At 39.3% G+C, this 72,089-nt stretch overlaps 2 long non-coding RNA genes across 2 annotated transcripts; both read left to right on the top strand.

The window, feature by feature from the left end:
* Positions 1-42,332: 42,332 nt before the first annotated feature.
* LOC145792458 (uncharacterized) lies at positions 42,333-43,328 on the top strand. The gene is made up of 2 exons (XR_014331859.1): positions 42,333-42,707; positions 42,867-43,328. It is a non-coding gene; the product is annotated as an uncharacterized LOC145792458 (long non-coding RNA).
* A 2,139-nt stretch (positions 43,329-45,467) lies between these two features.
* LOC114264942 (uncharacterized) lies at positions 45,468-49,311 on the top strand. Its single transcript, XR_003630138.2, has 2 exons — positions 45,468-45,676; positions 49,057-49,311. It is a non-coding gene; the product is annotated as an uncharacterized LOC114264942 (long non-coding RNA).
* Positions 49,312-72,089: the final 22,778 nt, after the last annotated feature.

Below are 72,089 nucleotides of genomic sequence, written 5' to 3'. Positions count from 1 at the left end.
ATTTAGCCCTTATTTCATAGCACTATGGCCACTGTTTTGGGCCTAATTAGAGCTGCCCAAATCATGTTTAAGTCCATCTCTTTGTTTGTTGCATGCTCTCCTTGTATATTGTAGCATATTGGTGAGTTGTTGCATGTTTAAAATCACATGATTGAATGAAGTCACATGTTGGCTTACATGCTTGAATGCCTACATTAGCCTTGCACACTTGTTAGTCGCATTGCTCTATGCCTTGCATTTCTTGCATGCTCATTTGCATTGCCATATTGCATGCCTAGTTAACATGCTTAGGTTGCATTGCATTAGCATGCATGCTTGGCCTCTTGACTATCCATGATAGAGGTTAAGTCCCCATTGGTTTGATTGTTTGCATTGCATTTGACATGGAAATGCATAACTTGGTCTCTTGGGCCATCACGCATTGAAATGCGCGATTGATGGTCCGAGAACCAAGGAGCATGTCCCTTTGAGTCACTAACATGATAAGGGACATGATTGGTGCATATATGCCTTGAATTGTATTGCCATGCTCTGCCTTGCCCTCTGTTGCTGTCAATTGCAGATTCTGCAGGAGCTTTCTGCCGACCGGCAGTGCTAAGTGCCGACCGGCAATCCTCCCTCTGCCGATAGATTCACCAACGGCCGGTGATCACAGGCCACTGCCGGTGGGCATTCTGCTCAGCCGATGGCATTCCCCAGTATCCAGAGAAACAATCCTGAGGTTCTAGCAGCCTCTAGAGGAGTACAGCAAGGAAAACAGAGGCAGCCTATGCATAGCGGTGCACTTCCGAGCAAGACCCGAGCACGTATTGCATTGAGCTCTCTTCCCGAGGCGGTTTACTGTTTTTCCTAGCTTAGTTAGTTTGTTAACTAATTAAGGCAATTTGTAATAATTAATTAGCTTGTAGCTTAATTATCTGTAATATTTATTCGGTTCCTCCAAGCGAGGGCGAATCTGTAATAAGTGTGGGTGAGTGTGTGTGCATGTCTCCCAATCCCCACTTCTTTCTTCCCTTTTACTTACCTGCTTTGATGGTTAGTAATAGGTCATGTTTAATTTAGCATACCTTATGCTATGCATGCGTGCATCCATACATTCGTCTTGCATGCACCGGGCTCGGTACATCATGCTAACCGCATTTGTACTTCAATTCCAAATTGAATACGTGCATCAATTGATTGCATTTCACATGCCATGTTTAGATTAGCCGAGCCTATTCTAACTGCATCCTGTATGTGTTGCATTAGACATTTGAAAATGAACTAGGATCACGCATGTTTGCTAACTAGTTTACTGTTTTGGCACGGAGTACGATGTAAGTATTTGCGCTTTAGCATCCTCGCATGTGTGTGAATGTTAACATCATAGCATGCTTACCATGTGGCTAGATGCTTATGTGTTATAAACTGTTTGAATGCCTGTGGGTGAAGGTTGGATTGTCTGAGTTGGAAACACTCATTGAAATCCGTGTTTTAGCCTACTTGCGAGTAGCAAATTCCAAAACATTTTTCTAAAACAAACGGATATGCAATGTTTATTTCCAAATTAGGCGATCTAGTCTATACTTGTTTGCTGCGCGCATAACATAGTAAACGCTAGGATAATAATTGGTTTAAGAACACATAACGTTTTCAAAAAGGGATATCATGGTTAGTAGAGGCCGATCTTCGGATCGGGCGAGAGGGGGTGCTCATAGCTGACCTTCCTCAATCGTACCCTAGCTCCCGAGCCAAGGCAACTCTGGTGATGACGGACATGTGGCCTTCGGCACCGAGTCAGGGTTTCCTAAATTCCCCATAAAAAATATTTAGGTGACGACTCTGTATCTGGCAAAGCAGTCCATGTTTGGCACTTCTTTTCAAAAATCTGTTTCTCAAAACGATTTGCCGGATTTGGACTCTTTGGTTCAGATTAAGAACTGTGACACAAATCGAGTCCGAACTGTAGCGAGGCCCACGGGCACGTCTACATGGAGACACTACCTTTACGGTGAGAAATTTGCAGTCTTCTCCAACCATGAAAGCCTCAAATACTTATTCTCCTAAAAATACTTAAACTTACGTCAACGGAGATGAATGGAGTTTCTAGAGGACCATAATTTTGAAATAGACTACCATCCCGGTAAAGCTAATGTAGTGGCGAATGCCTTGAGTAGAAAGTTGGTGGGTAAAGTGGCCAATCTAGCGATGAATGAGTGGAAGATGATGGGGGACGTCAACAAGTTTGCTCTACAATTTGGTGAGTCTCCGGAACAAGCTACCCTCGTTGTCACCGTCGCACAACTGACTCTTGTTGCAAAAGTAATTGAAGCTCAACTGGGGGATCCAGAAGTTGAGGCTATAAAAGGGAGAATTCATCTTGGAAAAGAGTAGAGGGGTTTAAATGTTCGTACAGACTCTAGTGTTCGTTACCTTGACCGGTTCTTTGTACTTGAATCCATGAGAAATGAAGATTTGAAAGACTTTCACCATTCCCGTCTCGTTGTGCACCCGGGGGGTACCAAAATGTATCATGACCTAAGTCGCCAATTCTGGTGGAGGGGTATGAAGAAAGATGCAGCCTCTTTTGTGTCCAAGTGTTTAACATGGCCTCCCTAGGACTCAAAGAGGTAACGATGCAGTGTGGGTGATTGTTGACAGACTTACTAAGTTAGCTCATTTCCTCGCCATGAGTATGGAGGACTCCGTAGAATTCCTAGCAGAACTCTATGTTCGTGAGATTGTCCATCTCCATGGAGTACCGATCAGTATAGTGTCTGATAGAGACCCTCGCTTTATAGCCAGGTTGTGGCAAAGTCTTCAAGGTGCCTTGGGAACTCAATTGAACTTTAGTACAGCATATCATCCGCAAACTGATAGGCAATCCAAACGTGGTATTCATATTCTAGAAGATAAGTTGAGGGCTTGCACATTAGATTTTAAAGGATCATGGGAGAAGCATATACCCCTGGTTGAATTTGCGTATAACAATAGCTTTCAAGCCAGTATTAGAATGGCACCTTTTGAGGCATTGTATGGGCGTCCGTGTAGATCACCGATATGTTGGATTGAAGTGGGAGATTCACCTTTGTTAGGCCCAGATCTAGTTCGTGAAACCACTGAGAAAATAGCCCTTATTCGTAAAAGGTTAATCACCGCTCAAAGCTAGCAAAAGAGTTATGCAGATAGGAGAAGACGACCCTTATCCTTTGAGATAGGTGATCATGTGTTTCTGAAGATTTCCCCAAGAAAAGGCTTGATGAGGTTCGGCCGAAGTGGGAAATTATCGCCAAGGTTTATTGGTCCCTTTGATATCATCAAACGTGTTGGGGAAGTGGCATACCGTCTTGCATTACCTCCTCACTTTCAGGAGTCCATAATGTATTTCATGTGTCTATGCTCCGTAAATATGAATCCGACCCCTCTCACGTGTTAGATTGGATAGAAATCGACGTAGATAATGATGTATCTTACGAGGAGAAGCCAATCCAAATCTTGGATACGCGAGAACAAGTGTTGAGAGGTAAGACGATCCCTTTGGTCAAAGTATTGTGGCATCATCATGGTGTGGAGGAAGCAACACGAGAACGAGAAGCCAAAGTCCGCGAGAAATACCCCGAACTATTCTCAAGTTGGAAATGTATTGAATTTCTTACTTTTCTTAAGTAACTAATGGAGTTAATCTTGAGCCTCAAATTCTTAATGTTCCTTTATTTTGACCTTAAGTTTGAAGTAGTATTATGTTTAAATCGGATGTTGTGGTGGAATTGCAAGTATGTTAAGGTTACCTTGAATTGTGGTTGTATTAGAAATGAATGAAATTTTCTATTGTTTTCCGTTGTTCACTCCTATGTTGAAGTGGAGGTATATATACATATGTGTGATGTTTACGGGTGGACTTGTTAAAGATTAATGAATGGTTCGATGAAAATGATAGAAAGCTAGAATGTATGTACGTGCATTTATTAAGATTGTCATGTATTTTGTCAGGTGGGTAACGGAGATAAATTTCAGGGGCAAAATTTCTTAAGGAGGAGAGATTGTGACATTTTGTTTTCAGGGTTGCTCGAGCAAAGGAACCGTCGCTTGAGCATAGAATTGTTGCTCCCAATATCTTGTTGAATTGCAGGCGTGCTCGCTCCAGTGAAGAAAGCCTCGCTCGAGCGTGGAATGCTAGCTTCCAGCAGCGCAGCAAAACTTCTGAAGTTTCTCTTTTTCCGCTCGAGCGAAGAAGTTGTCACTCGAGTGAGGTCTATTGATTGTGTCTGGTCGCTCGAGCGTAGGAAGTCTCGCTCAAGCAAGGATCGCAATATCAGCTTTTTAAACATAACGATTCTAGATCATTCACACACACCACTTTTTCTATTCTTCATCTCCTCTCCTTCTCTTTGAAACCCTAAATTTCTTCCATCAAATGCCTCTCACACACTTGAAATCCACCCGAAATCGTTTGCTAGGGGCGAAGAACACATGAAGAGGGTCATTATCTGGGTTCGCGATAGATCCGTGAAGGAACTTGGATAGTTGAGGTAGGGATACTTTTACCCTTGTATGTCTTCATTATTGAAGAGATTTATGGTATTTGGTGTGATTTGGGAACCAATTGAAGGTTTTGTGTGATTAAACCCTTATTTCTCATATTATTTAATTTAATTATCAAATTGTTTGAAATCCTTCATCTCTTTCTTTCTAATATGAATAGAAATGTGGTTAAGAAACTAGATTGGTGACAAGGAATGAGAACCCCCAAATTTGGTAAAAACCCTAAGTTCCCAACTGGATAGAAATTACTTAATATAATGAAATTTTCTCTTGATTCATGGAAATGGATGGATGATGAAGAAATGAAATGTGGATATTGATGTGGTTAAAGAAAGAATGGCTTGAATGTCATTGTCCCTTGAGTATTATGTGGTGCTATTCTATGATGATGTTTAATGTTTAAATGTGGGATTGAAATGTGATTTAATTTGTTGAGTATGCATGAGTCCATGTGTGTGTGTCAGTGATGAGTGTAGGTGGTGTTGTGTTGGCACCTGCGCGGGGAGTTTAAAAAGCTGCCCAATTGCCCTGTCTAGGCTTATCGTTGGACGAATGTGAAAAAACGTTTTTGGGTGTCCACACAGTCCCGCCGTATAGTAGCCGACAAAAGTGGAAAAACGGATGATTTTCTTAGGGTGCCCACTCCCCGCCGTATAGTAGCTGGCGAATGTGGGGGTTGTCTTTAAAAGTAAAGGTTGTTCTTAATTGGACTCATGTGGAGAGGAGTGTGGTTCGGTTTCCATAATTGTGGATACTTAATTGTTGTACTTGATGACATGAGTTATACTTGCTTCATACATTATAGTGTTTCATTATGAGTTGTTGACGGTTTTCCTATGAAGCAAATTTTATTATAATGTTTTATCACATAAATGCCATTATCATGTTCAAAGGATTAGATAATTGGATAAATGTATTCCTACTGGGCATATGGCTCAACCCTAATTTGTTTTTCAGGAATCGATGAAGGTCAGCCTCATTGAAGGGTGGATTCAAGCACTAGCTCCATTTATGTTTTTGGGAAATTAATTGAAGTCTAGGGCATTTTAGATGTTTTGTAATTTTTTGGGATTTTTTAACTGAACCTTCATATGTATTTTGTAATGTTGTATGCCCACTGGGCTTATGTTTTGTTAAGTCATCTAGTTTATTGAACTGAGTCTTGTACTTCAGATATTGTGGGAATGTATTAATTGAATTGTAATCACTTAACCCTTAGTTTAATGAGAAAGATGACCCTTTTGGGATTGCAAGATCATGTCATTATTGTATATTGTGGTGTGATTTATTAGGGCGTTATTGTCACGACCCGAACCCGCCCCCGTGGGTTAAGGACGTAACCGGCCAGTAATCACGAGATTACCTACGGCCTCAAACTGTTCTAAACGTATTTTAACAGAGTTAATGGGGGCCAAACGGAAGCAAAATTAAAACTTTGTCCATAGAGCCGTGCTTATATGCACATCAAACAAACCATACTCAGATACGTTAATAACTCACATCAAAAGTACAGTTTCACAAAATTCATTACAGACAGGATCGTCCAAAACGAGTCAACCTATAACAGACTATGTACAGACATGCACTAGGTCCTTGCCAACAAGACAAAACATAGGTACATAGTAAAAGGGCAAGGATGGTCTCATGCGCGAGGCACAAGGCTGACTCTCCCAAAACTCCTGTTGTTCCTAGCAGACTTCACTGGGGCTGGGTTTGGACTTCCCTTGGCTCACCTACAAATACATGAATGAGCGTGAGCGATAGCCCAGTGAATAATATCAAATATAACAGTTACATAACAATATGTAGAACAACATGCTCCAAACGGCCTTGGGCCCAATTCATACTTCTGTTTAACAGCAAAATATATATAACTATACGAAATGCAAGTCAAGTAACTGTAGTTCCAAACATTCTGGCCTTTGGCCCATCCGGGTTTCCATTCATGGCAAAACGGCCCTTGGCCCATTCATTCATGTCAAACGGCCTTTGGCCCATTCATTCATGTCAAACGGCCTTTGGCCCATTCATTCATGTCAAACGGCCTTTGGCCCACTCATTCATGTCAAACGGCCTTTGGCCCATTCATTCATGTCAAACGGCCTTTGGCCCACTCATTCATGTCAAACGGCCTTTGGCCCATTCATTCATGTCAAACGGCCTTTGGCCCATTCATTCATGTCAAACGGCCTTTGGCCCACTCATTCATGTCAAACGGCCTTTGGCCCATTCATTCATGTCAAACGGCCTTTGGCCCATTCATTCATGTCAAACTTTTGTCCACAATCCCAATTAACGACTCATAATATTTATAGGGGAATAACAATTGGACATTGACAAGTTTTCAAATATTGATATTACTCACACTGATCGGCTTGTGGATGTGCCCTGGAGCTTGACCCTACACATTTCATGAATACAAAAGGGTCACTAACAGTTCAATCCGTTCTTTAATTCACATATTCCTCTTTAGGCTTTGTTCTTATCTCATTAACTCATTTACAATGCTTAACACATGCCTAAGAATGCTTACAAGTGAAAGAGAACGGAAAACGAATCACAGAATGCATGAACAAAATTCCAGAAAACAGGGTCCCCGCTCGAGCGTAAGCTTCTCCGCTCGAGCGGACCCTTAAGGCCTGCAAGGTACTGGTTGCACAAAAGATGCGCTCGAGCTGAAGGTCCGTCTACAAAAATCCACGCTCGAGCGTGAAATGTCCCGCTCGAGCGGGCATCCAACTCTGTAAAAATGCTGGGAGCACGATTTTCCCGCTCGAGCGGCCATTACCCCGCTCGAGCGGACCTCAAAAATCTGGGTTTCCCAGATCGTGTTCTTGAGCTCCAAATCAGTTTTCCATCTACATTTCTTGCATGCAATGGTTCAAATTACACATTTACACATGCTAACATGCTACTAATGCAGATTACAACATTAGGAAGCTCAATTACATGAATTATCTACATGCATGTCCCAAATTGTCTCAAACCCATCATCAACATGCTCAAATTCAAACATTCAAGACTTATACTCCCATGATTTGTACATGCATGTGGGAGATGCTCATCATTCTCAACTTAGATGGTACAAATGGTGACTACAATATGAGCTTTACCCAAAACTCCACATGAATCATGTGTTTCAAGCTCAAACGTGCAATGTCAAGGTAATTTCTTACATGCATGAGTTCTAAGACTTCAATCTCAACAAAAATCAACTCATTACATGTTCTTGATCACAAACAACCCTTGAACTTACAAATTACAAGTAAGAGTTCATGAAATCACTTACCTAAGAGCTTCAACACTCAAGCTCTAGCCAAATCTTGAGCTAGATCTTCAAATTCCCAAGTCTTGAGCCCAAATTACACAAATCTCTCCCTTTTTCTCTCCATGGCCGGCCTCTCTCTCCCTCTCAATTGTCTAACTCAGATTTTGAGTTTTAAGAGAGCTAAAGGGGAGTGCAATGCAAATATAAAACAAGCCCCACTAACAAATATTTTAATATAAAATAATGGGGTACTTAATTTATCAATTTAATCAGTTTAAATTGACCAGAATCAAATTTCAATTAAATTTCACCGTAGGCCCTAAAAATTATGCCAACCACAATGGCGTAGTCAATTTCGGGTTCCGTGGCCGATAAGGCCCTCAATTAAATTTCCAAAACAGACTACTCAAACAGATATTCCTACGATGAACAGATAAAATTTCAAACCACATATTTTCACATAGTGGAACACAAAATCATATCAAAATACATAATCACATCATGTTAAGGACCAATTAACATACTACGGAACAGGGGTGTCACAGTCTTCCCCCCTTTAGGAAGTTTGGTCCTCCAAACTTAACTTACCTTCGTCGGGAAACAAATGTGGATAGCGTAGACGCATTTCCTCCTCTTTTTCCCATGTAGCATCTGTCCCATAGTGTTCCTTCCATTCCACTTTCACCATTGGAATGGATTTGTTTCTCAATTCTTTCACTTGTCGGTCAACAATTCTTTCCGGCCATTCAGCATATTCCATATTTTCATCAATAGCAATCCGGTGATAATCAATCACATGCAACGGGTCTCGGAGGTAACCCCTCAACATTGACACATGAAACACATTGTGGATTTGCTCAAATCCCGGTGGCAAAGCAACTCTATAAGCAACTGGACCAAGTTTCTCCAAAATTTGAAACGGCCCAATATAACGGGGCGTCAACTTGCCCTTTTTCCCAAACCTGACTTGGCCTTTCATTGGAGAAACACGGATGAACACATGGTCGCCGACCTCATACTCAAGAGGTCTCCTCCGGACATCTGCATAACTCTTCTGTCGGTCTTGAGCTGTTTTGAGCCTTTGCCGAATAGTCTTGATCTTTTCAGAGGTGTCTTGTACAATTTCAGGCCCGAGCAAAGCTCTGTCCCCGACCTCTGTCCAACAAATAGGTGATCTACACCTCCTACCATACAAAGCCTCGTATGGTGCCATACCGATGCTGGAGTGGAAGCTATTATTATAGGCAAATTCTGCAAGTGGCAGGTAATCTTCCCAACTCCCCTGAAAATCCAAAGCACACATGCGAAGCATATCTTCCAAAGTCTGTATTGTTCGTTCTGACTGCCCATCTGTCTGTGGGTGGAATGCAGTGCTGAACCTTAGTTCTGTTCCCATAGCTTCCTGCAAACTCTTCCACAATCTAGATACAAACTTCGGATCTCTATCCGACACGATGGTTACTGGAACTCCATGTAAGCGGACAATTTCATCAACATAAATAGTAGCCAACCTGTAAGCAGTAAATGTAGTTTTGACAGGCAGAAAATGTGCAGATTTAGTCAGTCTATCAACTACAACCCAAACAGAATCCATACCGCGGGAAGTCCGAGGTAGGCCAACAACGAAATCCATAGTCACATGTTCCCACTTCCACTCAGGAATGGGGAGAGGTTGAAGTAGACCGCCTGGTTTCTGATGTTCAGCCTTAACTTGCTGACACTGAAGGCACTTGGACACATGTTCTGCAATCTCTTTCTTCATTTTAGGCCACCAATAGGTTTGTTTCAAATCCCGATACATTTTATTGTTACCCGGATGCATAGCAAATACGGATCTGTGGGCTTCATCTAAGACCCTCTTCTTTAGCTCCGGAATAACTGGAACACATATTCGGTTTCGAAATTTCAACATTCCATTCTCGATACTGAACTCTGCTTTTGGGCTGACTTCAAATTCATCAATTACCTTTCTGAGGAACTCATCCTCTTTCTGTTTTTGCTTGATTTCATCAACAATTGCCGGCTCGGCTATAATAGCGGCTATCAATCCGCCCTGTTCACACACTACCACTTCAATTTCCGACTTTTCAAAGTCTTGCAAAATCTCCCTTTGTTCAGTAAGCAAGCAAGCCATACTCCCTGTTGATTTCCTGCTCAAGGCATCAGCCACTGTATTAGCTTTTCCGGGGTGATACTGAATTTCTAGGTCGTAATCTTTTATCAATTCCAGCCATCTTCTCTGACACATATTCAACTCTTTCTGCGTGAAGAAGTATTTTAGGCTTTTATGATCTGTGTAGACTTCACACTTTGCCCCATACAAATAATGCCGCCAGATTTTCAAAGCAAAAACAACTGCGGCCAATTCTAGGTCATGTGTTGGATAATTCTTCTCATGTGGCCTCAACTGTCGGGAGGCGTAAGCAATAACCTTTCCGTTCTGCATTAACACACAACCCAAACCCTTATAAGATGCGTCACTGAAAATCACAAAATTTTCCGTACCTGATGGTAGTGTCAAAATTGGTGCAGTGGTCAATCTTGTCTTCAATTCATGAAAGGCTGATTCTCTTTCACTATTCCACTCAAATGGTTGTCCTTTACGTGTCAATTGGGTAAGAGGCACAGCTAATTTCGAAAAGTCCTTTACAAACCTTCTGTAGTACCCAGCTAAGCCCATGAAACTGCGAACTTCTGTCACATTAGTTGGTGTAGGCCAATTCACAATTGCTTCTATTTTCTGCGGGTCCACTGAAATTCCTTCCTTGTTGACCACGTGCCCTAAAAAAATAACCTCATCCAACCAAAACTCACATTTCTTTAACTTAGCAAATAGTTTTCTTTCCCGAAGTATTTGTAAAACAGTCCTCAAATGATGCTCGTGTTCAAGTCTTTCTTTAGAGTATATTAAAATATCATCGATGAAGACAACAACAAACTCATCAAGGTAGGTTTTAAAAATTCTATTCATTAAGTCCATAAATGCTGCCGGAGCATTAGTCACTCCAAATGGCATAACAAGAAACTCAAAATGACCATACCTCGTTCTGAATGCGGTTTTCTCAACATCTTCTGCCTTAACCTTCAGCTGATGATACCCGGATCTCAAATCAATCTTAGAAAACACCTGTGATCCCTGCAACTGGTCAAATAAGTCATCAATACGGGGTAAGGGATATTTATTCTTTATCGTTACCTTGTTCAATTCCCGGTAATCAATACATAGGCGTAAGGTACCATCCTTTTTCTTTACAAATAACACTGGTGCGCCCCAAGGCGAAGTACTGGGCCGGATAAACCCTTTATCAAGAAGGTCTTGCAACTGTTCTTTTAATTCTTTCATTTCGGCTGTAGCCATCCTGTAGGGAGTTTTAGAAATAGGTTGGGTGCCTGGCGCAATTTCAATAGTAAACTCTATCTCCCTGTCTACCAATTCCCCTGGTAATTCATTTGGAAACACATCTGGGAATTCTCTAACGATGGGAATATCATTCAATTCAACATTCACGGATTGTTCAGTCAATACATAACACAAATAACCCTGGCATCCCTTCCTGATCAATTTACATGCTTTCATTGCAGATATCAAATATGGTGGAGGTACTACCCCATTTCCCACAAACACAATTTCTTTCTGTTCTGGTGGTTTAAATACAACCCTCTTTGTCACACAATCTATAGTGGCACAGTATTTGGTCAACCAGTCCATGCCCAAAATTACATCAAAGTGTCTAAAGTTTAAGGGCAACAAATCTACATACAGGGTAGCATCCTCAATATGCATGTCACAAAACCGATATATATAGTCACATAACACAGATTCCCCCGATGGAGCAGACACACATAACAAATATGGCAACAATTCTAGGGGTCTTTTCAGTCTAGATGCAAATGCATATGTCACAAATGAATGCGTTGATCCAGAATCAATTAACACAAAAGCATCCTGATTACATATCGAGATAGTACCTGAGACAACGGCATTGGCATTCCGTGTATCACCCGGAACGAGTGCAAAGACTCTCCCTTGTCTCACTGTATCCCCAGTAGTAGCAGATCTCAAAGTGTTTCCCGGCTTCGGGATCGATGCAGTGGAGCTAGCAGCTATCTTCCCACTATTCTGATTACAATCTCGGGCTATATGCCCTTGTTTCCCACACTTAAAACAGGCTCCCGATGCACGGTAACAAACTCCACGGTGCCTTTTGCCACAAGTGTTGCACATGGGAGTCGTGTCTCGGGAAGAACTTGAGGTAGTTGAGGAGCCTGTGTTTTGCTTTTTCAGAAATTTCTTCTTCAAAAAGAAGCCTTGTCTTTTGTTGCCTCTCCATTCGGTTGTTGGCTTAGCTTGTCTAGCTATATTAGCCTCTGATATGATGGCCCGGTCAAGCACCCCAATGTAGGTCTCCAATTTCAGGACATTCACCCGCTCTAGGATGTCACTTCGGAGCCCACCTTCAAAATGCCTTGCCTTCTTATAATCAGTGTCAATTACGTGTGGTGCAAACCTGGCCAACTCAGTGAATTTGGCCTCATACTCAGCTACAGTCATACTGTCTTGTTTGAGTTCCATGAACTCTGCCACTTTCCTGTCCCGGACACACTGCGGGAAGTACTTGTCATAGAAGATTTCCAAAAATTTTGCCCAATCAATATCTCTGTGGTTTTCCCTCATCAACATCCACCATCTTCTCGCTTCATCTTCTAGCATAAAGGTGGCTAGAAGCACTTTCTGTGTATCCGAGCACGGAAACACCTCAAACAGTTTTTCAATCCCAAGCACCCAAGCTTCGGCTTTTAAGGGATCTAGTCCACCATGGAACTGTGGTGGTTTCATTTTCTTGAATTCCTTGGTGAGAGCGATTATCCGATCATCATTTTGATTATCTGGCACAGGTGGTGCCGGAGGTGGAGGTGGCGGATGTGGTTGCTGCCACTGTTGTTGCCACTCCTGTTGCTGTCTCAAAGCTTCTGCCATTTCCTGAATCAGTCTTTCCATTCTATCCAGTCTGGCAGCAGAGGATTCCTCTAACTCATCACCTCTGGTTCTCACCATCTGATTAAACTTGCATTATATTCCATACCAAAGGTACACAAGTAGACATACACTAAGGAGCACATATTTCCAGATAATTCGTAATGCAAGTAGTTCACGACTTACACATATAATTATTCATAACAAAACATTTAAGTATATAATCAATGATTCCAAACTCGTATTTATCACATGAATGCATCCTAGATCTCATCTAGACGCTTATTGCTCTTTTTGGACAAGTGTGTGAGTTATTAACTCGTGCTCTGATACCACTCTGTCACGACCCGAACCCGCCCCCGTGGGTTAAGGACGTAACCGGCCAGTAATCATGAGATTACCTACGGCCTCAAACTGTTCTAAACGTATTTTAACAGAGTTAATGGGGGCCAAACGGAAGCAAAATTAAAACTTTGTCCATAGAGCCGTGCTTATATGCACATCAAACAAACCATACTCAGATACGTTAATAACTCACATCAAAAGTACAGTTTCACAAAATTCATTACAGACAGGATCGTCCAAAACGAGTCAACCTATAACAGACTATGTACAGACATGCACTAGGTCCTTGCCAACAAGACAAAACATAGGTACATAGTAAAAGGGCAAGGATGGTCTCATGCGCGAGGCACAAGGCTGACTCTCCCAAAACTCCTGTTGTTCCTAGCAGACTTCACTGGGGCTGGGTTTGGACTTCCCTTGGCTCACCTACAAATACATGAATGAGCGTGAGCGATAGCCCAGTGAATAATATCAAATATAACAGTTACATAACAATATGTAGAACAACATGCTCCAAACGGCCTTGGGCCCAATTCATACTTCTGTTTAACAGCAAAATATATATAACTATACGAAATGCAAGTCAAGTAACTGTAGTTCCAAACATTCTGGCCTTTGGCCCATCCGGGTTTCCATTCATGGCAAAACGGCCCTTGGCCCATTCATTCATGTCAAACGGCCTTTGGCCCATTCATTCATGTCAAACGGCCTTTGGCCCATTCATTCATGTCAAACGGCCTTTGGCCCACTCATTCATGTCAAACGGCCTTTGGCCCATTCATTCATGTCAAACGGCCTTTGGCCCACTCATTCATGTCAAACGGCCTTTGGCCCATTCATTCATGTCAAACGGCCTTTGGCCCATTCATTCATGTCAAACGGCCTTTGGCCCACTCATTCATGTCAAACGGCCTTTGGCCCATTCATTCATGTCAAACGGCCTTTGGCCCATTCATTCATGTCAAACTTTTGTCCACAATCCCAATTAACGACTCATAATATTTATAGGGGAATAACAATTGGACATTGACAAGTTTTCAAATATTGATATTACTCACAGTGATCGGCTTGTGGATGCGCCCTGGAGCTTGACCCTACACATTTCATGAATACAAAAGGGTCACTAACAGTTCAATCCGTTCTTTAATTCACATATTCCTCTTTAGGCTTTGTTCTTATCTCATTAACTCATTTACAATGCTTAACACATGCCTAAGAATGCTTACAAGTGAAAGAGAACGGAAAACGAATCACAGAATGCATGAACAAAATTCCAGAAAACAGGGTCCCCGCTCGAGCGTAAGCTTCTCCGCTCGAGCGGACCCTTAAGGCCTGCAAGGTACTGGTTGCACAAAAGATGCGCTCGAGCTGAAGGTCCGTCTACAAAAATCCACGCTCGAGCGTGAAATGTCCCGCTCGAGCGGGCATCCAACTCTGTAAAAATGCTGGGAGCACGATTTTCCCGCTCGAGCGGCCATTACCCCGCTCGAGCGGACCTCAAAAATCTGGGTTTCCCAGATCGTGTTCTTGAGCTCCAAATCAGTTTTCCATCTACATTTCTTGCATGCAATGGTTCAAATTACACATTTACACATGCTAACATGCTACTAATGCAGATTACAACATTCGGAAGCTCAATTACATGAATTATCTACATGCATGTCCCAAATTGTCTCAAACCCATCATCAACATGCTCAAATTCAAACATTCAAGACTTATACTCCCATGATTTGTACATGCATGTGGGAGATGCTCATCATTCTCAACTTAGATGGTACAAATGGTGACTACAATATGAGCTTTACCCAAAACTCCACATGAATCATGTGTTTCAAGCTCAAACGTGCAATTTCAAGGTAATTTCTTACATGCATGAGTTCTAAGACTTCAATCTCAACAAAAATCAACTCATTACATGTTCTTGATCACAAACAACCCTTGAACTTACAAATTACAAGTAAGAGTTCATGAAATCACTTACCTAAGAGCTTCAACACTCAAGCTCTAGCCAAATCTTGAGCTAGATCTTCAAATTCCCAAGTCTTGAGCCCAAATTACACAAATCTCTCCCTTTTTCTCTCCATGGCCGGCCTCTCTCTCCCTCTCAATTGTCTAACTCAGATTTTGAGTTTTAAGAGAGCTAAAGGGGAGTGCAATGCAAATATAAAACAAGCCCCACTAACAAATATTTTAATATAAAATAATGGGGTACTTAATTTATCAATTTAATCAGTTTAAATTGACCAGAATCAAATTTCAATTAAATTTCACCGTAGGCCCTAAAAATTATGCCAACCACAATGGCGTAGTCAATTTCGGGTTCCGTGGCCGATAAGGCCCTCAATTAAATTTCCAAAACAGACTACTCAAACAGATATTCCTACGATGAACAGATAAAATTTCAAACCACATATTTTCACATAGTGGAACACAAAATCATATCAAAATACATAATCACATCATGTTAAGGACCAATTAACATACTACGGAACAGGGGTGTCACAGTTATAGTACAACTCATCAGATACGTCAAACTTCCAATGACCCGAGAATTTCTAGCTGAGAGACACTCTCACCATTATTCTTGGTCAAGTGTAGACTCAAGTCTATCGGTGTCCTAGACACACTTGTATATGATTTACCAAATTTCTCAAGTATTTTCTCAACATAGTGAGATTGAGAAAGTACAATACTATTAGATGTTCTAGTAATCTTAACACCCAGAATTATATCTGCAAGGCCCAAATCTTTCATGTCAAACTTAGATTTTAACAATCTCTTGGTAGTTCTAACAATGAGTATGTCATCAACGTATAGACACAAAATGACATAACCTCTGTCAGTGTCTTTGACATTACTTACCCAAAAAAAGTGTCTTTGACATATACGCATTTGTCACATTCATTGATTTTGAACCCATTTGACAACATAGAGTTGTCAAACTTCTCATGCCATTGCTTGGGAGCTTGTTTCAATCCATACAATGATTTGACGAGCTTACAGACTTTCTTATTTTGTCCTAGAGTTGAGAACCCCTCGGGTTGCTCCATGTAGATTTCTTCATTCAAATCTCCTTTTAAGAAAGTTGTCTTTACATCTATCTAATGTATCTCCAGACCACGTAAAGCTGCTATCGCAATCACCATGCGAATGGATGTAATCCTTGTCAAAGGTGAATATGTATCAAAGTAATCCAGGCCTTCTCACTGCCTGTATCCTTTGATAACTAGCCTAGCTTTATATTTATCAATTGATCCATCTGCTTTTATCTTTCTTCTAAAGGTCCACTTGCTCCCCAAGGCCTTACTGCCTGGGGGTAGATCAAGCAACTCCCAAGTATGGTTCTGTAAGATGAAGTCAATCTCACTCTTAATTGATTCTTTCCACAAAGGACTTTCAGATGAAGTCACAGCTTCGTGGAAAGTTCAAGATTTTCTCTCTAACATATAAGTCAAGAAGTCTGGACTAAAGGACTTTGCAGTCCTAGCCCTTTTACCCGTTCTTAGCTCATCTACATCCTCAGCTTGACTTGATCATCTACGTGATCATCTATGTGATCATTGTCACCTTCAACCTCTTTCATGGAACTCGGAACCCCTTCTTGGATATGACAAGGTAATACATTTTCAAAGAAAGATGCATTTCTAGATATCCATGATAGTATTCTTGTGTATATCTGTAATAGTAGACTTAAACACAAGAAATCAATATGCGCTACTATATTGTGCATAACCGTTCGATACAAAGGCAACGGGATTTTTAGGCTTATCCTAACCCTCTTGGGTTTAGGTATTACCACCTTTTGCATGACACCACCACATTTATAGAATTTTTACAAAGCCTTTTGACCTTTTCCAAAAATTCATACAGGGTCTTTAAACAATTCCTTGTGTCACAATGATTATGAAACTCTCAAAATCATATCACAGTAAATACATTCCCAGAATATCATCAACCGAATTAGGCACCCAAATATATTTGGTCCAACCTATCACTTTGAAGCCAATAGTCTTACTATTAGGAAACACAAATCCAGTGTTCAATAGTCTACTATTCAGAACTTCATAACATGACTAGTAGTCTTATAACCAGGAATCACTAATTTCTCAACATGTGGTCAGCAGACTTTCCACTACTAGGAATCACAATGTTTTAACCTGTGATCAGCAGTCACTTTACTACTAGGAATCACAACGTCCGGACATAGGATCAATGGACTCTTTCATTACTAGGAATCATCATGTCTTGACATATGATCAGGAGCCTCTCCACTCCTAGGACCATCATGTCTTGACATGTGATCAGTAATCTATTCACTACTACGAACCACAATCTCATAACTGTGTAGCCAGTGGTCAAACACCTTCTAGGAACCACCAGTTTTCTATCTTTGTGATTAGTGATCTTGTACTCACTAGGAGCCACCAATTTAAGAATATATTTGGAATTTAAAAATTCAAAAATATATTCACCCAACCCTAATGGGTTGCCTCATCTTTGCTTTCAAGCAAAGTCACATAGCAATCATATATGCTATAATTGACACAAGGATAACATACTAATTGTCTCTGATTAATTCATAGATATTTTCATACAATCTTATGATTTCCTTTAATCACACTTGATCTCTCTAGATCTTCCCCTAAGAACCTCGCAAGGCTTGAGGTTGTCAGGTGGAACAACATTTCGGTTGTCACCTCTTGAAGCCATTTCTAAAAAATCACAATAGAATTTCACTATTCTATTTTTCCAAAAACTAAACGTAATACTAGAAAATCCACAGTTTGAAATTTGATTCAAAACTGATCTCACCACTTACCCTAGAATCGAACATGGTCAGGAAAGTTTTTAGGAAGACTGGAGGGGTCACACCAGTCCCACTTAAGACCCAGTTAACCTTGGACAAAACTTTCAAGAGCATGTTGACTTCTAGTCTATGGGAAACAAATTTAGAATTAAGTTTTTCCAAGAGATAAACCAGGTTAAAACAAACCAATTCCCAAGCAAATTAAATTTGCTACCAAAATTACACCACTCATAAAAGTTAACCGATATTCCAAGAACTGAGCCCATTATTTCTGAATAAAATCAGAAATATTTTAGCTAATGCTAAAATTTGGTTTATTTTCTCAAAACCAAAACACTTTGGAAATAACCAAATACTTTCTCCAAACTCGATTTTCCAACACTTTGGGAATAAAATGATTAAACCCAAAAATTTCCTCAAACCCCAAAGGTTTGAAACAAAATCTGTTTTAGTTGTCATTTCTGAACAAATAAGAAATACTCTTTAGCTACGGCTAAACACTTTGGTTTCTATTACAAAAAACCAAACTAAGTTCCAAACTTACAACCAATTTAAAAATTGCTAACCAAATTACAAGCAATGTAAAAAATTGCTATCACAAAGCAAGAATATAAAATGATTTTACAAATTGGTAAACAACCATATGAATCTACTTAGCTAATTCCAATTTCATGAAAAATACAAATATGTTTTAAGTTTGTTGTAGAAATTGTGTTATTAAATAAACAAATAGATTTATATTTAGGAATTACAATTGCAGAAGCAGAATACATGCTAGAAATTACGAACAGAACAAAACTACATAACAAAATAAATGGGAAAAAGAAAGCAAACCGAAGCTTGCACTAGATAGTGTCCTTAAAACAGATACGATGCCTCAGCGGTTGGGTGCTGGCGGTTGTTCGACGTCTGCCTTCCAGGATAAGACGGTTGGACCAGCTACAGCAATGCACCGACTGAGTAGCAGGCGAACAAAACTTTGCAGCACTCTCTCAGAGGAAGAAAATAACATAAAACTGAAAAACTTATGAAGACAAGAAGAGCAGCAATTTCTTATGTTGGAGAATGAAGGAGAGTGTCTCCTTTTATACACATGGAGGGGGAGAGGAAAAACCCCTGCCATTAAGGCCCATCACAATTGCAGAAATGAATTATGTATTAAAACTGCAAAACTCTCAATTGATGGCAAGACTTAATATTGCAAAACTCCCAATTGATGGCTTTTATCCATCATCATTATAGAGGAGTTACACCCATTTTATACACATGTGTAACGTGTATAATTCTGCAGCCATCTTTTCCAACACCTCTTTCATGAGGCCAACTTAATGAGTCAATTTCTCATTCAAATCTTAATGGGTTTTGGTAATTCTTTTTGTGGTGTAAAGATTTCATTACAAAGAATCTAAACCCACTTTAATCCATCTCAATTGAGGATTGACACCCACTTTAATATTGCATTAAAGTCACCAAAAAATTATTATTTTTCCAACAATTAATGCATTAGCTATCCTAATCAAACATCTTTATTGGTACATTAAATTGTTGAATTCTAGAGCCATCACATTTTTTTTTTTTTCCTTCATTCAGGTCATGGAATAGTTATTTGATAATCTTGAAATATTATTTTATGCCATTCACATACTCATAATCTTCTCTCAATTATAAATTTTTTTTAAAAAAAAATTAGATAACATGTTACAAATATAAAAATCCAATAAATCTTTTTACTATATAAGTTAAATCCGCAAGTTAATGATTAGCCTCTATTTACAACAATCATGGTACTCATTCACCACCGACCAAAGTTGAATAACACGCGTCTTGGCTTCTGTATATTCTTTTACTAGACTGGTGAAAATTGTTTCAAATCTCTAACCAGGTCACGCATCGACACACTTTTTTCAATCTTGTTATTCAAGTTGCATATTGGTATTTATTAAGGTAAATCACATTTTTTATGTTTCAAACGTTTTTTGGTTCTTTATTTGTGTTTCAATGTCTTTTTAGTGGTCATGGCCAAACACGGGCTCAAGATGGGCAAATACACTTTGGCTTAAGTTTCAAATCATAATGAAAAATGCTTGGGAGCACTAATTAGTACTCCCACTAATTAGGTGGCAGTGGGTCTCGCCATTAATGATGTGATGTTTTGGTCTTGGAGTTGTGTTTTTTTTTTTTTTTTAACTTTTTTAATGCATTAGTGCTATTAGTGGTGATGTTTTTAGTGGGATGAATCATTGTTGAATCATAATTTCACCCGTATATTTGAATGCCATGTTTGATTTAAGCTTTCAAAAATTGATTCCAAGGTCACATTTGAATATACAGTTCAATGCATGTTTGTCCTTCTTTTTTTTTTTTTTTTGCAATTGCAGCCTGCAACCTTTTATTTGAAAACAAAAAATTTAGGGTCCGTTTGTTTGGTTTAGTTTTAGAATTATATTTTGAGTATGGAGTTGTGTTTTGAGTTTTGAGCTTTGAGTTTTTGAATCATGATTTGAAAAGAAAAAATTTGTTTGGTTATGAATTTTGAAAATAGCTTTGGAATGATTTGTAATTTTATTTTTATTTTGTATTGATTGATATATAGAATGTGAAATGATGTGAGAGGAAAGAGGAGAGATAAGAGAAAAAAAATGATTGTTTGATTGATTAATAATAATAATAATAATAAGATAAGATAGGAGTTTTGAAAAGAATTTTAAGTTGTATTTTAAAAATATATTTGGTTAACATATTGCATCCAAATCATAATTTAAAAACATAATTGAGTTTTGAAAAATAAACCAAGCGTTACCTTATAATTGTTTTTCATATTTTTAAATATGAAAATTATTTTTTTAGACTGTTTTTAAACAAAACAATTACAAAAAATTCCCAACCAAATATACAATCAGAAATAATTTTAAAGCACTAGCTGAATATTTTTTTTAACAAAAAATAATATATTTTTAAAAATATTTTAAATAAAAAAATATTTTCCGAATTTTTAAAATTTTTTAAATAAAAATTTATTTTTTTCAATAATTATTTTTTTTGAATTAAATTTTAAAAAGAGTTTGGTTATGTGTTTTGAATAGAATTTTGAGTTGTATATTTGGTTATGTGTTATAAGTTTTTGAATTAAGTTTTGAAAACACTTTTCAAAACTCAAAACCAAACAATTTTTCTCATTTTAAAACTCATTTCAAAAATTCCAAATTCAATTCAAAACTTATAACCAAACAAATTTTCTCTTTTTAAATTATGATTCAACAACTCACAAACTCAAAATACAATTCCATTATCAAATCATGATTTTAAAACTAAACCAAATGCTACCTAGGATTTTCACTACCATTGATATTAACTAGTACACTTATGCATTATTTAGGCTTGTTTTTGAAAGTTGGTTAAATGTTAATTTTTTGACTATTTTTGAAAAAATATATAAAAAAATAGAAAGATGATGTAACATAAAATAAGTTAAAAGTTAAAAATTGACTTTCAGACAAGTTCCCAAATTAAGCTTTAATATTGGAAATAGTATAAAAAGTATCTTAAAAACAAATATGAAAAAAAAAAAAAGTGTTTTAAAATGAGTGAAAAATATTATAAAACTAACAAAAAAAAAATTATTTTGTCTTTTTCTTATGCTAGTAAGGCAGATTATTTTTTTGTATTATTATTTTTTTACTGTCTCTAAGATACTTGTTAGATCCTTTCTAAAAAAACATCTTACGAGGTGCTACAAAATTTTTCAAAAAATATTTTTGGGGACAAAAATACGTAATTTGAAAATATTTTTTACGAAGGAAAAATCTATGAGTCTGTTTTCTTTGCCGTAATTTTTTTTACAACAATTTTGTTGTGTACGTCAACAAATTACATAATTTAATGGTTTAAGTTAAAACTAAAGTAACATTAAAATAATATAGTTTTGCTTTAATTTGAAGCATAGGTCGTTAAATTACCACAACAAGACTATTATAAAGAATAATTATTTGAAATCTATGAAGTGCATCCTAAGGCTATATTTGATTTATGAATTTGGGAAGAGACTTGGAAGAAGAAACGAAAAATATGTATAAAATGTAGGTAAAATGTAATTATATTTTACACACATTTCACTGATTTTTTATCTTTTCCTTTCCAAATCCCTTCCCAAATTTATGAATTAAATGTAGCGTAAAAATGGAATACACTATAAAAAATGTTATGTCATTTTGTAGTATCAATTACCAATAAGTGAATCTACGGTGTGGGCCCTTAAAATGAAAATTATAAATCATTATAATTATGTTATGAATATTACAGTTATATTGGGGGTATTGGAAGTGAAATTTTATTTTTTAGGTTAAAATTCACAAAAAAGATAAAATATGTTAAAATAATTAATAAGACAAAATGTCACATCAAATCGAAATCGTTTCACTTTTTTTTCTTACAAACATCACATCCAATTATAAAAAAATTCAATCATCTTCTCAGACACAAAAATTTTAACCTATTAAAATAACCTACTAAAATAACAACTTCCTAAACACCCACATCGTTAATGTAAAATGTTAAAAATCATTCAGTGTGTTTGGTTGAGTTTTCTGGATTAAGTTTTTTGAAAACTGATTTTTTTTTGTTTTCGTGTTTTTTTGTTTTAGTGAATATTTTTAAAATTTTAAGCATTTTAGATGTACCTTACTTAGATGTATCTTTTTAGATGCACCTTACTTAGATGTATCTAAAAAGTAAAAAAATTGTGAAAAAATATTTTAAAAAATTAATAAATACATAAAAACACAAAAAAAATATACTGAATTCTTGTATTTTTTTTTTCGTATTTTTGTATTTAGTGAATTTTAAAAAGATTTTTTTTACATTTTTTTTTTACTTTTTAGGTGTATTTATGTTAGGTGTGTCTAAAAAGTTTTTTTAAAAAAAAAGAAAAAAAAAGAATTGGTTAAAATATTAAAAAAATTCAGTAAAATAAAAAAAAATACAAAAAATAAGAAAGTAGAATTTTCTGAAAAATATTTTTAGAAAAATGAAACCAAGCAAGCAAATTGACTCTAGGAAATGTTGCTACCATTATTTTAGTGAGAAAAGTGGCTTATACTGTTCAAGTAATGCGCTCACCTATCAAACTATCTCAAAATTATGAAGTCCGCCACAAGTTTTTTTTTTTTTTTTTTGGGGGGGGGGCTTCTATAACTTCGTAATGCTCAAAGAACTAATTCAATTATAGGCCCAAGCCCATAAATCATACAGTGCAAAGATGCTTAGTTTGACCCGGAAAGCGAAAAAGTATATTAATAAATAAAGGTAAATGTTATAGATTTCAAATTTTCTATCAAACAAATTGTACGGGGAGCAAATATTTCGGCGAGCCCGAACTCCTTTCTTCCAAGCTCCCTGTCTGTCCGATCGGCCTGCGAACACAACGGCGGTGAGCTACCCGGCGGTGTGTGGCCGGAAAATCCCTCCGACGGTCAAGTTAGCACACACTCTGGAATAGAGAGAGAGAGGAGAGAGTTGAATGTCTAAGTGTATCTCACCAAATGATCATCTGTCTCAGCATAGGGGGCGCAGACATGCTTCTATACCTTCTGCACCCCAAATCTACTCTCATTAGTCTCTCGACACGTGGTGCTGCTATCCCATCTGTCAGCACAAATCCAGCAATCACCACCTAACCAAACTGTCAGGATATCTTGGCGGAGCCCGGCAAACCGGCGGAATCATCCCGGCCTCACACGGTCGTGCTGCGCCGCATGCCCGAATGTTCACTAGCCGAGCTCCATACCGACCGAGCTCAGTTGCATTCTGGTAGAGCCGAGCTCGAAATAGGTCACGTGGGTAAAACAGAGGCCTTCCTGCCGAGCTAAAGGCGCGAAACCTTCCTACCGAGCTAAAGGCGTGAGCCTTCCTGCCGAGCAACGCAAGTAGCATGGGTCCCACCTGTGCAAGTTCAAGTAGCTCGGTCTTGGGCTTTAGCCGAGCAGCCCTATCTTCGGGCAAGCCCAAAGCTATCCTGGCCCAAATGTGCTAGGCCTTCAACTTGCCCGGCCCTTACCATGGCCCATTTCCAGCTTATAAAATCTCCCTCTCAATTGCCCTTTAATTCTGTCCGCGAAAGCGTGACCGGGATTACATGATCCGACCGGGGTAGACCCTTCCTCGGTCTGTTGTTTGCAAGACGTCAATTTGCTCGGCCGACGTCTCATCTCGCCTTCCTGTCTCTTCAACTCTGACTCCGTCATTAATCGGGACACGCGTCGCTCGTTTATTGGCCTCGAGCAGCCAACCATCACGTCCCTTCACATTTAAAATTTTTGGCGGTCTCTCACTTCTATTTATGCGTCACTTCCCCTTCGCTTTTTGTTCTTACTGGCTCTCCTTCATTCTTGTCGATCCAGAGCTCCAATGCCCTCAGTAGCTCCCACTCTTGCCCTCCTTCTGCGTTCATGCCTGAAGGATCTGCATTCCCCTCTACTAGTAAGCTCTTCGAATCTTTTTGTGGCTGTTTCATTTGATATTTCTTGTTTTAGGGCACTAAAACCATAGATTTTAGGGTATAGCTCCCCAAAACCCTCCCCTACCCCTTGTACTCCTTGCTGTTCTTCAGCTTCACTGATGAACACCTGAAGATTTTGGGCGGACCGGGCTCCAGGTCTTCTTTTGATCCCAAAAAATGTTAAGACCGAGCAAATTACAAGTTTGCCAAAACCTTAGTAGAAACCAAGGTAAGCAGAGGACTTGGCCGCTCGACCGGGCTAACATCTGGTCCGCTTGAGCGACCGAGCTCCTTGGTTTTGCCTTCGCGACCGAGGTGGTCTGGCACTCTTCCTGACCGAGCTAAAGTCAAGCTCATTTTGCGCGACCGCACTTCCACTTACAATTACCCTCCTTTTCCTGCAGAGTCCAAGGGAACCACAGACCAATACCGAGGCTCTCAAAGACCGAGCAACCATCAAACACCAGTCTGTGCCAAACCACCTCAGCCGAGCTAAACCAGTCGGCTACACATGGGGCGCTACCGCTTCCTTGTCGACACTCTGGTTGCCCTGGCCGCGTTCCGGGAAGAGTACGATATCTCGACCGACGTTCACCTAGAGCTCAGTGCCATTGACACAAACCCATGGGGCAGATTAGACCAATGCCCCTTCATCGTGCTATCCATCATAGAAGGAGGCCTCCGCTTCCCGGTTAACCCACTCATGACCGAATTCTTACGACGCACCGGGCTAGCACCTACCCATGTCTCAACCAACACTTACAGAATAATCAACGAGATCCACGAGCTGAACAACCGGCTAGGGACCAATTTATGGATAGTCGAGATACTCCGCCAATACACCCTAGGGCACACAGGCGACGGCCTCGCCTACTATTTAAAAATTAGACCGGGCAAAGAAAAGATAGTGACTGGCACCCCGGACAAGGACTTGCACGATGATGACTTTTTCTGGGTGCCCGGCAACTATGAAACAGCCGACGTACCGGGCTAGTTCATTAACAAGAACTTCGGTTCAACATGTAAGCCGTGCTACCTGCTCAGTCAATTTATCTTTCTTCACTATTTAACTTATTTAACCGGAAAAGACATCTCGGTTTTAATCATAAAGTTGAGTAAATCATCAACTCAGTCAACCGGAGTAAAGCATCTCGGTTGAAGTTTCACAAAAGTTGAGCAAATCATCAACTTAGTCAACCGGAATAAAACATCTCGATTAAAAACCTCAATGTTGAGCAAATCATCAACTTTGTCAACCGGAATAAAACATCTCGGTTGAAGTTCAAAGAAGTTCAGTAAATCATCAACTTAATTAAACGGAGTAAAACATCTCGATTGAAATCTCAAAGTTGAGTAAATCATCAACTCAGTTAACCGGAGTAAAACATCTCGGCTGGAATCTCAAAGTTGAGTAAATCATCAACTCAATTAACCGGAGTAAAACATCTCGGTTGGAATCTCAAAGTGAAAACCAACAATCTGAATGCTAAAGCAAAGATGAGACACTTCTATTATATTGACAAAAAGACAATTACATTCTGAAGTGCGAGGCAAAAAATTCCTTTGCACAAAAAAGAACACAAAAGCTAAAAATAGTACAGTTTGAGGTTGGCCGCATTTCATGGCCGGGGCATTCCTCTTCCCTCCAAGTCCTCCAAGTGGTATGCCCCCTTACCCGCCAGACCGGTTATCTTGTAGGGTCCTTCCCAGTTTGTCCCTAGTTTGCCTTCACGTGGCACCAGGGTGCTGCCCATGACCTTCCTTAAAATCCAGTCACCTACTTTGAACGGTTTGGGGTGCACCGTTTTGTTGTATTTTCTTGAAAGCTCTTGTTGGTAGGTGGCCACATGGATGAGAGCCTTTTCCCGGCGTTCTTCTACTAGGTCCAATTCCAGGGCAATGGCTTCGGCGTTCAACTCGGGCTCAAAACTTTCACTGTGGAGGGTGGGCATACCGACTTCCAAAGGGATGACCGCCTCCATGCCATATGCCAAGACAAAAGGAGTTTCCCTGGTAGATCACCGCAGGGTCGTTCGGTATGCCCAAAGAATGCTTGGGAGTTCCTCGGCCCATTTTCGCTTGGCTTTCTCAAGCCTTTTCTTCAACCCATCAAGAATGGTCTTGTTTGATGCTTCGGCTTGACCGTTAGACTGCGGCTAAGCCGGGGTAGAGTTGCAGAATTCAATCTTCAAGTCTTCACAAAATCCTCTGAATAGGCGGTTGTCAAATTGGGTGTCGTTATCAGAGATCAGAATTTTGGGGATGCCAAACCGCGTTACCACATTCTGCCAGACAAACCGTTTGATGTCTTTCTCCTTGATTGTTGCCAAAGGCTCAGCTTCAACCCATTTGGTGAAGTAGTTGGTAGCCGCGATGAAGAACTTTCGGTTGCCTGGTGCCGTTAGGAGTGGCCTCACTATATCTAGCCCCCACATCGCAAAGGGCCAAGGGCTGGTGAGGGGAAGAAGTTCCTTGGCCGACTGGTGGATTTGGTGGGCAAACTTCTGGCACTTCTCACATTTGCGAACATACTTCTGCGCGTCTGTTTGCATGCATGACCACCAATATACTTGCGAGATAGCCCGGTAGGCTAGAGATCTGCCCCTTATGTGACTGCCGCATATGCCTTTGTGAATTTCGTACAGGAAAGCTTCCACGCTGCCTGGGTGTACACACTTGAGATAGGGACCGGTGAAAGACTTCTTGCATAAAGCGCAGATGGAGAGAGCCAAAACCGCTCTGACTTCACCCGGACTTTATGTGCTTCCTTTTTGTCGATAGGAAGGGTCCAATCTTTGAGGAAAAGGATAATTGGGTCCATCTAGGACGAACCTAGCTCGGTGCAGAGTACTTCTGTCTGCTCAGCTTCCCCAATGCTAGGCCTCTGAAGGAATTCAATCAGGAGAGGGCTGGGAGATGTGCCATCGACCATGGAAGCAAGGCCGGCTAATTCATCTGCTCGGCCATTTTTTTTACGGCTAATTTGTTGGACCCTTATTGCCTGGAATCGCTTGATGTGGTCTCTTACCAGAGCTTGGTACTTCGCCATTCTGTCGTCTTTAGCTTCGTAAACCCTAGAAACTTAGTTAACCACAAGTTGGGAATCACTATAAACCATTAGCTCAGATGCGTGTATCTGAAGCGCGCTCTTGAGCCCGGCCAAAAGCGCCTCGTACTTAGCCTCATTGTTGGATGCAGGAAATCCAAGGGTGATAGAGTGTTCGATGGTCAGTCCGTCTGGAGAAATCAGAACTATGCCCAGTCCGGCACCGTGGCGGTTAGATGCCCCATCTACGAAAAGTTTCCACATTTCGCCCACAAAGAGCTTCCAACATTCTGAGGGGTCCTGGAAGGCTTGCAGGTGGATGGGCGCATGGTCGCTCAGCTGTGCGGCGTCAGGTTCAATGCTGATTAGTTCCACTTCCTCCCCTCCTAGCGATGCAGCACCGGACAGAGCAGGTTGGTTGGTAATATCCAACTCTGTCGTCGCATCGCCGGGCTATAGCGTCGTACTAGCTGAAGGTTCTTCGGTGGGGCGCGCAAGTTCCGCATCGCCAACATTGCCTTGTTGTGTTACTTTGGTTAAATCTGCACTCACCTCCTCGGCTGCCGCCGCAAGATCCACTGGGCAGACGGGATGAATCCCGGGTGAGAATTCAGCAACAAAATCGGCCAATGTCTGGGCCTTTATGGCAGTGCATGGCTGGAACTTGACGTCAAGCTATCCCAATTCGATCGCCCACTTGAGAATTCGACCGGAGAAGTCCGCCCGCTCGAACAAAGCTTTGAGAGGGAACTCGGTCAAAACAATGATTGTATGAGCATGGAAATAGTGCACCAACTTCCTGGAGGCCATTATCAATGCCAACGCCAGTTTTTCCAGCGGCAAGTATCTCGACTCTGTCGGTAGCAAGGTTTTGCTTACATAGAAAATAGGGAGGTGCTTGATTCCTTCCGACCGGACAAGCACCGCACTAACTGCATGCTGGGAAATAGCAAAATAAAGGTAAAGTTCTTCGCCGGGCTTCGGTGTGACCAATAGTGGTGCTGAAGACAGATACTCCTTGAGCTTGGCCAAAGCCCGGTCACATTCTTCATCCCATGAGAACTTTGATTTCAAAGCTTGAAAGAAAGGGCAGCAGCGATCTGATGACTGGCTTATGAATCGGTTAAGCGCGGCAGCCATTCCGGCCAAATGTTGCACGTCCTTAGCTGAGCTTGGCTGCTTTAATTCTTGTATGGCTTTGATTTGTGTGGGGTCTGCCTCGATGCCTCGGTTTGTGACTAGGAAGCCTAAGAATTTTTCGGATCCCACGCCAAAGGCACATTTAGACGCATTCAGGCGTAGCTTGTGTCGTTTGAGAATGGCGAACATCTCGGCCAAGTCGGACAAGTGGTCTGCTTGATGCCGTCTTTTGACCACCATATCATCAATATAAGCCTCCATTGTCCGGCCTAGCAGAGGAGCGAACATCTTGGTCACCATCCTTTGGAAAGTCGCCCCAGCGTTCTTCAAACCAAAAGGCATGACTCAGTAGCAGAAGAGTCCCCTTGGAGTAATGAAAGAGGTGATCTCACGGTCGGGGCCATGCATGGCAATCTGATGATAGCCGTGGTAGGCATCCAAAAAACTGAGCCTGTTATGTCCGGCCGTTAGATCGACAAGCTGGTCTATTTTGGGCAGAGGAAAGTTGTCTTTAGGGCAAGCTCGGTTGACGGTCTTGTAGTCGACGCAAACTCGCCACTTCCCATTCTTCTTAGGTACAACGACCGTGTTTGAAATCCACCGAGGGTAGTGCACTTCCTGAATAGCTCGTGCCTCAAGCAAGTTCTTCACCTCTTCTGCAACTACCTCGGCATGGTGTAGCGCCGATCTCCTCGTTCTCTGAATGACCAGCTTTGCCCCGGGGAAAACATTGAGGTGATGGCAAATTAAACTCGAATTGATGCCGGGCATGTTGTAAGGCGACCATGCGAAGACTTCGAAATTTGCCATAAAAAATTCCACCATCTCGATCCTTTCTTGGGCGGTAAGGCTTGATCCGAGCAAGAAGAACTTGTTCGGGCTCTCCGTGTCAATCCGCACTTCCACCAACTCTTCAACGGCTTTGTCCTCAGCCTTGGTGCCCATGTCGTCAAGGACTCCCCGGTCTTCCGGTCCTTTAATCATTTGGATGAAGCCTTTGGTAGCTCGACTCCCGTTCACTGCCACGAAGCAATGTTTCAACATGACCTGATTGCCCCAAACTTCCTTAATTGACCCCATAGTCGAGGGGAATCTCATCACCTAATGGTAGGTCGATGCTACGGCTTGCATAGCGTAAAGCCATCCCCTTCCAAGGATCAGGTTATATGTAGACGGCACTTGCAATACCCAGAACTCCACTTGCTTGACCACGGATCCCGCTTTGACCGGCAGAATAATTTTTCCCAAAGGCCACTCCGGTTGCGAGTTAAAACTAACCAGTGGCGAAGTTGCCGGAGCCAAGTCTATATCTCGCAGTTTGAGCTATTTGAACGCGTCGTAATGCATGATCTCGACCGAGCTTCCCTGGTCGATCAAGATGCGCTTGACATCGAATTTCTTGACGCAGAGTGTGACCACTAAGGCATCGTTGTGCGGCGTCTGAATGCGCTCTAAGTCCCTTGTAGAGAAAATGATCACGTCTTTCTCTTCAGTCTTCCCCCTCTTGATCGCAGGCTAGACCAACAAAACTGCCCTCATGTGTTCTGCCTTCTTGATCATACCTCGGAGCTCGCATATACGCACCGGCTCCACGATGCCTTGGATGACATTAACAACACCTTGTGGGGGAGCCTCGAGGTTATTCGGTCCACATGGGTCAACCGGGGCTTGAAGTGCGGCCTTCACACCCCCATCAATGTAAAGGTCCAAGTGCCTGGCTGCGACTAGCTCCTCTAAGTGTTGTTTCAGAAGCAAACAATCCTCTATCCGATGTTCGCGCTCCCGGTGGAATGTGCAGCGGTACCGTGGATTGAAGCCTTTTCGCGCATCGCTTAACTTAGCAGGAAACCGGACGTAATCCTCATCACGGATTTCACTAAGTATGCGACAGATTGGAATCTTAAAGACCGTGGTGATGCCCGTCTGAGCATTCAACCTTCTGTTTGTATCAGCTACGTTGTCGCGGGGGTATTCATCTCGGTCATTCCGCCAACCCCTACCCTGGTTTCGACGATTTGAACCTCGGTCGGATTCCTCGGCGTGATCATTTGAACGGTTGGTCTCCTGTCCGACCGCGTGCACCTTGCCAGCTGACCTCTTGTCTGTGGCTACCGGAGTTGCCTTCGCGGCAGATGCTGCCGCATCATCTTCTACTCGGATGTGCTCGTTGATGCGCTACATGAGTTGGCCCATGGATGTCGGCTGGTGCATGGTAAGCGAGTCCCTCAATCTATGTCCGACCGGGAGACCACGCTTATATTGTGTGATTGCCAGGTTGACCGGGCAATCCAAGATCTCATTGAGGGTTTCCCAGTGTAGACACCCCATTTTTGACCGACCTTAAGACCCAGACGTCACCGATTGAGCGCTTGGTGATGTTGCATATTGTGCTCGTTCAGAAGTTTCAGAGTCTCGGCTACGAGCCTTGCCTCCGGACTTCCGGACTCTTTTGTGCTTTGCCTCGATTTGTGAACCAGGCTCAGTTTTCTCTATTTTCTCTTCGTGAAGGGAGGGAGAGGTCTCGTAGGTCATCTCTCAGTGGCCGTAGGCTACGTTTTGTGGTCGTAGGCCATTTTGCTCGTTTGGAGTCCGGTTTCCAATTTTTCAGAGCCGTTGGTCGTGTGCCTCGGTTCGGGACCGCTTAACCACCTCCATTTGCTTCGTTTTTTGGCATACTTCTTATTTGCTCCCTTTTGAGGGACACTGAGGTCTGAGAGACCCATTTCGTGGTCGAATGCCACTTTCGGTGCTTAACAGGCAGTTTTCGGGGCCCCGAATTGTGCTGGCCCCCGAACATTCGTTTTGCATCGGTTTTCATTCATTTTTGGCAGGTACCTCTGTTTCATCACCAGGAAGGCCGTAGAAGGGTGGGAGGCCAGCAATTGTTTCAGCAACCAGTTATATTCCTCCGGCGCCCTCCGACACCCGTTTTTTCTCACTTCCAAGCCAATGTTGACCACCCTAGGGTCACTTTCTTCAATCCTAACCCCCATATTTGTGATGTACACACATGGGAGGACACCAAAAGTTGGTGGCCGGCCAGTAATTCCACCTGACCCTTTTGAACCCTTCCTAAAAATGGCCTATTCTCTCTCATGTTTTACAGTTGACAATTTCGAACCACAGGGTTGTGTTGAGGGCACCTGGGAGGACACCAATTTGTGGTGGCCGGCCATTAATTCACCTTGGCCCTTTTGACCCTTGGCCGGCCGGCCATGGGGGCTGGCCGTCCGGCCACCTGCAGCTCCAAAAGTTGGCCGGCCATGATCCTCAAGGTGCGTACATTCCAGCTGTATACTTTTTTCCCCCAAAAAATCTGTATCCGGGGGGGACAACTTTTGGGGGGAAACTTGGCTTGTTTTCCCCCCACTTTTTCCCTCCTTTTCTCCCCCTCTTTGGTCTATATAACTGGCCTCCAGCATTGGTCCAAGGGTTGGAAAAAATTTGCCTTGAGCTTGCATATACACATCTCCCTCCATCTCTCTCTTTCAAGCTCAAACAACCAAGTTCTACCCCTTTTTCTTCATCACCACCTAGCACTACACTACCACTTCCATTTCCAGAAGCTTGGGGAGCTTTCCAGCAGCTAGGAGGCATCACTTCTCAAGCCAAGAAGCAACCAAGGGTTGGTCTTCAAGGGTAAACATCAATTCCCTCTTTTTGAGCTTAATTTTGCAACATTTTTCTAGCTATTTTGCTTGCTGTTTTGAGATCCGACCAAAACTGAAAGTACCCCTTATTTGAGCTCTATTTCATGTTTCATTAAGGGAATTTTGTCATTTGAGATCCCCATCTTGCACTTCCTTCTTTATCTCTTCTTTAGGCCCTAATCTTGCATGTTATTTTTGGCCTATATGCAATCTGTTTTGGGGCATGTTATAAATTGTCAGTGAGCTTATTTTGAGCCCTTCTTCAACATTGAAGAAGGACTCATTACTGTTTGGGACCTCCATGTGCCACTTGTCATTATACCCCTCTTTGGTCCCCATTTTTGCATGATTTATTAGCCTATTGTGTCTCTGTTTTTGGACCTTGGTCCGAACTGAAAGGGGCCATATTTTGACCCCTGGTCATGTTTCATTAAGGGTCTTTGGCTGTTTGATGAATGTCTTGTATACTTTGTGATTTGACCTCTTTTGGGCCCTACCTTGCATGGCATTTTGAGCATACTTTTATATTGTTTTGGGGGTTTCCATAAACTGTAAGTAGTCATATTTTTGGTCCCTCTTCAGTGTTGTAGAAGAGTCTTTTTCTGTTTGGGCTTTGCATCTCCCACTTGCTTCATTGCCTCCCTTGCGGAGCCATTTTTTTATGATAATTTAGTCCCATTTGTGCTTACTGTTTGGCCATGATTTGAACTGTAAAAATGATTATTTTGGGGCTTCCTTGCTTCTGTATTTTCATTCCATGTACCAATTATGCATGCTTTGTATAGCTGTAAGCCATTTCATGTACCTAGTTTTGCATTTCGGGAGAAATTCCATGCATCGGGTGTCATTTCGCCTTGTTTCGGGGCTGTTTTGCCCCTTTGTTTGCTACTGATTTTTGCATGTTTGCATATCATATTCCATGTCTTTGCCATGTCTCATTAGAGTGGCATTTCGGTGCCTGAGGGTCGGTCCTTGGTTTGCGTGCACGCGTGCACGCATTTCGAGTTGTCTTGTATTCATCTGATGGCCTCCTATGTGAGTGTGGCTGAGGCTCTCTCATGTTGGTGTAAGCCCATTATTGCATTGCGTATGCCATTTCATCCATAGCATTGTGTATGCTCGGTTGTGTATTACCTCGTGCAGCGTGTATGCCATTCCATAACATTGTGTATGTTAGGATTGTATCTTAGTTGCATTTCATGCATGTCATGCATATTGCATCGTGTTCGGGATAGGAGTTAGCCTGGGCGCGGGAAACGAGGTATGTTTCGTACTCCGAGTGACGGAACGTGTCTCAATTCCCCAGTCACCGACACTCCGGATTATCCATGATGGAGTTAGGTTTTGTTTTTTTTTTTTATGTGCATCCTTTTTATATATTGAGTTGCACGATTCGACCCCTTGGCCATCATGCATCGAGATGCGTGATTGGTGGCACGCGGATCAAGGCATGCATACATTTGTGAAAATACATTGCTATGCCCCTTTCCTGCTCTCTGTTGCAGTAAATCAAGAATCAGCGGTCTTCCGAGGCTTGGCACGCTTTCCAAGAATAATTGTAAAACAGAGGCTAATCGGGGCATCCCAGTGGATTTCCGCGCAAGGCAGCCCAGACATGCATCATCCATCATCTGAAGAAGAGTCAAGGCAGTCCCTGGCTTGCATGCCAGTTTATTATTTTTCTTAGTTAATTTGCAAATTAATTAGGAATTTGTATATATGTGGACTGTATTATTTGGACTGTATTACTTGGACTGTACTATTTATTTGGACCCTCTGCGCGAGGGCACAACTGTAATAAGTGTGCGTGTGTGTGTTGTATGTCTTCCAACCCCACGTCTTTCTCCCTTTTATTTACCCGCTTATGATGGTTAGATTAGGGCATGTTTTAATTAGCATACAGTATGACAGCATGTTTGCATCATTCATCTGTTTTGCATGCACCGGGCTCGGCGCATCATACTAACTGCATTTATACTTCAATTTCAAAACTGAATACTTGTTAGCTGTTGCATCTCATATGCCATGTTTAGAATAGCTGAGCCTGCTATAGTTGCATTTTTGCATGTGTTGCATTAGGCATTTCTGTATAATTAGGATCATGTATGGATTTCTAATTAGCTTCTTTTTTGGCTTGGAGTACTCGGTAAGTTTTATGCTTTAGCATCCTTGCATGCGTGTGAGTGACTGCCATGAATAGCATGCTTACCATGAGGCTATTTGCTTATGTGATATAACTGCCTGATTGCCTGTGGGTGAAGGTTGGATTATTTGGATTGGAACAAATCATCAATTGTGAGTTTTAAGCCCACTAGATAGTGGCAAAACCATCTTTTTTTAAGCCCACCTGAGGGTGGCAAAATCTGCATTTTAAGCCTACCTGCGAGTAGCAAACCATCTTTCAAAAAAATAAACATGAAATGTTTTGTTCCAATTTAGACGATCCAGTCTATACTTGTATGTTGCGCGCATCACATAGTAAATCTAGGCTAATAACCGGAATAAGAACACACAATGTTTTCAAAAATAGATATCATGGTTAGTAGAGGCCGATCTTTGATCGGGCGAGCGGGGGTGCTCACGAAGTGATCTTCCCCAATCGTACCCAAGTTCCCGAGCCGAGGCAACTTTGGTGATGACGGACACGTAGCCTTAGGCAAACGAGTCAGGGTTTCCTAAATTTTCCCAAAATAAAATATTTAGGTGGCGACTCTGTATCTGGCAAAGCAGTCCATGTTTGGCACTTCTTTCAAAAATCTTTTTTTCTCAAAACGATTTGCCGGATTTGGACTCTTTGGTTCAGACTTAGAACCGTGACATTTGAGAGTCCTGAGCTGTAGTGACCCCAAATGAACAGAACGGGACTCACCCTCCCGGGGCGTTCGGGGACGTCTACACCCAGTATCTGGAGTTGTATGCCTTTAGTGTGTCTCTCGGCTCCATCTTGACACTAAGAAGGTGGTCAACTTCCTTTGGCGTTCTGGTGTTGGTTTTGAAACGCGTCACAAAGGCTTTCGCCAACTGCTGCCACCTTTCGATGCTCCCCTCTGGCAGTCTCTCAAACCATTTCAAGCCCAGCTCGCCCAAACTTGACAGGAAGATAAGGCACATAAGAGCGTCATTCCGCCTATGTCCGGCCATGACCTGTCGGAAGTGGCTTACATGCATGTATGGTTCGGTCTTTCCGTCGTAGAGCGTGAACTTTGGCTGGTGGAAGCCCGCGGGAAGCGGTGTTGTTTCTATCTCCAGGGAGAAAGGAGTGGCGCTCAGCCTCGCCAAATCCGTATCTGGAGGAGGAGGCACGATAAGGTGAGGCGGAGGCATTACGACCTCTTCACTGGCGCGACCCCCATAGGATAGCCGCTAGAACGCCGGCACCCTCTGAGTCTCCCGCCGGCAAGCCCTGTAACAACCCACATTTATGGCTTACTCATGTTCATGTGCATTCACATCATGTGGTCTTGTTAAGTTTGCATTCATGAATCTTGCCTTGTTTTGTGCTTATGTGATTTGTCTAAGTGTTGTATGCATGCTTTGTTCCTTCCTTGGTGTCTCAAGCTTAAGTTATGTTAAGCCTAGATCATTCCAAGCCGAGGTCATCTTCAGTCTAGAATTATCTTGGAACCACTTTGTTTGACCTCCACCTTCGCCCTGACATATTGGCCGAGATGTCATTATCTAGGCCGAGGTGTTCATCACCAAGGCCAAGATGTGTATTATCTAGGCCGAGATGTTACCTTTGCACCTCAGTGATCTTGTCCTGGAGTGGTATGACCTAGACTGAGGTGTGGCACATCTAGGCCAACGTGTGGCACAGCTTAGTCAAGTGTTGTCGTTCCTAGCCGAGGTCATTGTCACCTTAGTTGCCGAAGCTTTGTCCTTAGCCGATGTCATTACCTGCCGGAGTGCCCTTGTCGCCTAGCTTATTGAATACGCTTTGTCTTACACATGTCTTGTCAATCTATTACCTTTTTGAGGAGAACCAACCAGCCGTTGCCATGTGTCCGAGTTGAGTGTTAAATCAGCCGACAGAGAGAGAAACCTATCATTTGTTATATCCTTGTTTTGATGAGGAGAGAGAAGCTCTAGGAGAGGAAGAGGAGTTCTTAAGGGAGAGTGGATTTCCAAGCTTGATCCCTAGAGATCGAACCGTTAGATTCGTGTTCTAAGGTTAGATTTTTGAGCTGCTCATGTTGTTCTTTATGTTCATGTTATTGCATTGCATGATTGAATATGATTTGTAAGTCATGCATTTCTTTGAAGTTCGGTTTTAGAAAGAGAAAATAGTATTCATGTGTTCTTCAAGAAAAGTCATGTTTTGATCCGAAAGCCCATGCCAAGATCCATGTTTTCGTGTTTGTTTTCATATGATCTTCAAGTATGGGCACCTAGGTCCACGTTTTCGAACTCATGCCATGAAATCCACGTTTTCGAACTCATGCCATGAAATCCCAGATTTTGTAATAAAGAAGTTATGATTTTAGCATTTATGTTCTTCATGTTCATGTTCTTCATGTTTTTCAAGAGAGGGAAACCCAGATTTCCCAACCTCATTTCCCTAGGTGTGGTCATCGAGACCACTCTTGCCTAGATCACACCTAGGCCAAGCATCGTATCTCACCTTGGCCTACCTTGCATGATCACTTGCCCCTTTAGTTTGTCTTGTGCGCACTTCGACATGCAGCCGCACGCCGAAGCCTAGGTAACCACACCTCGGCCAGGAGGTATGGGACCTCGGCAAAGACCTGGTTGGTACCCAGCATGTCTTCCTGACATGTAAAATAGTGTTTTGACTTCCAGCATGTTTTCCCGAGATCATTTGTATGCATGTAAGGCTTGTTTTGAGAAGTGCATTCAGTAGACTTTGCCATGTGTTTGTAGGACTTAGACCTTTGCCTTGATCCCGACGTCCCAAGAACTAAGTGAGTGGTATTTTTAATAAAGTTATGTTATAAAGTTTTGATAAAGCCTTGCTTTGTTTTAGAAAAGTATTTGATCAAGTATGAATGATTATCTCTTTTTTTTTTTTTATGTATCAAGTAAGCTTTGTTTTGATGACATTCTTGGAAAGTACTCTCGTGTTAGGGGGTTACGGGCCTTTGTAACATAGGTCCTTTGTGCTAGAGGACTCTAAACTTTTATAGCACCCATGTTGAGATATCTCCCTTGCCACTGACTGCCTTGTGCGGGTGGATTTGTCTAATCGATTCCGGGTCGATTATTCCCTTGTTTTGTCTTGTTTGCCACCGACAGTCTATGAACAGGAGGGTTTGTTTTGTCAGGAATGTCATCACCCCATGTATTATGTAGATGTTATTTAACATCCTAAGCAAGTTTTGTAAGATCAAGATTGATGAACTAGATTCATCCCATGTTTTGAACAAGCTATGATATGTATGTTTTGAAAAGATCTGGGATATCATTCATTTAAAACCTCTATTACCTGTACCATTCACTGAGTATCCAAGCTCACCCTCTCCGTATATATATGTAGGTAACAAGCAAGAAGTCGGCTACGCCGAGATGTGTGTTTTGTATGTATGTTATGTCGGCAGTAAGGATGTCGGCAATATGGAAGATTATGTTTCTTGACTTGTATTTCATGTATTTTGTTTATGTCGGTTTGTGAAGCCCTTTTGTTAAGATGTAATATGTATTTTATTTTGTTGTATTCAAGTTGTAAGACTTTAATTAAGATGTATGACATTTCATCGGGTCCATGCACAGCTCTTATGGACTAATTAGATTCAATATATTGCTTCCGCACTTGTAAGCCCCATATATTATACTCTGATTGTGTGTGATCCTTGTAAGTTGGCCTTCGGTAATCTCAGATTACTGGCCATCACGGCACCATTCTACTAGGGGCGGTTTGGGGTCGTGACAAGCCCGCTCCTTCAAGACTACCCGCAAATCCTCTAAACGAGCAGAGTGAGAGTACCTTGACGTCGTCGCCGGATGTGAGGGTTAGTAAGTGCTATCTTGCATGCTAGACTTCTTTACGGGCGCGTCGAAATCTCCAACCTTGTAACTTCTGGTGATTGAGAGGGACGGAGTGTGTCGCTGGCTCTGACTGCCTGAACGGCGGGGTTGGGTGCGCTCAATGTGGTCTCCCACTCCAGCTACACCCTTCCCTTTGACATGCCGCTTAAGATCCTCCATCTCCGCCGCCATTCTCCGGATGACGACGTCTTGGTCCTTTAGCTTGTGTTCCAAACGTCTGGCGTGCGATTCTTTCCGCCGCCGATGACCGTCTGGACTCCGAGAATGACCAAAGCTTCTTCTACGCTTATCCCGCGCGTCTCTTGAATGTCCCCCTGGAGAAGTCTCTAGGTCCACCATCGGAGGAATGGCGGGGTGTCCTTCTCTCCGTCTGGCTGACTCCGGGGTAACTCCGTCGATGGCGGACAAGGGAATCTTGTCGTTGTTTGCCATGGACGGCGATTAGACGAGCTGGGAAGACAAGGTTTTGTCTATCAATTTCCAATAGACGGCGCCAATTGTACGGGGAGCAAATATTCCAGAGAGCCCGTACTCCTTTCTTCCAAGCTCCTTGTCTGTCCGATCGGCCTGCGAACACAACGGCGGTGAGCTACCCGGCGGTGTGTGGTCGGAAAACCCCTCCGACGGTCAAGTTAGCACACGCTCAGGGATAGAGAGAGAGAGGAGAGAGTTGAATGTCTAAGTGTATCTCACCAAATGATCATCTGTCTCAGCATGGGGGGCGCAAACATGCTGCTATACCTTCTGCACCCCAAATCTACTCCCATTAGTCTCTCGACACGTGGTGCTGCTATCCCATCTGTCAGCACAAATCCAGCAATCACCACCTAACCAAACTGTCAGGATATCTTGGCGGAGCCCGGCAGACCGGCGGAATCATCCCGGCCTCACACGGCCGTGCTGCGCCGCATGCCCGAATGCTCACTAGCTGACTCCATATTGACCGAGCTCAGTTGCATTCCAGCAGAGCCGAGCTCGAAATAGGTCACGCGGGTAAAACAGAGGCCTTCCTACCGAGCTAAAGGCGCGAAACCTTCCTGCCGAGCTAAAGGCACGAGTCTTCCTGCCGAGCAACGCAAGTAGCATGGTTCCCACCTGTGCAAGTTTAAGTAGCTCGGTCTTGGGCTTTAGCCGAGCAACCCCATCTCCGGGCAAGCCCAAAGCTATCCTGGCCCAAACGCGCTAGGCCTTCAACTTGCCCGGCCCTTAGCATGGCCCATTTCCAGCTCATAAAATCTCTCTCTCACAAATGATTAAATGTCTCACATGAGTGTGGAATCTACAAAATTGCGGACCCCATATCCATGTGAGACATTTAGTAATTTATTTGATAGAAAATTTAGTATCCTTATCATTACCCATAAATAAATAAATAAAAAGATTAAAATTAAGGAGATAACTACATGTAAGTGGGAGAATGAAAAAAAAAAATTATCAACCTATGGAAGAGTGCAAGTGATACTTGTATCCCACCTCCTTTCATTTGCAACCCCACCAACACCTCCCATATATTTTTAATTGTTTTTTTTTTCCTTTTTTTACCACCATGCAGTGCCACTAAAACTAAAAAGGCTTACGAATAGGTTCCATCATTTTGTTTATTTTATATGCCATTTTGTACACTAAGGTCAATTCAATAATTATAGACACAATATTTCATCATATTAATTAAATAGTATATTTTTACAATAATGTTTGTTATTTATTTTTAAAAATATATATAATAAAATTATGTAATTATAATTATTAGATTGATTTAAGTTTTTTTTTTTTTTATAAATAATCTATACATAAACACACACATACAAAAAAAAATTTAAAATAAAATCAATATAATACATGTGATAGACTTGGTTTGAATCCAATGGTAAATTAGACTCTATAAGATTCTTTCCGATAAACGAAGAGTTCGTTGGGAAGAAAAAACTCAGAGTTTTTTTGGCTAAAATAGCTATAAAAAAAATAAAATATACTAAAAAATCAACAAGAGCTCGTTTGGCATAAAAAAGCTCCAAGCTTTTTGGCTAAAATAACCACAAAAACACAAAATAGGTTTTTTAGCTCAATTAGACAAAACATCATATCCAAACCATAATCATTTCATTTTTTCTCTCACAAAAGTCAAAAAAAGCAAAAAGCATATCCCAAACGAGACTTTTTAATTCCAAGATAAAATAGTCAAAAAATCAAAAAGTCAACCCATATTCCAAACGAACCCTAAGACAAAATATCACATCCAATAATCATTCATTTTTTCTCTCACAAAAGTCAAAAAAGTCAAAAAATTTATCCCAAACGAGTTTAATCCCAAGCTAAAATAGCCAAAAGGTTAAAAAATCAACCCACATCTCAAACGAACCCTAAAGAAGTGTAACTAGACTCGTGAAGTTATCACAAATCTTATTTTGATTTTATTAGTTTTTCATCATGCCGAGTAAAATTGGATTTCTTTCAAATTTATATACTATAAATATAAGAGAAATTGAGGAGTTTATAAAATTCACTATAAATCTTGTTTTGATGATACAAATAATTCATTTTATAGGAACTGTTATATATATCATTCATAAAAAATAAAAATAAAAATAAAAATAAAAACAAAAAAATCGATTCATGATCAGAGTATTTTTATTTACTGTATATGATTTAAGAAAAAACTAATTACTCGGTATTTATTTTTTTTAGAGATAAATTTAATAAAATAAAAATATTACCATCCGAGCACATAGAAAGCAAATAAAAGCCCGTGGAAAGAAAATAATAAATGTAAGAACAGAAAAGTTGCAAATAGCACATAGAAAAACTTTCCGGGAAAGTTCAAAGGAGGTGGTCGTTCCGTCCAGCAACCCACCATATTCCAAAGTTGTTTGTGATATTCTAAATAAATAAGTGTGCTTTTTGAATTTTTAAATTAGAAAGTTGAAGAAAAAAAAGATAGTTATTTGAGTTAACTTTTTAACTTTTTACAAAAAAAATATGTATTAAAAAATTATATAAATTAGTGTCTAGGAGAAGTTTGTGTATTGTAGGCTATATGGTAGGCAGCGTAAGAGATGCTTGCCTCCTTTTCAAGCATTGAATTGGACGGTGTTGTTTGGCCTGTGAGAGCCCACCACGGGTCCCGTTTTGCTAATCGGAACCGTTCAATGTGTAGAACTCGTCGAGTATTATATATTTAGAAAAAATTACATTGATCGGATATTGATAGCTATCTGATCGGATTAATTTTTTGTCAACCGTTAACTATAACACCATCTATTTTTTTATATAAAACTGATTTGATCATGTAGTTATCGATATCCGATCAATATGATTTTTTACAAGCATATAGTACTCAACGAGTTTTAGACATTGAACGATTTAAATTATCAAAACAAGACCCGTAATGGGCCCCCACGAGCCGAACAACACCATTCTGGATTAATTTTTTTGTGCACCCCGCGTTGTAAATTTGCACCTCTTACCATCACTTCAATATGTATGGCTTGTACTTGGCCATCACTGACATCACTTCACTACTGTGTATGTTGTACTTGGGGGCCTGTGTAATTTGTTCTTTTAATATATATTTTTTTGGTAAATACTGATAACTTTTTAGCTTTTTTAGTAACTTTTTGACTTTTTATCTTTTTTAGGCTAGGTTTGACATCCCTTAAAAAAGTTAAAAAGTCAAAAAATCACTATTCTATTTAAGTCACATCATCTTATTTAAGTCACATTACCTCTCTAACACATCACTTCAAATCTAATCTAAACTCAACTTATATTTTATAAAAAGTTAAAAAATACACTTATTTAGATCATTTCAAGCAATCCTTTAATATATGCCAAACGAGGCCCAAATCGACCAATTGCGTGGAACGTAATGTTGACAACTTGGCAACTTCCTTTGAAACTTCACAACATTCGAGATTATGGTATAATTTTCTCTCTCTCTACTATCAATTCCACAAAAACCAAACAAAATAGGTATTATGAAAAAAAAAATATTATGAACATAATCATAAAATATTGTTAATCATTAAATTATACATATAATAAAACACCACATGCTAATCAAATGATAAAAAATATTGATGAATTATTTCATCATATTTTTTTTCATTATAGCTAGTATTATTCAAGACAAACCAAACTCATATATCTCCATAGGTATATGAATGAATTGAACCATACATATATACATACAACTTGACAAACCCACTCCCCAAATCTTCCCTCTTTGAAGCCCAAGGCCACCCTTATCGGAAAAATGGCCGAAATGTTGCCCGGAGTAGAGATGCATCGGAGGAGATCAAGGACGACCAATCCTCAACGCCTCCACGAGGACACTCCTTACGCCCCTGGCCACCCCTTTTACAGATCTATGATGCCTACCTCCACCTCCGCCATGGATGAAGCTGCTCTCAAAGCTCACAAACGCCTCGCCCAGAAACTCGGCTATTTCCGCCCTACAAGGTTTTCTCTCTTTCCTAGTCTTTGTATAAATGAAGCAATTTTTCATTGCATAACTGTTCTTGTGTGGATATTTTTAGAAATCAAAAAATGTTTTACAAAACTTTACCAATTTGGTTGTGGATTATATATACAACTTCTGACTTGTTTTGTTAATAACAGCGTGAATAGATTTCAATCAAAAGAAGGTAGAGGCAGAGATGATAGTGATGCTCACTTGGTTTCAAGAATACTAGGGAGAACATGGAACTTCTAAAGCACTAACTCTAGCCAATCAAAAGGGCAGCTTTGTGTTGGTTGCTTGGAAGATTTTTTAGCAGAGCATAAGCAAGTCATGGAACTTCCATGGTCCCATAAATACCACTCAAAATGTCTCGAGCCGTGGCTCGCTGTTCATCCCAATTGCCCCAGCTGTCGAAGCCCCCGTTTTGTCCTGACTAATGTCAACTTTTATGTAGTCTTCGATTTGCTAGAATGAATTTCGGACAGCAATTGAATTACTAGTCCTTGTTATACTGTGAATGGTAATTCTGAATTTTATTAACATACATAGTCCTTTTGTGCCCATGGTTGTTGCAATTAAAGTGATATGAACAGAAAATTAAGATGGGATTCCCATTGATCCAATTTGGTTTGGGTATACTCTGTTTGGATTTTTTTTGGAAATATTTTCAAATGAAATTGTGTCCAAGTGGATGTGAGTTGACTTTTTTTACTTTTTTAGTCTGACATTAAAATGTTTTGTTTGAGATGAATTTTTTGATTTTTGTGAGGAAAAAAAAATAATTATGATTTGTATGTGACATTTTATTTTACTAATTTTTTAACTTATTTTATTTTTTTTTTGTGATTATTTTAATCCTGTAATCTTATGCCAAATGAGTGCTAAGATATCAAGATTCAAAACTTTCAGTTGGTACATAAAAAAAGTGCAATGCAGAGAATTTTTTATTGCATTTGGTTTAGTTTTGAAATTATGATTCTTTTTTTGGAATTGTAATTTGAGTGTGAAATTATGAATTGAGTTTTGAAAAGAGAAAATTTATTTGGTTATGAGTTTTAAAATGAGTTTTGAAATGAATTTTTAAATTTTTAATTTTGAAAATGACGGATTGAGTCTACTCTGATATTCTCCCGATCGTCCTCCTGGGTGTGCAACCGGTTGACCGGCGGAACAATGCAACTTTATTTTATTTTATTATTATTATTTTTTTTGCAATGACAACCTGTTATTTTAAATATATATATATATATATATATATATATTTGTTTTAGATATTTTTTAAATATAGAAATTATTTTTTTTTAATTTTTTTTAAAAAAATAATTTAACAATCCCATTACTAACCATCGTCAACACTGTATCATCAAAATAGTTTTGAAAAGAGTTTTAAATTGAGTTTTGAGTTGTGTATTTGGTTATAAGTTTTGAAATTAATTTTTAAGGTGAATTTTGAACAATTTTGAATTGTATACTTGGTTATGATTTTCAAAAAATAATTTGAAAATTTTGTCTTTAAAAAATAATTTTAAACACAGCCTTTGTGTCTCTGGTGAGGATCTTTTTCAAAGGGCAGAATGCTCTTGCGTGAATATTTGTGTCATAAATTTTGTCTTCGTTTTTGTATTTTGTTCCTGTGTATTTGTAGTTGCATTGTTTGTATTGTCAAGTTGGCTTAATATTGTCCTTGCAAGTGATGTGTGGATTGAGAGGGCAAGTTTCTCAAAGAGGCTACATTAGGCCATTTTTTAAGGTAGGCCATGGTGGGTCGAGACCTAAATCCACCAACCTAGATGAAACAGGGTGAACCAACTCAAAGCTGATTTTGACTTATGATTTAGCCTAGTTTGTTTCGAAAAATATTTAAAAAAAAAAAAATGTGATTGTAGTAGTGACAGTGGCTACAGTACAGTGATAGAAGTGGTCGTAGTGATAGCAGCTATAGGCTTGGTTTGGGAAGTGGGTTGGCTTTTTGGCTTTTTTGGCTATTTTAGCCTGGGCTAAAAAGCTTGGTTTGGGAAGGACTTTTTGACTTTTTGGCTTTTTTGACTTTTTTTGTGAGAGAAGAGTGTAATGATTATGGGTTGGATGTGATGTTTTGTTTTTTGTGGCTAAAATAGCCTATTTTGTCTTTTGTGGCTAAAATAGCCAAAAAAGCCTCCAATCCAACTTGCCAAACGGAGGCATAATGTTAGACGGTAGTTGTAGATTTAGTTGAAAAAAATTTAAAAACAAAAAAACATTTTCCTTGCAAATAAATTCATTTTTTTGTTGGCCATTTGTTTCCTTACTCAACTTTCCATAGTTGTCTCATCTTTCTCGGTGACTGTTGCAGTTGCTTAGGCTTTGTTTGGCAATGAATTTTTTAAACTAAATTAGTCACAAAAAGTCAAAGTAGATTAAAAAGCTAATAAAATAAAATATTATATTTAAATCATAATTATTTTATTTTTTTTCTCATAAAAGTCAAAAAAACTAATCTAAATAAACTTTTTAACCGGAGCTAAAATAACTACGAAGTTAAAAAACCAACTAAAAAACTAATTGCCAAACGGCAACTAAGACCTCGTTTGGCAAGTGATCATTTTAGCTAAAAAATCAAAAAGTCAATAAAAAAAAATAAAAAAATCTATAATTTTTACCCTACAAACCTATATACAGTGCCTTTACGTGATGTGTGCTAGATTCAATGTAAAGAGACCCTTTTGCTCCTTATTGATGTGTCTTTATTTCGTTTTTACCCCTCCTTTATGCCAAACATTAATGGGAATATTATCAGAGCCATCAGAGAGGGCGTACTATGCAGAGTTATTCAGCTACATCAAACACGCAAGATGAAGAGGCCCCTTCGTTCAAGGCCACAAAATAGTAGAAGCTCTAATCTAAAGAGGAAGACGAAGCAAGCGACGACGAGAGTCGGCGAAGGCCAACGGAAAAGTAGTCCCTCCTCCGACGATCCCCCCAACCGCAAGTATGCTCTTCTTTCCTTGTGTGTGCCAAATACGAAATATATTTTCTGTGAATCAAAGGAACACCCACTATACGAATCTCAAAAATCTGCAACTTCTAAACTACCCATAAAACCAAAATGACCTTTCTTCTACCCCAGTGCTCTCTCTCTCTCTCTCTCTCTCACCGCTTTCCAATTTCAATTTCTCTTCTAAATTCAGACTTTGTTTGGGTACTTGAAAAGAAAGTTCCCTAAAAACAAGAGAGGGTTGTTTGAGGGCTTCTTTTGAACTACCTAGCGCACTTTAGCAATAATCGAGTTGTTTGGTGGTGGGGGGGTGTAGATCTACTAAAGTATGCTGACAGTGGAATCATTTTACCTGGGGTTAAATCTCGACCACGTGTTTGCAAGGCAAGAGTAATGGTAAACTGAGCTGATCTCATTTTTTTTATCCATGATTTTTACATTTTTCTTTGTTTTCTTTACGACAATTTGGAAAATAATGGTAAACTAAGCTCATTTCATCACTATTGTTGAGGCTTGAAAGATGGTGAATCCACTGCATCTATTTTGGCCATTTTGCCTTGGTTTGGGAAATTTTCTGATCTTCTTTGTGTTTTTGGGATTTTTTTTTTTGCTTGAGTCTACTATTTTTTCGCACTATAGCTTTTTCACTGGCTTGGAGATAGATTTTGTGTGATATGGACATAAATGTATCAATAAAGATATATGTGATTGTTTTGGTAAATTGTGATTTTTTTTTTTTTTTTTTTTTTTTTTGGTGTTTGGTTTTTTGTAAGCTGCTAGCTCCAACCCATCCTCTATTTTTTTTTTTTCATTTGTGAAAGATTTTGAGCCTACTATTCTTCTGTCAAGATTTTGAACGATTTTTCTTTTTATGTCAGTAGAGGATCACCTGTAAAATACTATTCATTTTATATTGTATTTATTTTTTTTTTGTGTTTGATCGCCTCTAAAATACTATTCATTTTATCACCCCTAAGATTTCTTTCATGCAGTAGAGGATCACCTCTAAGATTTTTGGTTCTGTTTAATTTTTTTCATTCTGTCAAGATTTTTGAAAAATAGAGGATCATCTCTAAAATACTATTCATTTTATAATTTTTATTATATTACAAATAACATTTAATATGTATGATTTTTATAAAATTAGCATCATTTATTAGGGTGAAATTATATTTTACAAAAATTTCAAAATTAAAATATTTGTTATCGAAAAAATATTATTCATTTTTTACAGCAATTTTTTAGAGAAATGTTTACAAAAGAAATTGATGATAACAAGTTGGAGTTTGCATGAATAATGAGATACTCTTTTGATAAACACTTTCATCCTCTAATGAATAGTGTTGGGTTAGAGATGCTCTAAGACAGTTGCAAATTTGCAGGGTACAGCTTGTTAGGTAATTTTTTTGGTTTTAGGGAGTTCCTATCCTGTTTCACAAAGGGAAACAGATGCATCAGACTCACAATATTTTAAAGAGTAATTTGCATATGTAATGGTCTCCAATTGGTATCCAAAAGTAAAAAAAAAAATTTGTTTCCCAGTATAGCGATCCCGGTTTTGCCCCAGCCTTCATTGTGTTCCGGACTTGGGTTCCGTGATTGAATATTGTATCCATGTCTTGTTTTTCTCCTTTGACCCTTGGTGTTTGAGTTTTAGAACTTGTTGGGCTAGTTTGGAATAGGGTGGTTGTAGTTGGGTTAGATTGTTGTTGTCCAGGTTTTGGCCTCTTCGCTCGAACGAGGCTTCTTGCGCTCCAGCGAGCTTTTTGTAATTTGTTTCTTAGCTCGAGCGAGGTTTCTTGTGCTCGAGCGAGAATTAGGAGTTCTCAGGTTCCCTTCCAAACACAGCATTTCTGGGGAAGATGAAGTTCTTTACTCAAGTGAGGCTTCTTGTGCTCGAGCAAGCCTTGTGTTATTTGTTCTTTCGCTCAAGCGAGGCTTCTTGAACTTGAGCGAGCATGTGCGTCTGTGGTAGACCTGAAGCTTTGCATTGTGCGCTCAAGCGACGCTTCTTGCGCTTGAGCGAGGTCACTTGTTGTGTTTGCTCACTCGAGCGAAGATCGCGTATATCAGTTCGCAGCAGCTCATTTTTTTACACAGAAAATTGAGATATTTTCACCTTAAAACCCTAATTCAGGACCTTCTCTCTCTAAAATACTCTCTCTCTCTACAAATTCTCCTAAATCTAAGTATCTCTCAACCCTAGTTCCTTTGTTAAAGTGTTGGAGCATCTTAAGGGCTTTCCTTTGATTCGAGTCAAACCGAATTTGGGGCAATTTTTAAAGTTCTTCTTCATCTCCTTTGAGCTTCTGCACTTGAGGTAGGGATACTTTACGCTTTGTTATGATTTTTAACCTAGTTTTTCGTTATTATGTATAAGTGATGAGACTTGGAAGTGATTTGGGTAAAGTTAGGGTTTGGGTTCAAGTTAAAAAGAGGGGTTTCCATGATTGGTGTTATATAAAATGAATATGGTGTTTAGAAATGAAGTTCCCATGTGTTAAAACGGTGAGATTTAGCCTTTGGATTGATATTTGAAAAAGAGGGAGATTTACCTTAATTTCTGTTGAATAGTTATTTTGAATAAATAACGAAATTGGCATGAGGAATGTGAGATTGAGGGAAAGAACGAATAAATGGTGTAGTTGGATTCGTTTAATCACACACATATGAAAATTTGATAAATTATCTGTTATAAAGATTGTATATCTATTTAGAAATATCTGTTTTGGGCTATCGGTAGAGGATAACCATGATTGTTGTAGAAATTGCATGTGGATTAGGTGAATTGAAACTAATCATTTAAATTATGTCATTGAATATGACGGTATGATTAAGTCATTGAATATGTGTTATGGATAGTCATTGTATATGACGATGCTTTTAAATACATTGTATATGTATCATTGTTTGGAAGGAGATATGAGATGTACTCCATTGTTTGGGAGGAGATAGGGGATGAACTCCATTTAAAATTAAGTTGGCCGGAGTGTCTAGGGTGAAAGTCTTGAAACCTTATATACATATCGGTGCCGATTCCCTCGGATGAAAATTCTGTAAAATGGCAAAATTGAAGTGTTTGAATAATAGCTGTATTGAATTGTGAATCATTGAGTTGTAGTCTCATTTGGATTATTTAGATAACAATGAACTTGTCTCATGAATTGACTTGGAATTAATTGAATTAATATGAAATGAATAGTTGGAAATGGATCGAGATATGGGTATCAGTATTGAAAGATCATGGAAAGAAAGTAAGTTGGTTCTGAATGTGGAACATTTATCTAGCACTTATATCTTAGTTGAACCTCATATATTGTGTTAGTCTATCTCTACTGGGTTTTGGCTCACCCTACTTGGGAAACCATTTTCAGGTACTGGTGATATGTTTTCTCCAAGGACATAGCTTGGGAGAATTTAGGAGCTGGAGGCTCTACTTTGTTATTATGTGTTTAAATGTTTATTCTAGCCAAGGGCTTTTTATGTATTGAGCTTATGACTCTCTCTTTTGTTGTAACCAAGTAATATCTTGGAAAGATGTAAGCCCGAAGGGCATTTGTTTATGTTGAACCCTCTTGTATTATCAACTTCGCATAATGAAATGATTACTCACACTCTGATTCATGTAATTGCTTTTTATGCTTTCGATTATATCTATGGTATTATTTTGGGGGTGTGACACCCAGGTTCAGAACCTTCTGTAAGGAGTACCAAGGGAACAAAACATGACTATCTATCTCACTGGAAAAATCACCCAGCATGGAAAAAAGATTAAAAAAATAAATAGCTAAAGAAATACAGTATTTGTCTGTTACGCAGTGGTATTCATAGTAACTTGGTCTTTATCATGTTCATTATCATACCATAACTTGGTGTTTATCATGTTATTGTATTATTTTGATTTTTTGTGTTTGATGTCCAAACAAAAAATCTACTCTATACAAACTTGTTAGACTTATTGATTTTCATGATTATTTTGATTTTGTTTATGATTTATTTGGAAGAGAAAAATAGATTTAAATCTTATATTAAATACCATTTTTTTCTCTATCCTAATCATATGTTTTAGAGTGAAAAAATTGCGCTTAATCAGATGTTATTTTCAGCCCAAACAGAGCCCAAAACAAAGTCCAAAACAGCCAGCACAGCAGAAGCCGAAACAATCCAAGCCCAAAGAGGGTCGGACGACCGGTCAAGTGTTTTTGGCCCAGTTTTGCTCCAGTTCAATTTTGGTTCTCACCAGTTGTCAACCCAGCAGTATCCTTGACATCCGCGAAAATTATCCTTGATAACCGAGACCCTACCGGACATCTGGGTAGATGCCCTTAAGAACAAAATTTTAGTTTGGACATCCGGGTGGGTGATCACTCTGCACTACAATGACCTTTTTTCAAAAATAGTTATTATCAATCAGACCATCTTTCAACTCCTGAAAATCTGAAGATCTAATCATGTATGGGGAAAACAAATTTGAGTAGAATAGATCTTACGTAATCTTCTTCACACAACAGTCAACGCTTGATGATCTTTCCTTATTAAATAGCAGAGCTTCTACTAAACAAAGAACAAGCAAGAACTCAAGCAAAAAAAAAAAAAAGTTTTCTCTGATCTATCATCACTCTTATCTTTCTCTATTCTCTGAAGTGTTCTTCATTTGGGTTTCATTTTTCCTTTAGAAATTTCAGTGAGCATTAGCTTTAAGCATATATACCTGAGAAAGTTTCATTTTTATTGATATAAACTCAAAGCTTCAATATTTGTAATGTTTCTTGAGAGAGTTTCATTTCAAACTTTCTGTGAAAGCTAAACCTATCATCCAAATATTGTAAGAGTGTAGTACACTCAGGTTACTTGACTCTTTGAATGCGATTAAGAATCAGCTAAAGAGGGCAAGGTTTTGGACTTGGTATAGTCTTTGTAAAATCTGTGGAGGATTGCTCCATTTGTGAAGAGCTTGCTAGCACCCCTGTGAAGCTAGAAGATAGTGGAAAATCTCAAGTAAAGTTGAACCACTATAAATTTGTTTGTCTCCTCTTCTCTAACCTCTTTATTTTCACTGCTATGGATATCTGTTAATGAATGTGTTAACATTGAATTTCTACCCACTGTGTTAGCTAACTCCATTGCAAATTTATCTAAGTCATTATATGTTATTTATTTCTATTAAGACTTCAATCACATTATTAATATATTGCCTTAGTTGATTAGTCATTCCTCTTTGTTAAATTCATCTTTATGCTTAATCTTTTGTGTTAGTAATCTATTCTTCATCAATCAACAATCTGCTTCACTGGTGTAATTTTTATTAGGGTATTATTAATTTATATTTGTAGAAACCTAATTCACCCCCCTCTTAGGTTGTTTTTTAGGTAATAATTGGTATCAGAGCTTAGACTCCTGCTTTAGATTTAACCATCTGAGAGTTTTGATCAATGACAACCTTAGCTAGCACTAGTGTTGAAGGACAAGCCATTAATAGGCCACCCTTGTTTGATGGAAACAACTACAGCCATTGGAAAGATAAGATGACCCTATACCTTCAAGCTACTGATTATGCCATGTGGATTATTGTCACCAAAGGTCCAAAAATTCCTACCAAATTAGTAGAAAATATCAGTGTACCTAAAACTGAAGATGAATATGATGAGAGGGATCACAGATTATTGCAAGCCAATGTTAAAGCCAAACTCACCCTTGTTTGTGGATTAGACTCTAAGGAATATAACAGGATTTTGAGCTGTGATTCAGCAAAGAAAATTTAGGACAAACTTGAGATAACGTATGAAGGCACCAACCAGGTGAAGGAATCTCGAATTGATATGTTTGTTCATAGTTATGAATTATTTAAAATGAGCTCTGATGAACCTATTTCAAGCGTGTTTACTAGATTTACTGATATTGTAAATTCTTTGAAATCTCTTGGAAAAATTTATACTAACAATGAGCTGGTGGGAAAAATTCTTAGGTGTTTACCAAAGAATTGGGAAACAAAGGTCACCACCATTATAGAAGCTAAGAATCTCTCCACACTTGGATTGGATGAGCTCATGGGCTCCCTTATGACTCATGAGATCACTATGAAAGGACATGAAGATGTTGAAAATAAAAAGAAAAGTGGTATTGCATTCAAAGCTTCATCCCATGAAGAGGAAGATGAAAACTCTAGTGAGGATGAAAGCAATGGCATGTTTAGTAAAAATCTCAAAAAACACTTCAAGAAAAACAATCATGGAGGAAGAAGACCTTTCAAGAAAAAGTACAACAAAGATAACAAGCAAGAACATATTATTTGCTATGAGTGCAAAAATCTGGAACACATGAAGATGGATTGTCCAAAATTGAAAAATCATGGAAAAGACTACAGAAGGAACAAAAAGGCCATGGTAGCAGCTTGGGGAGAAAGTGAAGATGGAAGCTCAAGTGATGAAGCTAAAAATGAAGTAGCCAACTTGTGTCTCATAGCTCTTGAAGATGAAGACTCTACTCAAGATGAGGTAATTACTCTTTATGAAGAACTTGAGAGTGCATTCTATGAATTACAAGATGAATTTAGAAAAGTTTATGCCAAAAATAATGTGTTTAAGAAATCTGTTACATCTTTATCTAGTAATATAGAAGAATTAAAGAAAGAGAAAATTGTTTTGAAAAATGATTTTGACACCATCTCTAATGAGAAAATTGATTTGAAAAACAATATTGATGATTTGACAAAAACACTAGAAAATTTTGTAAAAGGTAGAGATAATCTCAACTTGCTTCTTGGAAATCAAAGATGCATTTTCGATAAAGCGGGCCCTATTAAGAAACAAAATAATCTCAATACAATTTTTGAAAAGGCAACTCTCATGACACACCCTCATATTACTTGTCATTATTGTAGACAGGAAGGTCATTATATATTTTCTTGTCCATTCAAAAAGAATATGAACATGGGCATTAGAAAGATTTGGATTGTTAAGGAAACTAATAAAACTAACCAAGAATGACCTAAGAAATTATGGGTACCAAAATCCAACATTTGATTGTCATTTTGTAGGTATGCCTTAAGTCCAAAGCTAAAGAAGAGAAGTGGTACCTTGATAGTGGATGCTCTAGACACATGACCGGAGATAAATCTTTCTTCACTACTCTACCATCCAAAGATGGAGGATTTGTCACTTTTGGAAACAACAGGAAAGGAAAAATTATTGGTATTGGTAGCATCGGTATTTCTCCTAACCCCTCTATTGAAAATGTTCTCCTTGTAGATGGACTTAAGCATAGCCTACTTAGTATTAGTCAATTATCTGATAAGGGTAATCGTGTTATTTTTGATAAATCACATTGCACACTTGAAAGCACAATTGATCACAAAGCTCTATTTATTGGTAATTGCCTTGATAATGTTTATGTTTTTCATCTCATTGATCTCTACACTAGTAATGTTAAATGTTTATATGTTAATAATGATAATAGTTGGTTATGACATAGAAGACTTGGTCATGCTCATATGGATTTAATTGCTAAACTTTTGGGAAAGGATTTGGTCATTGAATTCCCAAAAATTAAATTTGAAAAAGATTGACTTTGTGGTGCTTGTCAACAAGGAAAACAAACCAAAACTTTTTTTAAAACAAAATCTCATATTTCCACGACTAGACCTCTATAATTATTGCATATGGATTTATTTGGTCCCTCAAGGACATCTAGTCTTGGTGGTAAACATTATTGTCTTGTTGTTGTTGATGATTATTCAAAATTTACATGGGTTATGTTTTTAGCACACAAAGATGAAAATATTTTCTTCTTTCACGAAACTCTGTCGTAGAATTCAAAATGAAAAAGGTTTTCTTATTACTAACATTCGAACCGACCATGGTAGAGAACTTGAAAATGAAAATTTTGAATTGTTTTATGATGAACATGGTATTGGACATAATTTTTCAGCTCCTAGGACCCCTCAACAAAATGGTGTAGTAAAAAGGAAGAATAGAATTTTAGAAGAAATGAGTAGAACAATGCTTTACGAAAATAATATTCCTAATTATTTTTGGGTCGAGGCCGTTCACACTGCATGCAAATATTTTAAATCATGCATTGATTAGACCTATTCTCAAAAAGACTCCTTATGAATTTTGGCATGATAGAATGCCCAACATTAGTCACTTGCATGTTTTTGGTTGTAAATGTTATGTGCATAATAATGGTAAGGACAACTTAGGTAAATTTAATTCAAAATCTGATGAAGTAATTTTTCTTGGCTATTCCTTAACTAGCAAAGTTTATCATGTTTTTAATAAAAGAACTCTTGTTGTTGAAGAATCTATACATGTGACATTTGATGAAACTAACTTCTCTTCTCAAAAGCAAGTTGCTAATGATGATATAGATTTGGGATCAAATATGGAAGATTCAAGTATCAACAACGACGAGGACCAATTGTGTGGGTTGAACAGAGAGGTTGAACAACCTATTCTCCTACCTCAAGAAGAAAAAGGAAACAATGATGATTTGCCAAGAGAATGGAAGTTTGTTTACAATCACCCTAAGGATTTAATCCTAGGTGATCCCTCCAAAGGTGTTGCCACTCCCTCTTCATTTAGAAACATTTGTGGTGACTTAGCTTTTCTTTCACAGATTGAGCCAAAGAACTTTCAAGAAGCTGAATTTGATGAACATTGGATGATGGCGATGCATGAAGAGCTCAACCAATTTGAGAGAAACAAAGTTTGGAATCTAGTGCCAAGACCTAAAGATCATTCCATTATTAGCACAAAATGGATCTTTAGAAACAAACTTGATGAATTTGGCACCATTGTTAGAAATAAAGCTAGACTCGTTGCTCATGGGTACAATCAAGAAGAAGGTATTGATTTCGATGAAACTTTTGCTCCGGCTGCTAGATCAGAAGCCATTTGCATGTTACTTGCATTTGCATGTTATAGAGATTTCAAACTTTATCAAATGGATGTAAAAAGTGCTTTTCTAAATGGTTTCATAAATGAGGAAGTTTATATAAAACAACCCCCAGGTTTTGAAGATCATATTTTTCCAAATCATGTGTTTAAATTCTCAAAGCTTTGTATGGTTTGAAACAAGCACCTCGTGCATGGTATGAATGCTTAAGTAAATTTTTGATTGAAAATGGTTTTACTAGAGGAAAGATTGACACAACACTTTTTGTTAAAACCAATAATGATGATTTACCTATTGTGCAAATATATGTGGATGGCATTATATTTGGTGCTACTAATAAAATCTTGTCTAAGGAATTTGCTAAGTGTATGCAAGGTGAGTTTGAGATGAGCATGATAGGGGAGCTAAATTATTTCCTTGGGCTTCAAATCAAACAATGTAAGGAAGGAATTTACATCAACCAAGCTAAGTAGACAAAGGAATTACTCAAAAAGTTTGGTATGTATGATTCAAAAATAGCCAGAACACCTATGAGAACATCCATTAAACTAGGCAAGGATGAAAAGGGTAAGTCTATTGAACAAACAAAATATCGAGGTATGATCGGCTCACTTCTCTATTTAACCGCAAGTAGACCTGATATTATGTTTAGTGTTTGCATGTGTGCTAGATATCAATTAAATCTTAAGGAATCACACCTTAGTGCTGTTAAAAGAATTTTTAGATATCTTGTTGGCACTCAAAATTTGGGACTGGTTTATCCTAGAGGTGTTGCATTTGATTTAATTGGTTACTCGAATGCCAACTTTGCCAGATGCAAACTTGATAGAAAAAGCACCAGTGGCACTTGTCACTTCCTTGGTAACTCATTAGTATCTTGGTTTAGCAAAAAGAAAAATTATGTTTCTTTATCAACTGCTGAAGTTGAATATATAGCTTTTGGAAGTTGTTGTGCCCAAGTACTTTGAATAAAGCAACAATTGGAGGACTTTGATTTGCATTATGATCACATCCCTATTAAATGTGATATTACTAGTGCCATCAACTTAAGCAAAAATCCGGTTCAACACTCACAAACAAAACATATTGAAATTCAATACAACTTTTTAAGAGATCTTGTTCAAAAAGGGGATATTGTTCTTGAATTTATAAACACTGACAATCAATTGACGGATATTTTCATAAAACCCCTAAGCGAGGATCACTTCAATTTTATTTGTGGCGAACTTGAAATGTCGAATTCTACTTAAAAGGTTTTGTTGTGAACGTGAAACTCGAGTTTTTCTTAAAATGATGTATGTGTACTATTGCATTGATATGGAAAAATTAATATTAGTTGGATACTATCAAATCATTCATATATTTCTTTTGTCTAAGAGTTTGTTGTTATTAACTTTGTAGACTTTGTTTTTTTTTTTTTCCTGTCAATCTCTGCTGCAATTGTTTTGTTACATCTCTTCTGTATCTTGAAAGATGAATTGGCTTATACTTATTGGCTTGTTTATTGTCTTAAAACCTCATCATCTTCTGTAGCCCCAAATAAACCCTTCCAGCAACACAACAGTTTAAAAAAAAAAAAAAAAAAAAAAAAAAAAAAAAAACCAGAATCGGTCGTCTAGGAGGACAACTGGGGGGTCGACTGGTACCCACTTGGACAGGTTTTAAATACTGCAAACCGATTGCTCTGTCCAGATTTTTCCCCTCTTCTTCGTCAATCTGTGCCCTAGCTCTCAAAACCTCATATTTCCTTCTCCTAAAACTCTCTAAAATCACCTATTTCATCAACTTTTTGCACAAATTCAAGTAAGTTTTCCTACATTTCTTGTTTCCCCCCGTTATTCTTGTTTCAAACTCCATGATTTTACTTGTATTATATATATCTACGGTGGGTTTTGTTCAAACTGAATATGGTGAAATTTTTTCGTCATCCTTGTTTATCACTTGCATACTTTGCTCAAAATAGCATAAATTGATGTTACTAAGTTCATTTTTTTTTATATCTGTGCTTGAACTTTGATTTAGCCGTGTATAGCTTGCCTTCATATATATATATATATATATATATGCATTTATATATATCTTTATGTATATAGCCATTTGTCCTGCTTTATCAAAATTAAGGATAATTTCATTTTTTCTTTCATTGATATTTTCTTCTATTTTGCCTCTAATTTTTGCACCTCTTTGATTAGTTCCTTGTCATATTTATCAAGTTGATTATTTGGCTGTAGCATCTGAATGCTCATTTTTGCCTAAAAATCTATTCTAAATCACTTCCATATCCTGCATATTTGTTTTGTTGTTGACTCTGCAACTTATATCCACCTGTCCTTAAGACTTCTTTGTTTTACTTGTTAATTGACTCTCACAGGTTCTTGCAATCAGCATTTTTTTTTCCAGTCAAACATACCTTGAAATAATTTAATCTATCTCCATTTTTTTTGTTATGTTTAAATACTCAGTGACACTGCATTTTAACTCATCATATGTGCCTATCATTGTTAAACTCATTTGATGACCCTGATCTATATTTTTAAATACTTGTCAAATGGTTGTTTTGTTTTGTTTTCAAACAGTTATGGCTCATCGCACTAAGAAGCCTCGAGCTAGAGAGGAAGGTCAGTCTTCACATCCTGCACGTGAATATCCAACTACTGACTTCCTCAACCCAATCCAAGAGTAAGCATTTGATGCCATGTCATCCCACTCTATCATTACAGACCGCCGAGTTAATCTTGTTCCACAGTATGATGCTCTCTTAATGACTAAACTTGAAGCAATGGGCTGGCAAAATTTGATAAATTTGTCAAAAAAGGTATATCCTCGTCTCCTCGCCTTATTTTATGTGCACCTTCAATCTTATGATATCGACGAGGACGTTTACACTAGTAACTCCTATGTGAAAGGCACTTTTATTGAGTTTAATGTTCCCACTTTGGCCACTATTCTCAATGTTGACACTAGTCCTCACCAAATCTATTTCCAAACCGAGTCACAAATGGCTGAAATTGTGGGTAATATAACTGAAGTTTATACAACCATTTGTATTAGCAAAACCACCGAGTCCAACCTTCAAGCCAAACACCTCAAACCCTATCTTCGCATTCTCCACCGCTTTCTATTAGAAAATGTCACTCCCAAAGTCAATCATTATGATGTTGTTCCTACTTTTAATGCCTATCTACTTTATTGTTTTGAGATTGGGTACCCTCTTGATTTATGCTACATCATCACGAGGGAAATGGCCTTTGTTTCTACATGGAGTGATAAATCATTAGCTTTTGGAGCCTTGTTGACAAAGCCCTTCAAAGTCAAATTTAACAAGGAGCTAGAATCACCTATTGTCTCCAACATCAGTGAATACACCATCAACCGTGCTGGAGGAAGTGATGTTCTCCTAGGAAGTATGGCTACTCCTGACATTTCCATGGCGGATCCTCAAGATCATCCTCCAGTTGCCATGACACCACCTCACTAATCGCCTCTTGCTTGTTGGACATATTTTTTAGCCCTAGAACAAGACCGATAAAATCAAAGCCTCGCATGGGAACAACACATGATTCAGTAATTTGGTGCCCTCAACCCCCAAGTTGATCATATTGAGGCCCACGTTGATACCATCTATCACTATCACTTCCCAAACTCTAAGCAATGATTTCTAATTTGTTTTTGATAATGTCATAAGGGGAGAAATTGTGCTGTTTTGTTAAACTGGTAAAGGAAAAATAGTGATGTTTATTTTGGAAAGTTTTTTTTTTTGGAATGATGTTATGTTTTGCATTGCCTTCTAAAAATCTGTTATATTTTTTACCTTAGTTTGGGCATGACTTCTACATTTATTGTTAGGTATCTTAAATCATGCCTTGATTAAAATCATATTTATTGCTTATGTGCTAACTTGTGTACCTAGTATGAGAAATTATTCAGGGGGAGCCTGACTTGAAGGGGAGCTTTTCTTACTCTCAAACAAATCAAAACATCATAGTGTGCCATCATCAAAAAGGGGGAGATTGTTAAACTTATTGATTTTGATGATTATTTTGATTCTGTTTTTGATTTATTTGGAAGAGAAAAATAGATTTCAATCTTATATTATATACCATTTTTTTCTCGATCCTAATCATATGTTTTAGAGTGAAAAAATTGTGCTTAATCAGGTGTTATTTTCAACCCAAACAGAGCCCAAAACAAAGTCCAAAATAGCTAGCACAGTAGCAGTCGAAACAGTCCAAGCCCAAAGGGGGCCGGACGTCCGGGGGGACATCCAGCCGGACGACCAATCAAGTGTTTTTGGCCCAGTTTTGCTCCAGTTCAATTTTGCTTCTCACCGGCTGTCAATCCAGCAGTATCCTCGACATCTGCAAAAATCATTCTTGACGACCGGGACCCTACCGAACATCCGGGGGGACATCTGGGTGGACGTCCCTCAAGAACAAAATTTCAATTTGGACATCCGGATGGACGATCAATCTGCACTACAACGACTCTTTTTCAAAAAAAATTATTATCAATCAGACCATCTTTCAACTCCTGAAAATCTGAAGATCTAATCATGTATAGGGAATACAAATTTGTGTAGAATAAACCTTACTCAATCTTCTCCACACACGCAACAGTCAACGTTCGATGATCTTCCCTTATTAAATAGCAGAGCTTCTACTGAACAAAGCACAAGCAAGAACTCAAGCAAGAAAAACTTTCTTTGATCAATCATCACTCTCATCTTTATCTATTCTCTGAAGTGTTTTTCATCTGGGTTTCATTTTTCTTTCAGAAATTTCAGTGAGCTTTAGCTTTAAGCATATATACCTGAGAGAGTTTCATTTTTACTGATATAGACTCAGAGCTTCAATATTTGTAATACTTCTTGAGATAGTTTCATTTCAAGCTTTCTATAAAAGCAAAGCCTATCATTCAAATATTGTAAGAGTGTAGTACACTCAGGTTACTTGACTCTTTGAGTGTGATTGAGAATCAGCTAAAGAGGGCAAGGTTTTGGACTTAGTATAGTCTTTGTAAAATTTGTGGAGCATTGATCCATTTGTGAAGAGGTTACTAACACCCATGTGAAGCTAGAAGATAGTGAAAAATCTCAAGTAAAACTTGAGGAGTGGATGTAAGCTTGGTTAAAGTTGAACCACTATAAATCTGTTTGTCTCCTCTTCTCTAATCTCTTTACTTTTGAACCGGAGTTTGAAGGCTAAGGGTATATGGAAGTCATCAGGTGCTATTAGCAACACACCGATCCCATAACCGTATTGATTGGTTGCTCCATCAAAGTACATCATCCACGTTCTTTCTTCTATTTGCAGAATATCTGCATCTGGGAAAAGGTACTCCACTGCTTCATTCCTTTTTACTGGGTGATCAACTAAAAATTCCGCTACAGCTCTCCCTTTAACAGACTTGTGTGTAACATATGTAAGATCAAATTCAGAGAGAAGAAGCGACCAACGGGCTAGCCTACCTGCAAACGCTGGTTTCTTAAAAGGATATTTGATGGGATCTAACCTCGAAACCAGGATTACAGAATGAGCTAACAGGTAGTGCCTCAACTTCTGGGTAGCCCATACCAAGGCTAGACAAGATTTCTCAAGAGGAGTGTAACGGGTCTCGTAATCCAGCATTTTCTTGCTCAAGTAGTAAACGGGTTTCTCCACTTTGGCCTCTGACTCTTGAGCTAACATACACCCCAAAGTTAAGTTTGTCACTAATAAGTACAAGATTAATGGTTTTCTCGATTCTGGCGGTGATAGCATAGGTGGATTCTGCAGGTACTTCTTGACCTGTTCAAAAGTGAACTGACAGTGATCGTTCCACTAGAACTTCTTTTCTTTCTTCAAGAGACCAAATAGTGGTTCGCAAGTCAAGGTTAGTTTTGAAATAAACCGCCTTATGAATTGCACTTTACCCAGAAAGCTGTGCACCTCATTTTCAGTCCTTGGTGGTGGCATTTCTAAGATGGCCTTGATTTTGGAAGGATCTACCTCAATTCTTCTTTGTGTGATTAAGAATCCCAACATTTTTCCTGTTGTTACACCGAAAGTGCATTTTTGCGGGTTCAACCTCAATCTATACTCCCTGATCCGCTGAAAGAATTTTTCCAAGGCAGTGTAGTGGGCCTCTCGATCTTTGGACTTGACAATCATATCGTCCATGTACGCCTCAACCTCTTTGTGGATCATGTCGTGCAGAATGATTATTGCAGCCCTCTAATAAGTGGCCCCAGCATTCTTCAGCCCAAACGGCATGACTCGGTAACAATAGGTGCCCCACGGAGTAGTGAAAGCGGTCTTCTGCCTATCCTCAGATGCCCTCAAAATCTAGTAATACTTGAAAAATCAGTCCATAAATGAGAGTAATGCATGGCCCGCGGTGAAGTCTACCAACTCATCAATATGCGGCAATGGAATATCATCCTTCGGACTAGCCTTATTCAGATCCCTAAAGTCGGCACAGATTCTGATTATGCCATGCTTCTTCAGAACTAGAACAATATTGGCCAACCATGTTTTATACTCTGATACAAGCAAAAACCTTGCCTCAATCTATTTGGTAACTTTTTTTTTAATCTTCAAAGCCCAATTTGGTTGACTCTACGCAGTTTTTGCTTAATTGGCCGGGCCTCAAGGTCGAGAGAGATTCGGTGCTGTGCAATCTCAGGATCGATTCTAGGCATGTCTTTGTAGGACCACGCGAAAACATCTTTGAATTTTTTTAATAAAGCGATTAAACGCTCGCGTTCCTCCGAAGACAGCGTGGACCCGATCTGGACCAAGAGAGGATTCTCCTCAGTACTCACGTTAATTAATACGATCTCATTTGTACAGGGCTTAACACGCCTTTCCTCCTCATGATCAACCAAATTTTTCAAAACCCGATGAATTTCTTCCTCTTCGTTTATGTCAAAATTTTGAAAATTAAGATCAGTACAACAAACCAAAGGCATAGAGAAGTAGGCAACATTCACAACATTTCCATTCCAAAAGTCTGGATCCTCGGTTACAGTGGACTCAAAGGAAAAACTAAAAGATGACCTGGACAGGACTTTGGCATTCGAGTTACCACTCCCAGAAGTACCAGACTTAGAGGAACTCGAATCTGACTCCGACTCCACAGACTTAGTGGAATTAGATTCGAACTCATTATCTGATTCAGAACTGTTAATGATGCCTCGCTCAAACTTCCAAACCAGGCGTGGAGCCTTAGATGTATCCATAATAAGATTGGAGAAATCCACTGCTGGGGTGTCCCTGATCATTGAGATAGTAAAACTATCCCCCAAGTTGGTGGTCTCAGCTCTAGCAGTAGAACTCATCAGTAAGTCAGCCAGTGCTTTTCCCAACATTTCCTCCTCTTCAATGCCCAGGTTTGCAGTCCTTTCTTGATCCGTATTGGTGCTTAGATCTGCTTGTTCATTCTTCTCTTCCAGTAATTGGTGCTCGAAAAAGATCTCGAACCCTGGATATCTAGTCTTTGTCTCCCAGTCATTCCAAGGTTCTGGGAGTCCACAGAATGGGAAATCTTCCCCTTGGTAGACAAAACGTCCGTTCAGGGTTCCCTGTATAGGTTTGTGGACTAACTCATACTGCTTCCCAGTCCTCTTTGTCTTCAGCCTTTCTCTCAACTCCTGCCTTTTCCTTTGCCAATCTGCAGCGGTAGGTTTGTATCCCAACCCAAAGGCATGGGGGTTATGACTCAACTTCTTAGCAACAGTACCTCTCTGCTTGCCACTTTGGCCTAGTTCCGACCCGAGCATATGTCCCTGTTTGTTCATCATGTATATGGATTGCGCACTCACATAATCTCCATCGCTCTCTACCATGATGGTTTGGACCAATCGGGCTTCTGCCAGAGAGAAGCTAGAAAGGAACACGTCCTCTTCCCCATGTATGATCTCTAGTAGTGGTGCAGTAGTTCCTTGGGGAGGATGGATTGCAGAGTTACCGTATACAGTGGCAATCTGCCTTTAAAGGGGTACTTTATTAATTGATGGACTTTTGATGATATAATCTTCATCTGATACAGCCAGGGTCTTTCCAATAGTAGGTTGAATGTGGTCGGAACATCCATGACATGGAATTCTACCTCATGTTCGGATAGGCTGATCAAGATATTGCTCTTGAATGTCCTCATGACATCCCGGCTTGTATTATCATATGCCTGAACAACTTGGGTTGTAGTTGTAAAGTTGATCGGCCTCAAACCAATGACATAGGCAGTTCTGATTGGGCACACATTGATCGTTGACCTGGTATCTACTAATACCACCAGAATCCATTTTTTTCGACTCTCCAAGGTTATATACAAAGGCCTGTTGTGGTTGGCGCCCTCAGGAGGCAATTCTTTATCCGTGAAGAATATTACAGGCATAACGTTTCCAGAGGTGATCAACGACACCAATTGGTTAGCGGTGGTGTCAATGGGCAGTTTGGTTCGGTTCATTGCTTCGAGTAGGGCTTGCCTATGCTCTCGAGACGCCATTATCATTCCCCAAACGGATATATCAGCCTGAATCTTCTTGAGTTGTTTCAAGACCATGTTCTCCTCCACATCTCTGTCTTTTGCTTTCTCGGTCTCCTTTCCAGAGGTCTCTGGCTAGTCTAACACTGCGGGTTTGAAGTACTAACCACTCCGGGTCATATGATTAATCTCATAAGTATACCAGGTGTCATCTAGGTATCAACTTTCCAACCTTCATCCGTGAATGCGTGACTCAAGTCACTGTCTTCCCACCACTCTTCTGCGATCATGCTTGCATCAAGTTCTATCTGGAGCATATTAACGTCATGCGCTCTATCATCATACCATTCTTCTTCCACCACAGCTTAGGTTTCAATATCCTAGTACTTTCTAAGTTTCCTCAACATCCTCTTTCGGTCCTTGGGATCCCATTCGACGTTTTTGGTTGTCTGGGCATCAACCACCGGTGTTTCAGGTTCTTTTTTCCATTTTCCGTTGCCTTGTTCCAGAACTATTTTCGCTTAGATTTCCTCTATCCTTTCCTTTTGAAACTGTTCCAGTGCCTGTTCCTTCTCAATAAGAGGTGCAGCCTAAGCCTTACCCTTGACAGGAGTTTTTTCTTCTCCCTCAGTCTCTCCTGTCTGTTCCTCTACATTGAACTCTTCCTCACTTAACCACCCATTGCTTTGTTTCTGGCTGGCTCAGGTCCCACCATCCCATCTGTACATAGCTTGTATCTTCTTCTTCGAAGAAGTAAAGATCCTCCAGATCCTCTTCTAGGTTTCATAAATCATGCAAGCCTTACTCGGGCCACTCATTCTGATTCTGTGCCATTTGGTCTTCCCTGATGGCATTGATGTTGAGAAAGTCCAACAATATGACCGCTGGCTTTGGTTGATTGATGGCCACAATGTATAAGCTGGGATCATACTCCTCCGCAAGCAAGACCCTCTTCTCTATAACACGGGTATCAAGCGACCCTGTCTTCAGTGTATTCTTCTCTTTCTTCACTTCTACTGCCATGGGCCTGGGTGGGGTTTGTAGTGTTAGATTCATCATGCATATGTCTGTGTTTTCTGGAATAACCACCTCCAATTTTGGTAAGTGGGATGGGGTAATGTATACGCTGGGGTTGAAGGTGGGTGGCAGTGTATGGATGTGGTTAATATTTTCGGGCAGGGAGACTTGGTTATGTATAAGGAGCGGGTTGGATGTTACGTTTGGTTTTGCGAGTGAGGCAATGACTTTGTTGTCGATGAGATCCTGAATCTCATGACATACGCAGTAACACATGTCTATGGGATGGCCATGTTGTTGGTGGAAGATACAGTATTGGGTAGGGTCATGTTTGGGTGGCAATGGGTCTGAAAGTGGACAAGGATCGAGAGGCTTGAGATGCCCATTTCGCATCAATAACTTAAGGGCTTGAGTTGGGCTCATATGGAGGGGGTAAAGACTCTACAGTTTCAAGGTGGACTGGTATTTTGTGAAGGTTGTGTGGTTGTGGTAGTAACAAAAGGATCAGCCATTTTGGCCATTGTAATGACATTGCTAACATCTGCAGGCCGCAGAATAGTGCTACTACTACCATTGGTATTCCAAGAGAACGGCCTTCTTGTAGGTTCACTTGTTTTGTGGATGATACCCTTTTTGAATGCACTCTCAATCTGGACCTCCAACTCATGTAAAGAAGCAAACGTGGACAATGGTGCAACTATCATTCTCTGCAGCATGTCTGGCTTTAGGTTCTAGACCACTAGACGTACTTGTTCTTTCTCGGCAGGTCTATTTGTCATTCGGGTTGCCTTGGCTCTCCACCGGGCAACAAAATCAATGAATGATTCTTTGGGGTTCTGGGTAGTAGCCCCCAGCTCACTAATGGTTACTTCTATCTGAGTGTTATATGAGTACTAATTGACAAATGCCTCAGATAGCTCCTCTCAATTTTGTTTTGTAGAGTCCTTCAACTTAGCGTACCAGATGGTCGCCACATCAGACAGGGTCCTTTCAAACAACGAAAGCTTCTGCACCCGAGACAAACCCATCGGCCTCAATACATCCGAAAACAATCAGACATGCATGATTGGATCCTCACTCCCATCAAATTTGTCAATGTGGGGGCATCTTAAATTTCTCTGGTAATCTAACTGAAGCCTTAGTGTACCCATCTTCGATATCTGGAATGGAGTTGAAGCCCTGATATTTTTTCAATGCTTTCTCCAATGTAGCAATCTTGACCAAGTCTAGATCAATTTCATTAATATCGAAAGAAAAAAATCCCTGGAGGAGGTTGAACTGGAGGACGATAAGCTGGAGCTGGGGGAAACATGTCTTGAGAATCTGGAACTGGTAGATTTTCTGCTGGTGGGGATAAATCTGGGTTTGGTTGAGTAGTAGGGACTGGATGCACAGCTGACACTATGCCCCAGATGTACGCCATATATCGGCAATGACTTCATCTTGTGCAGCTATCCTTTGGTTTACCGTATCCATAGTTCTTTGGACGACAATCATCATGGCAGCGAATTCCTCTGCGTTTGGTGTTGTGTTCTGTGCCATTGCTAATCCGGGTGAACTAGATATTGGTGAATGGATCGATTGAGAACGGGTAGGTGTTCGTGGAGTGCTTTGTACTAAATCTACTGATTGTCTATTCCTTCTCCGCCGAGTGACTGGATGAAGCGAGACTAGCACGGTCTGACTACCAACAAGGTCTCAAGCTTTGCATAGCCTGCCGAAACGAGTCCACACAACTTGGGGAATATCGGGTCTTTCTGAAGCTATGATAGTAAACTACCAAGCAAAAAGAAAGAAAGAACAACAAAATCAAAATCGGACAGCACTTCGGTCCTCAATTCACAATAGTCAAGACACATAGTTGAACTGTAATCCCCACTAAACTCTGTTTTCAAACCTTACTGATATGAACCATCCTGTACAGTCTCACTGTAAAAGCACATATCAAGTAAAAGAACCAAAACATCCCTATGAGGGAGTAGGGTAACCCTGTTCTAGATTTTTAGCATGATCTAGGCTGCACTATTTCACACAACGAGTTTCATAACATCTTACAAATGGATGGCACCCTACCCTAATTTGGAATAGTCATTATAGCTTCACTATATGCAGCTAGGTCAAATAGTCAAAAGGGTACCGTGGCAAGATTACCTAATATACCTCTCACACCTAAGATCGAGAAGTGAAAGGATGATCAAATGGTACAGCTGTCACAACCCCATAACCTGCCCCTAAAGGTTCGGGCATGACCTATGCAAAAACGGACATGAAAACTGATGTACATACGGTACGGGGCCTTATCGGAAGCATAAAATATTAATCTAACATAATACAAGCATACTCCATTGAGCTATTTCTGATATGTCAGGATCTCATGCATTACATATATCGTCAAAAGCGGATAAAGTTTAAAACTATATCCTTGGATATCGTGTACAAACATATACATTTACAGTCCTAGCCTGATAATTGGGCATAACAAAAGGAATATGGAAGTTATGTACAACATCCGTAGATGGCTCTCAAAAGTAAACCCATATCTTAGCAGCTTCACAAAAACAAATGGCCTGGTATGGTGCCTGGACATGTAAAGGTTGATAAAAGGGACAGCGTCAAGTTAGGATTGACCCCCTGACTGATGACCTACAGAAATGGACATAATAGAGAGTGAGCCGGGCTCAATGAGTAGTAATACATAATGAATGACGTCTATCTTGAAATTTAAATACATCAATACATAAAAAGATGCAGAATGCACTTGGTTTATCTGATTCTGCGTTTAGTTCATACTGGCTCTAGGCCTAATCCTGTGACATGAGCATGTGGCTATAAGCCCTTGAAACATGATGGCACGAAGCCCTTGAACATATGGCACGAGGTCCTTGCAATACACTTGAAACTTGTGGCACGAGGCCCTTGAAATACACTTGAAACTTGTGGCACAAGGCCCTTGAAATACACTTGAAACTTGTGGCACGAGGCCCTTGAAATACACTTGAAACTTGTGGCATGAGGCCCTTGAAAATGGCATATAGCCCTTGTAAATGCTTTTCTTTACATGCTTTAACATTAACATATCCTAAACATGCATAAATACATTACATGCTTGAGACATTAACATAATTGCCTTACATGCCTTGAAACATTGACATGATTGCATAACATTATATAGGTACTACTACTCACAGTGTTGAGGTGGCGTGTTGCTTCCTTCTGGAATGTGCCCTGCACACAATTAATACATTAGTTTCTTTTTTTTTTTTTAAAGCATTTCCTGAGTCTTACTCCTTGCATGCATTTACAACCACTTTAAAATCATCTGTAAAATATTTTAAAAATACCAGAGAGGCAAGCACTCAAAACTGAACAAACATTTAATTTTTCTTGAAAATGAGTCTCCCGCTCGCGCGCCACTTTGTCCGCTCGAGCGGACTGTAAAATGCACAAAACTGCTGAGAGGTGGTTTTTCCCGCTCGAGCGGGCTTTCCGCCGCTTGAGCGGACCGAGCAGATTCTAAAATTCTGAACCTCCATTCGAGTCCCAACCTGGTATTCAGTCCATTTTTTTTTACATGCAACCCAAGGTTAGGTTAATGCAATATTCCCACCTAACATCACTATAACATGGATTCTACCTTGAGTATAATAATAAATTAACCAAGATTAGAAGCTTCAACAAGCCATCTCTCTCTCTAACTCCATTCTTGGATTCAAGTTCTTCATATCCTTGAAACATAACACATGATATATGCATAATTCCATGAAGTGATGATAGAAAACCGTAGATTGAAGTATAATTTCATACCACACCCAATCTAGATGCCTAAGCTACCAATTGAGAGAAACCCTCATTAATCAAGCATGAATTAGACATGAATCAATACACATAAATTACAAACTCCAAGTGGCCATAATAAGAAGGATTTGAGCTTACCTTGAATTCAATCCTACGCCTCTAACAATTTTGCCAAGCTTTCTTGTTGAATCCCTTCTCCCCCAATTTCTCTTATTCACTTTCTCTTCTTTTCTCCCCCAAAATGGTGTTCACGTTTTTTTTTTTTTTTTTTTTTTTTTGACCAAGGCTCATGAAGTCTTAGAAGTATATATTCATAAATAAGGCATATAAGACAAAAATGAATCGTTTAATCATTCCAAAATTAAAATTTCGCAAACATGCTTAATATTACTTAAAAATTGTGCTGATCACAGATATATAATCAATTTTAGCTAATTAAGCTGTTAAGGCTTCCAATTTCTAATTCAAACGTGTTAATGGTGACAGATAGTTTCCTTGTGAGACAGATAGACGTTCATAGACATGGATTTCACTTCCTTAATCATAATTTTTCACGAAACTACACAGTAAGCATTTAAAAGTACCAATCGAGGACTAAGAATATAACAGAAATCATATGCGAGGGTCGGGTTATTACAACAGCAGTAGTCCAGATCCAAGGGTTATGTTCCCAACATGCCATAGTCCATAACCAGTCAGTCTTTTGACAAGCCTTTCGGGTGAGCCTCCGGTAAACCGTCCAGGAATAGTAGTCGGCAAACATAGTGACTTTCAGCGCACCAATGCAAATGCAAATGCAAAGAACATATAAGTGTAAATAAAATTTCACATCATGAGTTTCAAGTCAAGTTCTCTAAGTCCCCAATAGAGTCGCTAGAAACTGTAGCCCAGCTTTCCACCCTCCTTTCGGAAGGCGAATAGCCCTACAGTTTAGATTTTACCTGTGGTTCTGAATCTGATTTCACAAGTGCAATGTGAAATGATGAAAATACAAAAAGAGTCCAAATCCAACAATTCTTTTTGGAAAATCAATGTTTGAATCAAAATGCCAAAAATGGTCTACTTTGCCAGATCACAGAGTCGTCACCTAAATATTTTTGGGAAATTTAGAAAACCCGTGACTTGTGCCAAACGCCATTAGTCCTTCATCACTAAAGTGTCTCGGCTCGGGAACTTAGGTACGAGAGGGGAAGGTTGTGAATTGAGCATCCCACTCGCTTGATCAAAGATCGGCCTCTACTAATCATGATGTGTTTCTTATTTACATTATATGCTCTTGTTCTGATTATTAGGCTATTCTTATTATGTGATGCGCACACAAGGTATAGACTAGTTTGCAAGAATTGGAACATTTGATCTCACGTTTTGTTTTGAAATTGTTTTGTGAATTTGCCACTTGAAAGAGTGGGCTAAAAAAATGGACATTTAACCAAATCATCCCAGTTCAGGCACCTAGCCTTCATCTACAGGCATTCAACTAGTTTATATCATTCAAGCAATTAGCCTCATGGAATTCATGCTTTGGACATGACAACACAAACACTCGATACAAGATGCTAAAATGTGAAATTACTAACCTAGTACTCCAAGCCGAAACAGAATAAAATAATTAGAAAACATGCATGTCCCTAATCAATGCACCATGACTAATGTAATACATGCGATATGCAACTAATAGGCTCGACTACTAATTTATGCCATGTGAATCAATTTGCTAACATGCGGTCTAAGCACGTATTCATAGAATTATTTAAAGGACAATGCAAGTTTGATTGATGAACCGAGCTTCGGTGTATGCAATACAAGTGGATGCAAGGCACAAGAATGCTAATGAAACGTGACGCTCTATACTAACCATCGTAAGCGAATAAATAAAAGGGAGAAAGACGTGGGGTTAGAAGACATACACATTATTACAACGTTTGATCCTTCAAGCAGGAGGGTGCGAATCAATGTCTGAAAGTCCAAATTAAACTAACTATTACAAAACTGAATGAATGAATAATATAGGCTAAGCTAATTAACTAGCTAATTAGGCTATCTACTCTATTACAACAGGTAACCAAGATTATTACAACAAAGATAACCGAGATAAATAAACTAACTATCTAAGCTAAGTAACTACAACAATTATAAAAGGGACAATAATAACAACACGTTAATGATAAGATTAATTACAATAAACAATATTAAATTAATTAATTACAATAATCATAATATAAGCGAGGATGTGCAAGAATTGCATGCATACACATGCATGGTGCTCAAGAATAGCTCTGTCTGCCCCAATCTTGCCTAGTTTCACCTCAGCCACTGCCCTCTGTTTTCTGCAAAAATACACTGCTGACCAAACTTTGAGGTCTGGCTGGCCCTCAATGAAGCTTGGCCAGGCATAGAGAAGGCCGGTCGTGCCTCAGTTTTATGCAAAACTCTGTTTTGTGTTATGAAGGGAAAATAGGGTAGACAGAGTTGTTCAAGCTCTGTTTGTCCCTTTTTCCTTCTCTATTATGGGGAAGCCTCGAGAGAAGGTTGAGATTGATTCTAAAGCCATCAATAAGCAAATTGATTGCTTGATGATCTTGGATACAATTTTGGACAAAAAATCAATGAAATGCGAGAAATATGACCACCCCTTCCTCTTGTCATGGAGTGAACTCAAAGAGGGTGATAGAGACGCTTCACGAATCATCAAAACGCCATGAATTAGCGCATGATCACCCTTGACTCGATAAACTTGGCATAACGTCCGGCCAAGTCTAAGCAATTTAAGCCATTTTCTTTAAGTGCGTTGATCCAATTTTAAACCAATTTGTTTAGTCATTGCCATTCATTAATCCATTTGTCCATGGTGATGTTAAAGTCCACTAAACAAGAAGTAACATCAAACGAGAGGTTCTTCTAAAACATGAGAGAGAGAGAGAGGGAGAGAGACTATACCATTGACAATGAATTTTCGAAAAGATTAAGCCATTAAGTAGAAGTCTCTCTTATATGTTTTGAGCAACCTCAATCTGTTGAAATCATTCTCAAGAATGAAAGAGATAGATGGTTAGATGATTTGTTAGAGTGAGACTCTTAACATGAAAAGTAAGTAAAGGAATGCTTGGAACAACATGCAACAAATTATGTATGCCAATTCATGAGACAACAACTAAACTAAACAAAGCATAAACCAAATTTAAAAGGCTAGGACAGCCCTAAAATAGTCCCAAACTGTAACAACCCAACCCATAGTTAACGTTAATCCATGTTTAATTATACCTAAAGAGAAATTAAAGTGAAATTTTGCATCATACATTGCATTATATGTGTTTATATCTGTTTAGCGTAGAAAGATCTGTTTATGTTTCCGTTTCGAATTACGAATTGAAGGTCTTATCGGCATCCGATTAAAAAATTGACTTGATTTATGTATTAACTAGAATTTTAAGAATTTTAGGGTAGGTTCAATTGAAATTCTATTCGGAATGAATAAATTGGATTAATTTAATGCCCATTTGATTAGTTTTAATAAACCAACACTAATGAAGCCTATATAAGGCTCCATATAAGCCTCCACTCAACTCTTCTTCTTCATTGTCAAACATATTTGAGCTATCACACACACACACAAACATGGAGAGAGGATGAGTCTAAGAGAGAGTTGAGTTCAAAGAAGGATTTGGCTTGGAAACTTAAGGAATTGGTAGGGTTGAGCAAGACTTCCTAAGAATCAAGGGAATGAAGACTTCTAGGTAAGAATTCAACCTTGCAACCTTGAGATTAAACTACTTAGTCCAAGAAATCAAAGAATTAAGCTATGTAATGCTAGAGTTGAGCTTGAATGAAAGAAAATGGGTCATACTATGCATGTATGTCCATTTCTTCACAAATTAAGCATGATTTCCAAGAATTCCCTCATGCATGTCTTGAATTCACCTTAATTTTGGGAAATCATCAAGTTTCATGTTGTTTTGTAGCATTTGATCATGTTTTGAGAAGCTTAAGTTCAAAGGAATTCATGCATGTCATGTTCATGGAACATTCATAAATTTTAAGTTAAATTTTTGCACAATTGGTAAGATATTGGGCCATGATTTCTTGAAATAATCCCTAATTCATGATGTTTTATGAGTTTCTAAGTTCTTCCTCGAGTTTTGGCCCAGAAAAACCAAGTTTTGATGCTTAAGGATTGAGTTTTGAACTTGGAGAACAAATCTGGAAATTCTAGAATTTGCACCTATGCTTGAGCGTAGGA

This window comes from Camellia sinensis, chromosome 6 (assembly GCF_055761805.1).
Source record: "Camellia sinensis isolate YWXY chromosome 6, ASM5576180v1, whole genome shotgun sequence".
NCBI lineage: Eukaryota > Viridiplantae > Streptophyta > Magnoliopsida > Ericales > Theaceae > Camellia > Camellia sinensis.
Note: the sequence above shows the minus strand (reverse complement) of the source record. Positions and strands in the feature narration are given on the sequence as shown.